General features: G+C 35.2%; 1 protein-coding gene, 1 non-coding gene and 1 pseudogene across 5 annotated transcripts; 1 reads left to right on the top strand and 2 right to left on the bottom strand.

The window, feature by feature from the left end:
* Window positions 1-34,758: 34,758 nt before the first annotated feature.
* On the top strand, window positions 34,759-40,573 carry LOC129882638 (uncharacterized). Of its 4 annotated transcripts, none has more exons than XM_055957019.1 (6): window positions 34,759-35,031; window positions 35,994-36,294; window positions 36,422-36,479; window positions 37,198-37,310; window positions 38,192-38,342; window positions 40,216-40,573. In XM_055957019.1, the coding sequence occupies exons 2-6, from the start codon at window positions 36,040-36,042 to the stop codon at window positions 40,272-40,274; spliced, it is 636 nt and encodes a 211-aa protein (XP_055812994.1). In that variant the 5' UTR covers window positions 34,759-35,031; window positions 35,994-36,039; the 3' UTR covers window positions 40,275-40,573. The 4 variants fall into 4 exon arrangements, with proteins under 4 accessions (XP_055812994.1, XP_055812991.1, XP_055812993.1 ...); XM_055957016.1 differs by having other exon boundaries at window positions 34,767-35,031; window positions 38,192-38,426; XM_055957018.1 differs by lacking the exon at window positions 34,759-35,031 and adding an exon at window positions 35,080-35,336 and having other exon boundaries at window positions 38,192-38,426.
* A 366-nt stretch (window positions 40,574-40,939) lies between these two features.
* On the bottom strand, window positions 40,940-64,426 carry LOC129883586 (uncharacterized; annotated as a pseudogene).
* Window positions 64,427-66,258: 1,832 nt separating this feature from the next.
* TRNAN-GUU (transfer RNA asparagine (anticodon GUU)) lies at window positions 66,259-66,330 on the bottom strand. Its single transcript has one exon. It is a non-coding gene; the product is annotated as a tRNA-Asn (tRNA).
* Window positions 66,331-72,089: the final 5,759 nt, after the last annotated feature.

The raw sequence follows: 72,089 nt of genomic DNA, 5'->3' as shown, positions 1-72,089 counted from the left end.
GAAAATGAGCACCGGGTGAGGGAATGTTTTGCTAACCATTGGTGATGAATATGGCTACCAAAGTGATGATTATTCAATAAAAAGCTGTGAAATATAGATTGGAAGCAATAAATGAAGTATATGGTTTCCAAATCATGAAATTGAAGCCTTCAAGGCAAAATATTATGCATCGAGTAGTTGGTTAGTCTCAAAGTTATACCCGAGAAAGAATATACCTTGGGTTATTTCAAAAGCCTGGATCACACCCATCGAATTCATGGTCGAAGCTAGAAATTGGATGCCCATTATTTGTACGAGTCTCTCTGAGTGGGAACACTAGTAACATTCCGATGTTTAGGGCACAAATTATTACTTGTATAATTGATAACATCCCATTGAACATGGGCCACTAGATCGTCAATGTGTTCTAAGAGTTTAAGCTCCACGACAGTCTTTCTCTCATATTTCCTTTCCTTATTACAAAGCTATGCAAGAGAGCAGAAGTTAAAAAGGAACCAAAAGATAATTGGGTAAGTCCCCGGGATTAAATCATTCTTTTAAAATTGCGAGGTGAAGAGACAACCACAAAAAGCAAGAGGTGGAAGGTAGACTCGGGTAAGTCGCTAATGTTGATGAGAGTTCTACAAGAGCATCGATGGTAGGGCTATTTTAGTCATTGGGCAACGATTTAAGGGTGGTCCGAGATTTGGTAAAAAAGCTACCATAGGGGCCGGGTAATCCATTTAGGAAACGTCTTCTTTCGTCCCACAAAAGAGTTTGATGTTTACTTAGAGGACCAAAGAAAGAAAAAAGTTCAATTATCTAGTTTGGAAAAGGCTTATGTCAACTTGGCTAAGTCACACGTTGAGTTGAGTCGGTCCCATGACAATATTAATAAGAGGGAGAAGTAAAGAGATAAATTTTTCACCCGGATGTGGAAAGGAGTGAAAAGGCCGTGGAAGGTTTTGATGGAAAATGAGTCATTCCCTTCATCAAGACTGGATGAAAGTGTAGATGTACCAACAGTTTGGTCTGATGATTATGATGCTGCTACTGTAACCTCATGACATAGTGATATAAATAAAGTTTATGAATTATGGTCCTTGAATAATATGAATATGAGCCTTTAGGCTAACTCATGATCACATGAGCTTAAGTGAGATAAATAGTTAACCGAGAAGGCATCAATCTAAATGACGAATACCTAAAATTGCATTTGTTTACGTAGGGTAAGGATTGTACCATTGGTTCGATGACTTCTTTTTTCCCTTTTGTAATGGCTAATTATCAATCTAAATGATATATATATGTATGTGTCATAACCATTAATGTCTGAGATAGCTTAGTTGATCGAGTCAAGATTAGACTCCATGCACTCATATGATGGTTATGTCGGTTACATATTAAACTTCCATAATGAACTAAAATATGCTAAAAGAGATTGTAATGACCTCCAAGGTCATTTTTGCGCTTTTGCGTGTTTTTACCATTGTACCTCTTCCAATAGCTTCTTTATAGCTTATAAGTGATGTTGGGATGGGTGGATTGTTTCTCAAGGTGTCCAGTTGAGTTTTGAGGTGGTTTGGCCATTTTGGAGGCTTAAAGTTGAAAGAATTGACTTTAGTCAACATCTGAAGATTCGGGCATCGTATGAAAATTTTGACGGTTTCATCAACTCTACAAGGTCCATTTTGGTCTAAGAGGAAGGTTGGTTTGGGTTTTAGAGTCTTTATTTTGAGTTTAGGTTGTTTTGCCATTATAACTTTAAGGTTTGGCCTAGTTTGACTTTGGTCAATATTGTTTTTAGTAAATGTGCTCGGATGAAAATTTTATCAGCACGGTTAGCTCTAAAATGCCCTTTTCAGTTGGTGTAGGTACCCGGGAGAATTTGGGAAGTTCCTATTCAAAATAGAAACAAAGAATAGAAGTGCAAAAAGATGAAAAAAAATTATACCAGGAACCGACCATGAAAGGCCATCACGGGCCATAAAACTCACCACATCATGTGGTGAGCCCCCGTGGTGGTGATTTAGAGGCTCAGTGGTGATCACAGACCGGGGAGTGATCCGTGGAGGGCATATTTGTAGGCCTTCTATAGGACCTGCACCACAATCACTCTTCACGGGCCGTTATGCTTTTCACGGACCGTTAAAGCTCCTATGAAGAAACTTTAGAGGCTACCCTGCAGGCCCTTTTCCGAGATTTTTTCTAAGTCCCTGACCATGGGATACCACCATGAGCCGTGGTGAGCTGTATGGACTGTGAAGGGATCCTATGAATCCAGTTCCGGCTAGGATTTTTTTAAAGGGCATTTTGGTCTTTTTCTATGTTTTAACACAAAATGAGGTCATTTTGTAGGAAAGAATTCACCTATATATAAGACCCAAAGCCCTCCTACTCTTATTTACTATCCCTCACCTTATAAGACACAAACCCTAACTCCTTAAGTTCTCTTAGGTCTCTCTCTCATCTTCAAGAAAGGGGTCTAGTGTTTCACTCCAAGAAGATCAAGTTTTCTCTTCCCTCTCATATTTGCCATTGTTTGTTCATGCACTCCTCGGATATCTTGTGGGTTGATATTGTTGATGTGTTATTTGATATTTTGATAAAGTGACATCATTTGGAGGCGGCCTGAAAAGGAAAGACTCAAATTTAGCGGTTCAGGTGCAATTTTGGCTTTGAGGTAGGTTATAGTTTACTTTTGTTAGACTTGGCTTGGCTAGAATTGGTATATCTTGAGTGATAATTTATTCTTAAGGTAGTGATTTATGTTTTGTGATCCCATTGTGAAATTTAGAATCGATGATCACCGATAGTGACTAGTTTGTGTTTTGTTCGTTGGATCCTTAGTCTAGGTGATATATTATCTTGGTTACATTGTTTAGAATCCTTAAATATTGCTCCTAGGTGATTTGAACATTAGGATGCCGATTGTTGACTTATTTGGTTTCACCTGGCCACTTGTTATGATTTTTTTGGCTTATGATCATGTCTTGGTTGCTTATGATTTTGAAATATTGGGCCTGAGGCCGTGCTTCCGTATGCCGGTGTCTCTGGTGAGTAATATATGATTTTTTTTGGACATGCTACTTGCCTCATTTAGCTCTCTGGTGTTAAAAACCTTATAAAAAAGGAAGAGAAAAAGGAGAAGATAAGACTTTTGGTTGATGCCTAAATATGAGAAATTTAAATGAAATACGGTGATACCTTATTTATGGTATTTTTTGATGATAAGATCGAGGTGTGAATTCCGGGAAGTCCGTTAATACCTATTATGGGTTATTATTTTTCTTGATGAGTTCGAGGTATGAATTTCGGCGCCCCTGTTCATCGATGAGCTCGAGGGTTATTCCAGGCGTTTTATGGTACTTTTGGAAGAGTTTTAGCCATAATTATGAGTTTACATTGAGTATTTTTTGGTTGTTTATGAGTTGAGGTTATGGTTGATATTACATGACTTGTTGGGTTACTTGATTATTGTATGATCTTCCTGTGCCTTTTTCCCTGGATCATAGACTTTATGGTCCTCTCTTGTTGTTATTACTATTATCGTGCTACTTATTATGTGTTTTATTATTTCTGAGCTCGATTGGCCTATGATGCCTACTGAGTACCCCGTATTTTGGTACTCATACTTCACTTCTATATCTTTTTGGATGTAGTTCCCAGTTCAAGCTACCCTCAGTGCGCACCCAATCATCCATAACAGTGCTAGTCCCGGATTATGGTGAGCTCCTGGCGTTCATAGACTTGCTACATTCCTTCTTTTTCTCTAACTTATATTTTATATTTTGGAAAGTTAGATCTATATTGTATATTTATATATTTTATCAGCTTTTGTACTTAGTAGCTCCTGTATAGGTGACACCAGGTCCGGGGTTTGGTCTAGTGTCAAATCGTCATTTCTTTTGGTCACTATCGGGCTTTTTGTATGTTTTGTATCATATTTACATATCTATACCTTGGATTGACTTCTCTTGTGTCATATTTCTTTGTTTCCACTTTCTTATGTTATTAATTATTTAATTAGATTGAGATTTGTCTTCTGCTTGTCTTGGGTTTGGCTTGCCTTCTCGAGGGTCCTAGTAGGCGCCATCATGACCCGAATTCGAGTCGTGACAAAGATATCCTTAAGGTCGTCTGGAAAGACTCATCTCTTAACCTTTATATGTTACGATTATGACTATGTTAACTACTTTCACTGATCTTGATATGTACATTTATGTTTCATTCTTTCATTTTACATAAAGTATATTTCCTTATGTATTTACGTCTCTTATCTTGGGGGCACTGTATCTTTTACTGATGCAGGCTTAGGTACACAGATACGTTATCATCCCGCTTGCTAGGTTCCATATCTTATGCTATTGGTGAGACCCTTAGTGTTTCTCTGGGATTAGTCTAGTCTACATATTTTTGGTTCTTTATGTTTATGTGTTTAAGGTATATCGGGGGCCTTGTCTTGATAGACGTTACTCAATATGTTTAGAGGCTTCATAGATAGACAAATGGTTATGTTTCAGTTTGTACCTTTGTGTCCCTTATTAATGATTTCAATTACATGACTTATGTTTTGTGCAAAGTGTTTTCTTTTACAAGACTTGACCCTCCAAATGTTTTTAAACTATACTTCCGCTCATATCTAGATGTATGTTGATATATAATGTCATGTTATGGGTATGCTCGGTCGAATATGCATCAAGTTCCGACCACGCTCAGGGTGTAGGCTCGGGATGTGACACTTGTGGTCAAGTTCAATAGGCAAGTGACAAGCCTTCCCATAGACCATTTGATACGGAGACATACTTATGAGAGTTTTAAAAGATTTTCAGTATGCCAACAAAGCATCGTGTAATTTTCTAGCCCAATTAGTACGGTTAGCATTCACCACCTTTCTAGGAATAGACTTGAATTCCCAATTGGACACCTAAACTTTGCCACTTGTTTGAGGGTGGTACGAAATAACAACTTTGTGAACCCCCATCACTAATGAGGGCCCTCGTACCAAATTGAGAGAAAATATATTTTTTCAATGAAATCATCACACTTTTGCACTTGTTATTTGAGAGGGCCACTACTTCAACGCATTTGGACACGTAGTCTAGAGTGGTCAAGATGTATGTATTACCATATGAATCTATGATAGGACACATGAAGTTGATTCTTCATACATCAAAAAGTCCTATTTCTAAAATAGGAGTAAGAGGAAGTTTGTGCCGCCTCGACATACCTTCATGATGCTGACATTGGTTACATCTTTTAACAAGGTCATGTGTATCTCGATGAATTATTAGCCAATAGAAACCATATTTTAACACCTTAGAAGTTGTTTGCATTCCACCATATTGACCACTCGCATCAGAGTAATGATGTGCTTCTAGAAAGGTAGCATCTCCACTACGGACACATAATGTCAAATCACATTATCAGAAAAAATCTTCGAGGTACGACTTATCTCAATAAAATTTTTGGGCCTCGTACAAGAATTTCTTTCTTTGATAAAAGTTCAGGCTTTTAGGCATTATGTCGCTTGCCAAGAAGTTCGCAAAATTAGCAAACCAAAGGATCAAGTCATGATAGGCAGCCAAGATGTGTTCATCGAGAAAATTATTTTTTATTTCCAAGATCACCTTAGGTCTACCCTCTCCCTCTAATATTGAGAGGTGATTAATCATTTGGTTTTCATAACCTTGGTGATCTTTTACCCCAAATTCACTCTTCTAAAAGGAGAACCCATCTAATTAGCTTTTGTTTGGCATCTGTTTGTCATCAAGTACCGAAGGTCTACATGGTATATGTGAACAACCACCTTGGTACCTAGTAGGTATAAGTGGAAATTTTCAAAGGCAAGAACACAACTAGTAACTCTTGTTCGATTACTGTATAGTTTATTTTAGCCATATTTAAAGCCTTTCTTTCATAGTAAATGTGATGGAACATCTTGTCTTTCTTTTGCCCTTACACCGCCCCTAAAGTAGCACCAATTATATAATACATTAGCTCGAAAGCTTTTGACCAATTGGGTGCCACAATCATAGGGCTAAGGTGAGCTTGTCTTTAAAACAAGTGAATCCCTTCATGCACATATTGTCAACCACAAATTTGGACTCCTTTTCTAGTAATCGGAACAAAGGATGGGCAATCTTTGAGAAGTTCATAATAAACCTCCTATAGAGCCTCGCATGCCCTAAGAAGTTTCATATCCCTTTCATAGTTCTTTGAGAAGGTAGCTTGGATATGACTTCAATATTTGCTTGATTAACCTCTATTTCTCTTAGAAAAACCTTGTGACCCAAAATAATTCTCTCTTAAACCATGAAGTGTCATTTTTCCCAATTTAACACCAAATTATTTTCTTCACATCTTTTCATTACCGATGTTTGGAGGGCTAAGCAATCATTGAGTGAATCCTATATAACCAAGAAATTATCCATAAAAACCTCTATAGTATCCTCCATCATATTGAAGAATATCAATATCATACCTCTAAAATGTGGTTGGGGCATTGTACAAGCCGAAGGATATTTGCTTGAATACAAATGTCTTGTAACGGTAAGTGAAAGTAGTTTTCTCTTGGCCTTAAGTTGTAATAGAAATTTGGTGATAGCCTTAATACCCATCTAAGAAGAAATAATAATCCTTTTTGGCAAGCTGATCAAGCATTTGATCCATGAATGATACCATAAAATGATCTTTCTCGGTTCCTACATATAGCTTCCGATAATCCATTAAGTTGTCTTTATTGCTAAATAGAGGGAGTACACTCTTCTTGAAGATTTATTTTATGAGTGCAAATTCTAGGAGGGATGCCTATGATGTCGACAATTATCCATGCAAGAGTCCGAATATGTTTCCTTAAGACTGTCAATATAGCTTCCACTTGCTTCTCATCTAACTTGATAGAGATAATAACTGGCAAGCTATTGTTTTCTCCAAGGAAAGAATATCTCAAATGTATGGACAACGGTTTTAACTCAAGAATAGGAGGCTCAATTATAGACGATTTAGATGGTGAAGGTTGTTGGTTTTTGAAATCAAGAATAAGATTTTTTGGGCTATATGAATTAGACTTCATCCTACCAATGCATTGCATACCTCATCAAAATCTTTGACATATGTACCCGCATGATTCAACAAGGTTGCTTGCAAGGGTTCTTCTACAAGTAATTCTTTAAGATTCCATTCCATACACTTTCATTTGCACTTTCAACTGAAGACACAACCTGAAAATCATTAGGTTGCATCGTAGATCTTCTCACATCAAGGTTCACCTTTTCTCCATTCATGATAAGCTTGAATTCCTTCCCTTTAATATTCAATAGGATCCACTTTGTAGCTAGAAATAAGTGGACCAAAATGATTGGTATTTTAGCATCAACTTCAAAATTCACCACCAAAAAATCCACTGAGAGGATGATATGTTATATAGTCACTAAGACATCTTGAAGAATTCCCACAATACTTTTCACAAATAGATCTCTCATAACTAGCTTTTTTTGTGATGGGGGAGAGAGGGCCAAGGTTGCATTTAACGAATGTTGCTAAAGACGTGAAGTTTATATTCACATTCACATCATATAAGTCCCCTGCACATTCATTTAACCCAATTATACATGGCAATTCAAACCTTTGGATGCAACTACTGAAATCATCAAGTGACTAGTTCTAACTATAAGTGGTCCTAACAATCAAGGAATCACCCATTTTCACTCATTATTATATTATAGGGCATGAGCATATAAACTCTCTCACTCTCAGAAAGAAATTCAAGACATATCAAGACATACTATAGGCATACCAATATTATATTACTAAGTCAAAAAAATCATATAATTGCAAGATCACAAGTACGTTTTCAAGTTATAATGTCGGCTAAGACACGGATAGGAATTATTTAGTGGTAAATAGTGACTACTCTTCCCTATGCAATTTAAGACACTGACAAGATCAATATAGTTCTCCTTTTTTCACGTAAACCTACTTTTGAACAAAAATGATACTTTCCCACATTTTCTACTTTCCATGAATCCCTTTTATTTACTACTGAATATTTACGAGGATGCTTATCACTTTCTCTTTTTTTTCTTTCCTCACACTCCTCAACTTTAAATAGTCAATTCATATCATAAACAATATTTTTACTTCTCTCATCCTTTATTTACACCAAGCACAAATATTTTCATGATTTGGGCCCTATTTTCTATCTTTTTTTCTACCACATAACCTTATTTCTCTAAGTTTATTCAGCTCTTTCTTTCTCATCTCAATTTCAATCCCTAAATCTTTCAACTCAAAGTGCATTAAGGACTTTTTGATTAAAATCTGAGGCTAATCAACATAAGAGAATTAGGCTATATAATATGGCTACCAAAGAAATATGCTTATAGGCTCAAAAAAGGTTATCTAGGAATAATGTATGGGTAGGTATCAAAGAACAAGAACTATCCTCAGAAAAAGTATCAAAAATAAAAGCCGAGGAACCCAAAAAAAACAACTAAAGAAAACGTAAGAATAATATAACAATTTAGCTTCTCCCCCACTCACTTAAAATTATGCTTTGCCCTCAAAGCAAATTTATAATACAATTGTAGTTGAGAGATAGAGATACTTCTTGAGGCCTACTTGGGCCATAGCTAGAAGCGTATATCTAAAATGTTCATTAAGTTTTGTAAAACCCCACATTTAAGTTTGAATATGCCCCCTTTCTTTTAATATTGGGTACTCAAACATACCCAAAATCTGCACAACATAAAATTTAAACAAAACAGTGAAACTATAAAAGTAAAAAATAAGAAGTTACTCTATTGCAAGTTGGGTTGCCTCCCAATAAGTGTCTGATTTAACATCACGGCCTGACTAAAGTCATTGTTTAACATCCCTCCTTCCATTTCTTTCTCTTACGGGTAAAATTTTGCATCTTCATTCTTTTGATATTTCTAACCTCTTCCTTTAGCCTTTTCTTCTTGTTTTTCTAGCTTCTTTACGGGATTAGTTTAGAATACTTCGCTACTTTATCATGATTTTGTAGCACCACAAGTAATCCACCACGGTGACTCTCTACAAGTTTGCACTTAGTTAATTTAGTAGTCTTGCATAGATCTCTTTAGTTGGAGGGTGTGGAGTGTGTTTTATATATGTGAAAGTCATTTCTTCATTATTGACTCACATTGTCATGTTTCTGGCCCTCACATCAATCAAAGCTCCTCTGGTAGCTAAGAATGGAGGCCCCAAAATAACTAGCATCCTGGCATGGCATATTGTGGTATTGAGTTTTCCCTTTTTTTATGTCGTGGAAGGAGAGAGGTTTTGTTGTATTTATTATTTATAGGAGTGTAATGACCCTCCAGATCATTTTCTTTATTCTCCGATCTTTTCAACATTTAGATCTTTCTACAGTGACCCCAATTCATTTATGACTTGCTGGCACTGATAGTTTGGTCACCTGATTGTTCTTTTGGATATTACACCCATTTTCCTATTCTAGAGTTTTTATAATTTGAAAAGTTGAGTTCGGTTATAACTTCAGGTAAATGACCTCAAAATAAAATTCTGATAGTTTCATCAACTCTATAATGGCCAAACTAGGCTAGTAGCATGGTCAGCTCAATTATCGAGGTAATCGATATGGTTTGGGGCCAATTGACTTTTTTCCTTCGAAATTTGGCCTAAGGTGGACTTTGGTGAACATTCTTGGAAAATGCACTCAGATCAAAATTCTAATAATTTGATTAGTTCTGAAATGTTGAATTTTGTCTAGAACAACCCTTTGTTAGCTTTTCGAGGCTTTTGGTCTAATCCCGAGGCCCGTTGTGGAAGTTGGCTAAAAGGACATTAGGAGTAGGACCCACATTGAGTTATAACGACCTTGTATGAAAATTTTGACTGCGCCATTGAGTTTGGAATATCGAATTTTATAGGGTAGCATATCTCATTAGCGTGCACAGAGTTCCAAACGAATCTTAAGCACCCTGTTGGAGACTTAGACATGCCAAAGTCCATCTTGCACCAGCTGTGTCTGGTGCCATCGCTTTTGCAATCCCTGGTCGCTAAAGATATCAGAGGCTCGCTCACTAAAGCAACCTCTCATTGCTAAAGCAACAGTGTCGCAAAAGCTATGCCCACTTTTTGGTGGGTGTTGCTTAAGCGGCCAGTAGGTGTCCGCTTAAGCGACACCTGAGGGACATTTTATGTTCAAAAATTCAGTCAAGTATTTAACTTTGAAGATCAATTTCTTACTCAATTTTGAGGTGATTTGAGTGATTCCAAAAGCTATTTTGTATGGTTTTTTGTGGGGAATCAGGTGGTGAGCTCTGAAGTCGGTGTAAAAGTTTTATTGGAGGTAATTTCTTCCATCTTGTTGTAGTCCTTTCTTGTTTTTGGCCGAAATGAATATAGATGCATGTTGATATTGAAGTTGTTTACGTGTGCGAATTGTGCTTCTTTTTGGAACACAAGCTAGGTTTAGCATTTAGGACCTATTTTTGGAGTTAATTCCGTAAGTTACAGAGCGAGTCCCATAATTCTCGATTTTTTACTCTAAAATTGGCCTGTCTCCAAATTCGATAATGTTAGCATCAAAAAAATCATATTAATGAGGTGATTAACATTTTGTTAGCGTGGCGACGATTGGAGGCAATTCAGAGGTCAAAAGCTTCATCATGGTGGATTCGAAGCGCAATTATTCCACTTCGAGGTAGGATACGATCTCCCTATTTTTTGACTGGTCTCTATTAGATATCGTGTAGTATATTTTTCATATGACTTAGGCAAGCATTTTTTGAGATTAACATTCTCCTCATTCGATTCCATTTTCTTATTCCTGGGTGATTTTAGGTTAGAATAGTCCCGTGAAATCCTTAGATTAGGTTGTGGGACTTGATTGTGGTGTTGACTTAGTATTATTATCCGATTTAGGATTACTATTGAGGGACTTAGGCTAGGTTTGAGCCTTAGGTGCTTTATCAGGTGTTTATTACCCTCTCAGCTAGGTGTAGCTTTTGGTAGGGCTTATTATTGATAGGATACTCTTTATGCTAGTGCCTGTGGCCTCTAGGGCTCGTTGTAGCCATAGGTTTGTCTTAGCTATGTTTGTTGGGAGCTAAGGTGGCATATTTTGGGGTAAGGCATCGATCCTAGATATATTTTTTGCCATATATGATTATGAACAATGTCTCGATTATCTCGCTTTTATTTAGCAGTAGGCTTATGATGTCATCTTACATATTATCTATTATTAGGATTGATGTCGTATTCGAGGAGAGACTGGATCCTAGGTTAGTCCCTTGACTTATTTATGCGCTAGGACCTGGTGTTTCCTTTGTGGCTGTGTGTATCTTCTTTGGATGCTGGTGATGGAATGCTTGCATTGTTTGAGCATATTTACTTGTTTTGTGGTACGATCCCGGTATTGATATTGGAATTTTTACTACTTCTTTTGAGAAGGCTTTCTCATATTTTTACTATTTTAAACTAGTTTTAAAGTGAGTCATACCATAAGGATACTTGGTTATTAGTTTGAAACTTATGAGACGTCAGGGACGTGCTCCTTTTTCTACTTGAGGTATTAGAGGCATCTGGGATGCCCTCAGTTTTACTTGGCTATTCAGCGCCTCTACGCCTTTTCTTGGCCCATTGATGACCCTGAGTTTACTCTTACTAGCTGGGCCATCCCCTCCAAGAGTTTACTCATTGGGTTGACGGCCCCTTTTTAGGGTGCTCATGGTTGAGGTTACTAGTTTACTGATATTCGGTGCGGCGTCTCCCTTTCCACATCAACTTGGCCGCTCACTCCACTACGGAGATACCATTTATCTATGAAGACCTGGTTCAGGACCAGGCAGTGTATACGGACTTCTCACATCCCCTATGGGCTCCTTTTGCTAGTACACCACAAAACTGGATGAGGAAGTTGTATGGGTCCCACCTGGCAGGTCGAAGGTGAGGTGGGTCTATACACTTGTTGTTGTTGGTCTCTGAGAGCCACCAATGATGTCACAGATTTTTACTACAGATTTGCATTCATTAGCATCGCCTATCACCAGTATACTTGTATGGTGTGGTCTCTCAATTTTATGGGGGGGCGGGGGTATGTTTGTACCTTCTGGGGGTATGGGCGTCCTATCGGTAGTTGTCTGATTATACTTGTTCTATCTCTGGTTGTACTTGTAGTTGGTACCTTTGGGTTGTGTTTGTAGTTGGTCTACGTGTATTTGAGTTGGATGGTGGTTGGTCCTTCCTGCTAGGCTCAGTCTGAATAGTTTCTAGGTGATTATATGGTTAAGTTGCCAGTTAGAACTGTATTTTCATTGGTAAACTCCTATGATGCCTTCTTCCTGTTAATAGGTTGTGGATTGCGTTTCAGGTGCGTTCTTTGACTCTTTTCCTTTATTTATGTTCCAGTCTTCTTGTCTTATTTTCTTTCATTATTATGATAATTCCTGATTAGTTACTTATGCAGTATTGACCAGATTATATGTTAATTATACTTGCTTTATCTGTGGAGCTCAATCTGCCTATGCCTACTGAGTACCATTCATTTGGTACTCATACTACACTTCTACCCCTTGCAAATCATAGTACGAGTTATCATTTTTGATTTGGATTGGTGCGGAGCAACTTCTAATTTGGAGAGTTGGTGAGCTCCTGGCATTTGGAGTTACCGATTTCTATCCATGCCAGATTAGGACTGGTATTTACTTGCTTTCGAAGACTCTCTATACTCATATTGTATTTGTAAAAGCCTTGTACTTCTGTTTTGGTTTAGATGCTCGATTATTGACTGATGCCAAGTATTGGGGTGGTTCTTGTATTTGTTTCAGTTATCCTCTTTCTTCTCATTACTACTTACTTTCCACTTTATTTATTTATCTTTCGCTTGATAGCTCATTGCCTTTGGTTTTAGGCTGAAGATTTAGGGTTAGGATTACCTGCCGGTAGGTGTTAGCAGGTGCCATCATGGCCTAAAAAATTGGGTCATGACAAGGAGCCATGAATATCCTTGTTTAACTAGGATACTCCTATTCTACTTTTACCATTTCAAAAAACAGAATTTCATTTTATGCAATATCTGACTATTATAGTCTCTTTTTTGCTCTATTTTTTGAGATAATTATGCTCTCATATAGCACATTTAATTACTTTATATAATTTAACACCTATCTAAACTAGTTCAATTACATGATATCTCTAAATTGTACGACTTACATAATCAGTTGATCAGTTGGATTTTCCTAAGAGTTATGTTTTTCTCTTAATAGAAAATTATTCTTCAACCATTGTTAAAGCTCAATGCTTTAATGTTTGAAAAATCATATTCCTGCAAATAAGTTTCATTTTAAGTGGGCATTATTGCAAATATGGTTATATATTGAGGACTCTAAATCTGAAATTTTGGGTGATTTGATGTAGTTTTTTGAGATGTTTTGGACGATTCAAGGAAGAAGACAAAATTAATTTTTTGTGTAATAGTGCATATAATTGTATATGCGTGTATAAATACATCTTTTAATTTTGTATAATCTTCTATATACTATATTAAAAGTGTGAAAGTCCTTAATAATGTTCATTGAACTTTTTACCTTTCATTAACAATATTTCCTTTAGACAAAATCATCTTTTCATTTTTTTTTAAATTATTATATTTATAATATTTTAAAGTAAGGAATCCTAAAATGTATGATAAGTTTTAAAAATTATAGAGTCCTAAAATATGTGATTACAATTAACAATAAAATATCCTAACTATATGAGGATATATGTAAATGGGTAGTTTATTGGCGGTAGTATCCCTATTGATGTTATTTGGTAATTCTCATGAATATATCGAGGGTAAGTCTCTATATTACATGTCGTTGAAAATCAATAGAACATGTATCAAATATGTGTGTTGATTCGGTTAGATGACACTAATTATTTGTAGACAGTGTGTTTGTGTCGTTAGGAAAAACGCATATACACTGCTCTTTTTTTTTTATCAATGCTCAAAAATAATACTATGATAAAATTTGTTTCTTGACATGTTAAAGTTGTTATTTTGATTCTTGATATCGTGTATGTATTTTGGATTAAAATAACCATAATTTGATTATGTTGTAAAGATGATTATCTTAATTTGTAGACCACTAAATTTTATTTAATTATGTATTATTGTAAGGATTTATTGGATAAATCAATTATTGACAATGAATTATCATATTTTTTGAATTTATGCATTATTAAGCAATATTTGTTTCTTAAAGAGTCTTATTCTAGATAGTAAATGAGTCTATACTTAAGTATTATTATCTAGTTATACTTTTCTGAAAAATAAACTCTCACGAAGTCTGGCAAAATTCTTTTTTAAAGTTCCTTTATACTATTGATGGACTTCATTTTTCTAAAGTTCCTAAGACTTAAAAAAGCTAAGCTAATCCAAAAAATCTAAAAATAAAATCCTAATCGGTTCTAAGGGGCTATCCTCAGGGAAAACACCAAAACTAAAAGCTGAGGATCCCAAAATAAAAGCAACTAAAGAAAACGTAAGAATAATATAAAAATTTAGCTTCTCCACCACACACTTAAAATTATGCTTTGTCCTCAAAGCAAATTTATAATATAATTGAAATTGAGAGTTAGAGATACTTCTTTAGGCCTACTTGGGCCGTAGCTAGAAGCATGTATCTAAAATGTTCATTAAGGTTTGCACAACCCCACACTTATGTTTGAATATACCCCTTTGCTTTTAATATCGAGTACTCAAACATCCCCAAAATATGCACAACATAAATTTAAACAAAACAGTGAAACTATAAAAGCAAAAATAAAAAGCTACTCCATTGCAAGTTGGGTTGCCTCCCAATAAGTGTCTGATTTAACATCACAGCATGACTAAAGTCATTGTTTAACACCTCGTTTCCATTTATTTCTCTTATGATTAAAATTTTGCATCTTCTTTCTTTTAAGATTTCTAACCTCTTCCTTTAGCCTTTTCTTCATCTTTTTCTAGCTTCTTTTTGAGATTAGTTTGAAATACTTAGCTACTTTCTCATGATTTCGCAGCACCTTGAGTAATCCACTTGTAACACCGTCATTCTAGCCTAGACTAAGTTAGGAAACCATGATAAAAATTAATGAATTGGACTGAACAATGGACCACGAGGGCTACCTACGATTCGTAGACTATTGTACGAGTCGTAGGGATGATTCGTAGACCTCCCCAAAAGCTTCATTAGCACTTAGACTAATTGAGAGCAAGGATTGGAGAAGAGGAGAAAAGCTAGGGTTCAAGCTCTTTGAGTAAGGTATTTAAATTTTCGGTTGTTCTTGGAGTCTAGGTATGTAAGGCTGAATTAAAATATGGACTTTGTTCTCCATGTTCCCATGATTGTGATAGATTGATTGTGAACGGATTGAGTTTCCATGATTGTGTCTCTTGAGAAATTCTTTTCAATTTTTTTACATGTTTTACTGATTCTTGATAAATTCATGATTTACTATGAATTAGTTTCACGAACAAATGATTTGAACTACTTATTTCATAAACTCTAATAGTATATTGATGGATATTGAATACACATGCTTAAGGATTTTGTCCATAGCCTTGAATTTATGAATGTATGTATGTGATTGTGATGTGAGTATGATGATAGTGTTGATGAACTTGATAGTCCTTTGTATTTTCATAATTGAACCTAAGTGAATGGTCTCAACTGAATATTGTCATAAACAATTGTCCAAACTTTTCTTAAATAAATGATTGGGGAATTGATTGGTTGAAAGAATTGATTTGACTGAACTAATGAACTGATCAGAGTCCATTTGAGACTTATTGATTTGATTTGATTGGATTGATTTTCTTATGAGCTTTGAGTCTTGGGAGGAGTATTAAGCACTGAATTAGATAAGAGTAAGTAATAACTCGAATCCAATAACTACATCGCCAAATATAGGAAAGGATTGAACCTTTAAGTCGGATGTTTCCTAATTTATTATCCTAACATGATATGGCTTGATTGGTTTTGGATCCATGATTGGTCGATTCGTTCTTACCTTGGCAAAGTACTAGATGGATGTGGCAACAACATTGGCTTATTGTACTACCACTACTCATAAGTGAAGGTTGTTGAATAAGAAAAACTCTCATATAGGTCTTGATAGTACTCTAATTAGATTGGATTGGATTAGATTGTATATGATTGGTCTCTGTCTAAACCTTACGCTTGCTTTAGACTTTTGACGTCCTTATTGAGTTCCTCACCCTTGATTGAGTTACTTGAATTGATATTATTCTACTTTATGCATGATTCAGTTTGCCATATTACATACTCGTACATTTTATGTACTGATATCTATTTGGACCTGCATCATTTGATGAAGCAGAGACAGGTACTAGAGATCATCAATAGGCGCTTCGTTGAGGATCTATTTGTATTTAGATAATTGGTGAGTCCTCCCTTCTTTCGGAGGATACCACATTTATATTTCTAGTCTTGAATTTAGTTTTATTCATTTGATTAAGGTAGCCATAAACCTGTCATTGACACCACTTACATAGTTGATAGATAAGGCTAAGAAGTTCAAAGCAATATGGAAAAGAAAATAACGAAAGCGGAATAGATAAAATAGAGTAATCAAAGTATAGAAAGTAATACATAATAACAAAAGTCAGAGCACAAGAAATTATAGTGTGCTACTGCACCTACTACTATATACTAGCCTTCTACCCTAATATGGGTCCTCCACACCCTCCTATCTAAGGTCATGTCCTCGATAAGCTGTAGCTGTGCCATGTCCTGTCTAATTACCTCCTCCCAATATTTCTTCGGCCTACCCCTACCTCTTATGAAACCATCCATGGCCAACCTTCGCACTGGGGCATCTATGTCTCTCCTCTTCACATGCCTGAACCATCTCAGTCGCAATTCCCACATCTTATCTTCTACCAAGGCCACTCCTATCTTATCCCAAATAACCTTATTTCTAATCCTGTCGCTCTTGTTATGACCATACATCCATCTCAACATTCTTATCTCGACAATTTTATCTTTTGAACGTAAGAGATCTTAACTGACCAACACTCCAACCCATATAACATAGCCGGTCTAACTACCACTTTGGTGGAACCTTCTTGTCACATAGCACACCGGAAGTGAGCCTCCATTTCATCCACCCTGTCCCATTATGATGTATGACATCATCGTCAATCTCCCCGCTGCCTTGCATGATAGACCCAAGGTACTTGAAACTACTTTTCTTTTGGATGGCCCGGTCACCAAGCCTAACTTCCGCGCCAACCTCCTAAGGTGTCTCAGTGAACTTGCACTCTAAGTACTCTGTTTTAGTCCTATTCAGCTTAAACCCTTTAGACTCCAAGGTATGTCTCCAATCCTCCAGCTTAGCATTAACTCTGCTAGAGTCTCATCGATCAGGACTATGTCGTTCATGAAAAGCATACACCATGGCACCTACTCTTGAATTTGTCGCGTCAATCCATCCATCACCAAGGAAAATAAAAATAGACTAAGAGCTGATCCTTAATGCAACCCCAACACACCTGGGAAGTGCTTTGAGTCCCCTCTTACTATCCTTACCCTAGTTTTGGCAACCTCATACATGTCCTTGATGACCCTAATGTACGCCACAGGTACACCTTTATCCTCCAAACATCTCCATAGTATCTCTCATGGAACTTTATCATAAGCCTTTTCTAGGTCGATGAATAACATATGCAAGTTCCTCTTCATCTTCCTATACTACTCCACCAGTCTCTTCATAAGATGGATGACTTCTATAGTTGAGCATCCTGGCATAAATCCAAAATGGTTCTCTGAAATAGATACGCCTTTCCTCATATTCATCTCCACCACTCTTTCCCACACTTTCATAGTATGGATTAGAATCTTGATACCTCTATAGTTGTTGCAGCTCTTGAAATCCCCCTCTCCTTTTTTATACAGGGATCATTACGCTTGACCTCCATTCTTCCAAAAACATTGTCATCTTAAATATGACATTAAATAACCTAGTCAGCTACTCCAGACCTACCGAGCTCATATTCTTCCAAAATTCCCCACGAATCTCGTCAGGTTCGGTCGTTCTTCCCCAGCGTATCCTACGGATAGCACCCTTAACCTCTTTGACCATAATACTCTTAAAACACCCAAAATTGTGATGCCTCCCTATATGTTCCAAATATCCCAACATAACCTCTCTGTCCTTTTCTTCATTCAAGAGTTTTTGGAAGTATGACTGTCATCTTTGTTTAATGAGGGTCTCCTCTGTCAATACTTTTCCATGTTCGTCCTTAATGTACTTCACTTGATCCACATCGTGTTCCTTTCTCTCCTGCACCCTAGATAGCCTAAACAATTTCCTATCCCCCTCTTTTCTCTTCTAGTTCAGTATAAAGATGTTCAAAAGTTGTAGTTTATGCCGTTGAAACCGCCGATTTCTCCTCCTTCTTTGCTATCTTATAAAGGTCCCTATTCTTCCACTTCTCCACCTCATTCTTTCTTTCTATCAGCTTCACATACGCCATCTTCTTTGCTTTTACCTTTTGTTTGACTTCTCCATTCCACCACCAATCCCCTCAATGCCAATCATGGCTACCTATCGAGACTCCCAACACTTCCCTTGCTACAACCCTAATACAACTAGTCATCCTATCCCACATATTGTTGGCATCCCCACTACTATCCCAGGACCTCATATCCTTCAATTTCTCTCCCATATCCAGGGCACTAGCCATGGTCAAATTCTCCCATCTAATCCTAAGTTGGTCATTCCCGAGCCTCTTCTTTCTCATCATCTTTATCCCTAAATACATCACCAAGAGCTTATGTCAAGTCATAAGGTTATCGATTGGTATGACCTTACAGTCTTTGCATAGACCTTTATCATTCTTCCTAAGGAGTAAAAAGTCTATCTGAGTCTTAGCCACCAAACTATGAAAGGTTACCAAGTAGTCCTCCTTCTTTGGGAAACTCGAGTTGGCTATTACCAACCCAAAAGCTCTTGCGAAATCCAAAAGTGAGACTCCTCCTCTATTTTTGTCCCCAAAGACAAAGACTCCATGCACATCATCATACCCTCCTAAAATAGACCTAATATGCCTATTGAAATCCCCTCCCACAAAAAGCTTCTCAGTAGGCGATATGCTACCCACTAACTCGTCTAAATCCTCCAAAAGCGCCTCTTATCCTCCTTACCTAAGTCTGCTTGCAATGCATAAGCACTAATAATGTTCAACATGATACCTTCAATGACCACCTTAATCGACATCATCCTATTGGTGACTCTCATAACCTCCACCACCTAATCCCTTAAATCACTGTCTACTAAAATGCCTACCCCATTCCTATACTTCGAACTACCCGAGAACAAAATCTTATACCCGTCTACCTCCTTATCTTTAGAACCTACCCATTTGGTGTCTTGGAAACAAGCTATATTAATCTTTCTCTTCTTTAGAATCTTAACTAGCTCTATGGATTTTCCCATTAACGTCCCAATGTTCCAAGAACCTACTCTTAGTTTAGATGCTCCTTTAACCCACTAACCTCTCCTTACCCTCATCCTCATCCCTATCCCTGAGCGAGAATGTGACCTAGTCTACCATCACTACCCAAAGCCACAAAAATGCATATGAACTAATAAATTATTCAAAGGTCTAAAGTCAGCAAAATGTAACTACAACTGTATAAGCAAAGAATAGATATGGAAATCGGAGGTATCAACTCCAGTTGAAATGAACCTCGTTACCATTGAAAAATACTGCTCATGTTAGAGTTACTGTTCATGTCGGCTTGCCAGGATGCTATTCCCAATGACCTTTGGGTTTTGTGGGTAGCAGATGACCCAGGTAGAGAAATCGGGCAAAGAGCAGAATAGATCAAATCTAGCAAATGTTGAATCAGATTGAATCTTCAGAGGAGGAATTCAGTTACGATGAGGAACAAGTATTGAGTCTATATTTAGATCTGCAAGATCCAGAGGAGAAAATAAGAAACAAGAAGAAGAATTTGAAGAGGAAAAAAATTTACAACCAAACAGCAACAAAAATCTTTTGAGAAAAAGATAAAATGCTATATCTATCAAATGCTAAAATGATAGGAACCCCTTCTTTACAGACTATTGGGATTTTGATTGCTGAGTTTCCAAAACTCAAAAATCTGTAATCGTTAGAATCTGGAAGCAAACAGTTGCCAAAATCTGGAAAACCTAAACTTGAACTCACGCTTGGCCCCAGTTCTGCTGCAAATCAGATGAAACCCAATAATCCTCAGCCACCTCCACGCAGCTAAAGTGATTCCAAGTGCTTCTTCTTGCTCTCGATGATCCAATAGTATATGAAAAGGTATAAGTTCTCATGATGATGTTTGGATGCATTGACCATATGATTATGATGTTTAAATATTTTCAAGGCTTTATTCATTCTTCTTGAATGATGAAAATAAGACTATGCGAGCTATAATATAGAATCCGATGTAACTCCTACATCGAGAAGGAAGAGGCTACTTTGCCAAGGTGGACTCTGTGAGAACATCATAATATCATGAGCTATATGTGGATTCACTAGCTAGGTCATATTGGTATAAAAACCTACGTGGATAATGTAGCTAGGGATTAAAGGTTGCTGCTAGGATTCCCTTGGATAGCAAATTGGTTACCGAACCTAGCCCCACCTTAAAGTCCTCTCAGTGCTTAGTCACTATCCCAATAGAAAGTGATAAATCAAAGTCATTAACATCATTAGGAAAGACAATAATAGATATCAATACTCATCATACAGTAATCATAAGAGTAGCTCATTAACATGATTGATTCATAAGAATCCATGAGTTGGTGAGAAAAGCCTTTCACCTATTTAACATGAGTGTGTGAGGAAAACCCATTACAACCTTTATACTTTGATTGAAACATCATTGAGTTAATAGTTCATCATCATTCATTACTTTCATGAGTAATTCATAAGCATTCATAAATCATTAATTGAAATCCTTTATAAATCATGATCATAAGACCTGTCAAAGCATACTTGAAAATAACATATAGCATGAGTCATTGAAAATCAACTTGAAATCATGCAATATAATGTGGATTTTTTATAATTATATCATTAATCATAAGATAAATCATAATTAAGAAGACACCACACAATTTCATGGAAAATTAGGGCTTAGAAGAAGAATTCATAAAAGAGATTTGAAGAAAACCTTGGGACTCCATGGATGAATTTCCACATACCTTAGACTTTAGAAGCCCTAAAATTCACTTGAATTGGAGACTTGAACTTGAAACCTTTGAATTTACTTTGAGGAAGAAGATGAACCTTGGGAGAGAACTTTAGAGAGAGGATTTTGTAATTTGGGTGTTAGGGAGTGAATGAGAGAGTTAGGAGGATTTAGGGAAGTTAATAAAATAGGTTATAACCCCAAAAACCTTCCAAATACATTAATGAATCAACAAAGAAAAGACCCAAACATCTCTAATTTAATATTAGTGAGACGTCTGCACGGAAGGCCACCACGGCCCGTGAAGCTCACCACGAGTTGTGGTGAGGGTCATAGTCCTGAAGGTTGGACTGGGTCAGGAGTGGTTAACTTAAAGGAGGTCACCATGTGTCTTGAAGCTTACCATAGGTCGTGGACCCTATCGTGGTCCTCAAAGGAACTTGGGGTTTTGGGGGTTTCTATTCATAGATGGCTTTCCGGTCCGTGGTGAGCATCACGAGCTGTGGAGCCTTTCATGGACTTTGTCCCCCAATTTCCCATTCACTAGTTCACCTTCATGGTTTCTCTCCACGGCCCGTGAAGGGCTCTGTGAAGGACCACCTTGTGTCAAATGTTGCAATTTCCTGTGATTTCCATCTAAAACTCATTTTTCAACTTTTCAACTTCCGGAGTCTTACAACTGGCATGTCTCTTAGTGCATCAATCAACAATATGTAAATATGAAGTATCTTGAATATATCAACCAAAATTTTGAAACTGGCCTCATCTTTGTTCTTCTTTTATTTTTATAGAAAATAGAGGACATTTAGGAATAAGCACTAGTTTGATTAAAGTATTTTCCTCCTTACACTTTTCTTTTAAAATCAAATTCTATTTTTGTTCAAGAGCTTCAGTTCTTTTATTTTCATTGGTCTTTTCGAATTTGTCATCATCAGCTTTCTTGATAAGTCTTTGTGGAAGGGGAGGACGATGAGCATAGTTGTTATTGGAGTGTCTTTCTCTTCAATTTCTCTTTTAAGATCAATTTATCTTTCTCATTCAAGGCTTTAATTTTCTTCATCAGTCTTTACGAAAATAGGGGAGGATACTTTGACTATGCATAGGTATCACTTTTTGTTGTTTATCATCTATTATCACATAGTCATCAAATACCTGGCCACTCTAAGTTGCAAAGCCATGCAATGGCTCATATTACCATCTTTTACTTTTGGATTTTTTACTATATCATTGGAAAGAGCATTTTTATCTTTGATTTAGCTTTGTTGACTCTGGCTCAGATTAGTGTTACTTTGCTCGATAAAAGTAGTATGTGAGTTTTCCACTTGGTCCATTATAGTTATATAATTGTGTAGCTACTGCATGTTTCTTTCAGTATTTTTGACTTTCTTGAGTATGTGAGACAATATCTCTTCCATTTTAGATATTACGGGTCACTTACTAAAGGTTGGTCTGTGTTTTGCTTCCCATTTTAGATGTTACGAGGTCATTTATTGAAGTTGGCACATAAGGATTTGTACTCTGGTAGTTAAAGCTTTGGTCCCAATTACCTTGGTTCCTGTCTCTCCAATAAGCATTTTGATCCTTATTCCAACCTTGACTTCCATATCCTTGCCGCCAAGGTCCTTGGTTAGAACTTTAATAGTTTAGAGGGGAATCCCATATTTGATTGTTGGCATAGTAAGCCTCTTCCTTATAATTCTCAAAATGTGTACTAAGGTCTTTACCATTGATCATTAATAGCTACAATGTTCACTTATTGTGTTGGATTACCCATCACATGCTTGGTCAATACTTCCATTTGTGTCATCAACTACGCCACCTTCTCTCTTTTCAGCGTCTCTTTTTAAGTATCTCTTCCTTTGAGAACTCCTTGGTTGATGCACTACTTAATACCTCAGCTTCTCTAGTGTGCCAAGCCTTGTTCATCTTAGTCATATGGTCGAGTGTAGTACTGACATTTTTATAAGTGTGGTCCATCAGTAAACCTTTTGCAATATTGTAGGTTATAAGCAACCTTAGTCTTATCTCTTATTAAAATATATCTGGTTGGTTGTAAGATATACATACCCCTACAAAGTCTTTAAGATGTTTATTCATGTCTTGAAGAGGTATACCACTAAATAAACCCTTCATACCCAATAAATACAACATTGTGTTGGTGATGTTAAAAGCAGAGTTTTCCACCAGTGATGGCAGTCTATTAGCCCTAGCATGGCCCACTTAAAAGAAGCCTTGGCTACCAACCCATGGTCATATTCATCACTCATTGATAAATTTAGACTTTGTTGCCTGATGTTCTTCCTATTTCTAGGTCAATTGGAATAAAAAGAGATCCATGATTCCTAGTATCATGCATAAATTATGGAAAATCCTATAATGGAAGAAAAAAATAATCAATGTAATTTGAAAAAAAAATACAAGCTACCTAATGAATTTCTACAAATTATAAAACTCTAAACTACACTCCCCGGAAATGGTGCCAAAAGTTTGATATAACCTAAACTAAACCCTTTTTATGGGGTTAAAGCAGCCGATGCAAAATAAATAACCCAACTAGGTTGAGATCGAATAACATATAGAGCGTACTAAAGTTTGATTATAATTTGATATTGGGATTCAAGAAAGTAACTATTATGAGAAAACTGAGGTTTTTTATTTATGATCTACTAACTACTTTAACTACTTGATTTTTATCAATAAGGAAGATGAACTAGGATTACAGTTCTTAGATATTAGAACTTCGAAAAATGTTACTATCCATTCATTCAAGTGTGGTCATTGTATAAAACTGACGAATTTATAAGTCTCATAAAACCTCTCAGCCCAATTAAGAGAATATCACCCTAAGTCTTTTTCAAGCACTTGGGTGTCGAATTAATTTGTTCATCCATCAAAAGTCTCAAGTTAATTATTCTTTCGGTTTCAAGTTATTATATGGTAATTGGTAGCACTAAATCCCTATTAATGAAACTTTTTCCTAATTTGTACTTCTATGGTCAAGCAGGTTAGAAAAAGAGTGATTTTCTTTCTTAATGGTTGTCATCCGTGTTTAAAGAAAGCATTAAGTATCAAAGGAACTTAATACATAATGATCACCCCTTTATAAATAAATATTTCATTATAGAGGCTTCATCATCATCATCCGAATCCTAAGTTCCATAATCCCAATTATGGATTTAGCTACTCAGAACTAGTGTAAGACAATAAGTATAATGAATTAAACTATTGTAAATCATGAATGTAAAAGAAAGAAAAACCTTCAATTAAGTAGCACTTGCAAGCAAATCTTGTTTGTTCCATAAAAATTGTTAAAAACTGTAAAGTAAAACCTAAAAACAAAGAAAAATGAATATTATTCTATAATTCTAAGCCCTAATAGCTATTCTAAATTTTGTTTCTCTTAAAAACTTTGTCAAAAGACATATATTTAATAATAGGATTGAAATCCTAATCCTAGTTAGACTCTACATTGATTGGGTCAAATCTAGTTTGACGGACAAGGGGGTCATGACGCGAGGAGCTTCGCAAGGAGCCCAATCTCGTGGCACAAGGCCCATCTCAAGTGTGTCCTCTTTTAGTTTAGTCTTTGAAGTTCAGTTCATAGACAAGTGCAGTGTGAGGCTCATCTCATGGTCCTTCTTGGAGCTATTTTCCTTCATTTTAGCTTGAATTACTTTGATTTGTCTCCAATCTATCATATCTGTATTTTGGTTTTACTATTTTTGGCCTTAAATCAACCTTATTATGTCCATTATCTAATCACAATATATCATCAATAAACATAAAGATATTTACAAAATTATACTCAAAACTAAGCTAAATCATAGGCCTCACTTTCATTGAGTATGGTGAAGTATAAAATGCTATCAGAGTAGAGCCCAGATCCCAATACTGTCGAGAAGGAGGAGTGGTTGGTTGAAATGACAACCAATCCATTATTGGTCTCACCTATAGTACCTACTTTTCCTTGTCAATGACCTTGAGAATTTCTAACATTCATTAGAACTAGAAAAGGAGATCTACTCATTTGTTTCAAGCCTTTTTTTCTCCCTTGGTCCTATTTCAAACTTATGCTTTTGTTCTTCCCTAGTTCATGTTTCATCCTTATCCTTAGCTATGATGTTGGAAATTCTCGAGGTCATTGACAAGGAAAAGTTGGTATTATAGGTGAGACCAATAATGGATTAGTGGTTGTTATTTCAACCAACCACTCCCCCTTCTCGATAGTATTGGGATCTGGGCTCTACTCTGATAGCATTATATACTTCACCATACTCAATGAAAGTGAGGTTTATAATTTAGCTTAGTTTTGAGTATAATTTTGTAAATATCTTTGTGTTTATTGATGATATATTGTGATTAGCTAATGGAAATTATCAGGTTGATTTAAGGCCAAAAATAGTAAAAACAATACAGATATGATAAGTTTGAAATAGGGAAGAACAAAAGCATAAGTTTGAAATAGGACCAAGGGAGAAAAAGAGGCTTGAAACAAATGAGTAGATCTCATTTTCTAGTTCGAATGAACATTGCTAAAAAATCCAAAAGAGGATATAAAAATCCTTGAAGATAAGAATGAAGAAAAAGTAAAAGAAAAGGCCAATTTTTATAAGCCTGACACCATCAATGCCTAAAGCGATGCAACCTCGACCAGAAAATGAATGCATGCCACGTGGTCGAGGTAATTAATACTGAAAAGATTTGCAGGAAATGAGGTGCCTAGGGTGACTCACCATTTCCCAAGATTAACCACTCAACTAATGAGGAAAACTATTCAAATATTTTCCCACACAAATGCAAAAAAATAAGGAAAAGATATGGAAAAATATTAGGAGATGAGAAAATTTGAGATTCCAGATTCTTGAACTCTACAAAATCATGAGTCATCATAAAGGAGGCATCAAAAAAGTGATCAAGGGAAAATAAAACAAAAATAATATTTAAATCATTAAGGCATTATTCTAGGAGAAATAAGATTACAAAAGAACACGTCCAAAAATATGGAGACCTGTTGTCGAAGGTACATACAAAAATAGAAGAAATTTTTTAATGTCAAATGTTACAACAACGATCGTGGCCTCGAAAAATAAAAGTTGAACCCTTTGGCAAGATCTAATCATCAGTATCATCGACAGAGCTATCACTCTATGACTTAGCATCAAAAAGTACCTCTTCTGAAGAAGAAACACGCTCTTTAGGCTCTGAATTTGATAACTCAACAAGGTCAATCAATGATTGAAATTTGTCTATATCTTTATCAAAATCAAGGCCTTCTACCTTTGCATCCTTTAAAGTTATGACCAGCATTAATCGAGTGTCTCGAGCTTTCTTTAGGCCACGTTGTCTCTTTCAAAATTGGGTCTTTTTGATCTAAGTATTGACTTTCTTCTTCAGGTGATTCTCTTCTACATGAAGTTGTATCGGGTCACCCAAAGAAAAATTAGCTTCAACATTTTGAGGAGGTTTTGTGTTCATAAGGCAAACCTTTTCTTCAAGCTTAGATTCTCACTTCGCAAGATACTTAATAAAGCAAACTAGTGAGGCATTTACTTTTTGCAAGGATTGTGCTTCCTTATACCGATAATGAACATCTCTATGATGACACTCCCTCGCATTTGTAACTATTGTACAACTCAATTTTCAAGTCCTCTATCTCAGAAAGCTAAGGATTCAAAGGACATCGAGTGGTTCAGTGCAATGTCCATGTCTCTTTGGAGTGTAGCACATCATGACTTTAGCATATTTCTCTCCTTTAGTGATTACTGAAGTCCTTCTATGATCAACATATTATCCTGGGGAATGAAAAGCAAAACAATATCAAAGAGGGAAAGGATTACTAAGAAGAAGATATCAATTATGGGAGTCACAAACCTTGGCAGCTACATGTGCACTATCATTTAAGAGACATTTGGTAGATGCACTATCCATCATTTGCTTATCTTTCAACGAGAACATAAGTTTAGATAGCTTCACACTCTCATCGATCTCTATAGGAAGTGAATTCCTCAAGAATCATCAAGCTCACTTTTCACCACCATATCAGATCTCAAAATAAGACAAGGTAAGTCTCTGAGAAAGCATAAGGGTCAGAAGGTCCTTAAGGGGATTGCAATTCTGAATCCTCAGGACAACAAAGGCTAAAGATGGAGTAGTCTTCACTAAAGAAGGAATTTCCCTTTAAGAACCCAGAATCTCATAGACTAGTGACAAAGGCTACGTTAACTTTAGAGTATTCAAATAAACTTGAGGTGCCCTTAAGGCCTCACCCTTGACCGAAACCTGGGAATTCTAGCATCATCGAATGGGCTAGCTCTGTGAAGAACCACGGGTGTGCCAGTATGCGAATCGAACCATTTGACATTCTCTACCTCATAATACAACCCTACTGTTTTTGAAAAATGCACACTTAGTCCCCTGTCCTTTTCATAAAAGGTTTGTACTATAAATATCTATCATTAGACTCCTCATCTAGATCAATGACTTCGACAATTAGCAAAAGGGTCCTTTTATTTCCTATAGAAGCCTCTAGCCGCTCCATATGTTTATTTCTCATCTTGAAAGACTAGAATTAGCTTTGGGGGGAAATTTCCCTTATATTGAAAGGACCAGAAGAAAGCCCAAATGGATTATGACCAATAAGACCAATCGTAATGATAAATCACGATAGGAATATGTGATCATCTGCTAATCTTGCAAGTAGAAAAGCATGGAAAGAAAAATAAGAGTAAAGCTAGGACATGGCAAAAAAGGGGAAACAATAATGAACCATTATTTTGGACTTCCACCCTCAATGATTGGCAATCCATATCCATGACTGACTATCGATTGCGAGAAACTCAAAATTTTTGAAACCAATATATGAAAATCCTGAAATTGTCAGTGAAAGGAAACACCTATAGAAGGGTTATACCAAGGAGATAAGTAATACAGGTGTGAAACATAAGAAGAAAAAATTTAAAAAAGGGAGCAAGAAAAGCAAAGACGCTATAAAATGTGAATACTCATGATGCATGTTCCAGAATTTAGTAAGGTAAATATTGATAAGATCCTTGATAAATAATGCTATGAAACAATTGGTCCAGCCCCGATCATTGGCATCATCCAAACTCTTGGAATGGGTCTCTTTCCTTGATATATTAATTTCACTATTCCCCCTTGGACAATACGCGGGGAATACAAGATAAGGAGATGATTTTAATTGAATTCTTTGCCAACTCTAGTGGCTAAATATAGTGCCTTGTAATTTCTAAGCAAAGATCCAAACCTTATATAAACCCAAACTTAATGATTTCTAATTTGAACATGTATGTTAAGGCCCTTTACTAAGTGTAGTAAGCATACCGTATGTGGTTTAGGATCATAAAAGACCTCTAACACGACACAAAGCCAAGTTCAAAGCATTCCTATTGGCTAATCTTTACTCATGAGTTCATAAAAGAGTTAACTTCGAATGATCGTATTTCTCAGAATAGTAAGTGGTGACTCATGACCTATCAAATTAAAGATCTACGAGTCTTCTTTTTAACGCTGCCAACTATTTGTCAATCTGAGTCTGGAGTAAAATGTTATGACTGATTTACCAGATGCGCTCCAACTTGGTTGAGAGGTCGAGCCCAGATCGACGATTAACTTCGTGTTATGAAGAGGAAGCGGACTTCACTGTCACTTGAATAAAATTTCAACTTCTAGCTTCATAGGCTAGTCTAAAATTTATTGATTTTTTTACGATATGTTTGACCTAAAACCTTCGGGGGGGGGGGGTATCTAAATGGACCTAAATGTGTAGGAGATCAGATTTTTTCATTATTAAACCCTGTCATTCACTCCTAAATTTCTACACTCAAGAAGTTCAAAAAACACCAAGGCTAGGGTTTATCTTTCAAGATTCTCCATCAAGGTTTATGTAGGACTTCAATGAGGAATTTCATTCATCCTTATGTCTGAAAATTCCTCATTTCTCATGAATTTAATTCTATAGTTAGGGTTTATGAACCAACTATCAAATTCACCATTTTTATGATCCAATTGCATGACTTCTTAAATTATTTACTCATGATTATGGATTTTTTTCTATTGTATTTCATTTTTATGCTAAGTAAGGCTTTCCATTATCATCATTACTAGTTCTTGACGTGATTTTTATCTATGATTCTTGAAAACTTATATTTCAAATCATGATTTTAGAGTTTTTATGTTATTATGAAAGTTATTTTGAGAACCTTCAAATTAGGCAAGTGCTAGAAAATTCTTCTCACAATTTGAAAAATATGTTTTAGAAAGAGATTTCAACGTATGATTTTAGAAAGCAAGATTTGAGCATAGTCTCAGAACAAGTATGTTTTAGAAAGAAATTTTGAATAAGACTAATAATAAGCGTCTAGATAAGCTTAACATATATTTTATGCTCTATATGGATAGTATGTTTTGGAAGTAGTATATAGCACCGAGAGAACAAGGATTCTATATAGCCCAAGTTCCAGAACTATGTTCCACCATAGGATTATGTTTCACCATTTTATCGGTTGATAATTTATCTTGAGAGACTCAGATAAGTAGATCCATGTTAGACAGATAGGTTCTATACCCTATTAAGGTATAGGGCACACTTCCAACTGGGGAATCCGTTGGTGCGTCATAAGGTCACATGGTGTATGTCGGTTAAGAGAAACTTCCACCTAAAAGATTTACTCCATTTTTAATATTTTTTCTTGATATAATCATTATAAGATTTTAAATAACATGACTTTCAGATATGCATCATTTCAGATATAATTTCAAAAAATATGGTCTCAAATATACATTTTTGTTTCTAAAATATTATGCCACATGTCACAATTTTGACTCTCACTCCTTCAGTTATTGTTTGTGTATTACTCATGCTCAGACTTTTAGTTCTTTCAAGTTTTTATAATATTGTTGATCTTAGTCCCTACCTTAAATACCAATACATTCCATATATTGACGCCACTTTGTGCTATATCATTTTATGATGTAGATTACAATATCTTGATTCAGATTCGTGGGCAAACGTTCCACTAAGTTCCTCTACTTTCAGCATTGTGGTGAGTCCTTCTTACATTTAGAGGACTTCGGTTATTAAGTTAGTGGATTTTATTCACTTCAGTTGTATTAGCATTCAGGCAACCCAGGGTCTTGTTCCAACATAATATCCCATTTAGTTTAGAGGCTTTCAGACATTAGTATTCAGTTGTAATGGACTAATTTTTGAAATCTCTCAGTTATGATTTTTAGTTTATAGCTTTCTGTTCTGTTTTTATATAATATACTTAGATATGTTATGCCAAGGGTTAGCTTGGGATCACTTGTGATTTCAAATATCGTATCTCGACTAGGATGTAGACTCGGATCGTAATACTAAAACACGAATGCAAGTTATAGCCCCTCCAGACCCTAGGGAGAATTTGGCCTAAAAATAGTCAAAAGATGGTGTAAAAAGAGATAATTACTTGATTAATATGCTTTCCAAGGACCATATTGAATGGATAGATGTAAAATAAGTGTAGCTAGGTTTAGGAGTGGTAACACTCTCAGAATTTCCAGGAGACACCACTTGGTACTCCCCCCTCATGCCAACATAGTTCGCTTGAACGGTAGAGATAGATACTTTTTTATGAAGGAGCCCATATCACCTACAGATTTGTTCCTCATCCCGGAGTTACTACATGGATGAATCTTGAAATCTTTTTCAAAGAAATAAGTTGGGGTATAATATTGTCGATGGTAGGATCTGTAGATGTAGGTTTTTTTCCTTTTTCTTTGTACCCGAGGCCGAAGAGGGAATTATGGAACTTGAAGAAGAACAAAACATATTGAGTGAAGTTAGAGTCGTAAGAATAAGAATCAACCTAGCGACATCTCCAGTTAGCAGAGATAAGAAAAAGGAAGAAAATGATATGAAAAGTTCGCGATAAAGCAAGGACATTGATATTTATAAATTACTAAAAGTACTTTTATGACGTTGCCCAAGGCATAGAAACATGGTTGGACCATACACGTATAAATGGAAAATTAAATAAGGAGACACTACTTCACTCCGCCTATCGCGATGAAGGATGCAACAATGTTATAATTGTTTTTGTATCTTCCTATATCCTTGGTGCAATTAACGATGCAACCAGAAGATGGAGGGCTTATTTGTATTGGGGAAAATAAATCCATTTAGACACATGTGACATATGGGTAAACTGAATTTACAATGTTGAAGATGGTCAGAGGCATAAACCCCAAGAGGTCCACTTTAAAGTGGCATCCCCAAGTTGATAGAATTAGAGATTATGTTGATCATGCCGTTATATATCACGCTTACGTCAATTATCATCTCTCTCCTTATTCCTCCAATCACCATCTTTTTCTTTGTTCCAACCTTGATTTCCACCTTGTATTTGAAAAGTAAGTCGAGAACTCCTCGCTTGATTAGTCAAGAATTGCACTTCCTCATTATATAGATTATCAAACTCATCAGTCTCATAGTACCAAGTCCATTTAGCATCCACGACAATCACATTTTTAGGAATTGAACCCATAACATGCTTAGTAAGATGCTCTATTTGGGTTATCATATTAGCTATAGTCTCATCACGTCATCTTTTTTTCTTTACTCATTGGTAAAAAGGAGGATGGAGCACCCGTTGACACCTCGGCATCACAAGAATGTCAAGCACACTTGGTTTTTGTCATTATATCAAGTAGAGAAATTGTCATTATGAAAGTTTGACTCATGAATGAGCCACCTGCAAGATTGTCCGCTGCATTTTTGTTCAATAAATCTAAGGAATGATTGAATGTTTGGAGAAAATCTTTCTCCGGAATATCATTGGTTCGGGCATTAGAGCTATTTTTTCTTAAAATGAAACCATGCCTCATGAAGAGGGTCACCACTCAATTATCAGAAATTTGTAATTTCATTTCGAAATCGTAACATTTGAGAAAGAGGAAAGTATCTATTAAGGAATGAATCTGTAAGTTCAGTCAATGGAGTAATTGATCCTTTCGATAATTCCCCTAGCCATGTGATTACTTTTCCTGTTAGGGAAAAAGGAAAGAGATGAATAATAGTAGCAATGTTAAGATGGTTCCACACATCGATGAAATTCATGAGATAATTGTGTGCATCCTCATGTGCTTGACCACCGAAGAGTCTCTTTATTTGCAATAAGTGAAGTAGAGTACTTTCCATATGAATGACTATTTTCTAATGTAGGTGACGGGCGGATAACATTTGCACCGAATCTCCCAAATAATCATCCTTAGTAAATTGTTATTCATAAATAGCGATATTGCTGTCAGGGTCACTTATATTTTCAGTTGAAAAGAATTAAAAAACAAGAAACAACGTAAATGTAAACAACAACAAATGACAAGTGATTGCAAAATACTCCAATAAGGGGATTCTATTATACCATTCTCTGGCAACGACGTTATTTTGATAAATGCTTAATTACATCCCTTAAAGAAGATATAGATGATTGCTAGCAGTATAATAATTCAATTAGAGAGTTGGGATTGATCCCATAGGGTATGGGCTTCTAGTTTCTCCCTAGAGTGTTATCGATTCACTAGTTATTTGCACGTTTAAAATTGCAAGTAAAGTAAATGGGGGGATTTAATAATAAGCAACAGAATTTTTCAACTCAATTATCATTTTTGACGATTGTTTCACAATATTTCAGTTAGATTTTTTTTTAAGTATTAGGAGATCTTAAGGATGTGCTGACATGACTTCTAGTATTGTATCTGAGTAATTGATATTGCTTCAACAAGTTAATGACATGGATAAGGTAAGCTATTCATATTAATGACAATATTTCAATCTATCACTAAATTTTACATGGGTTTTCTCAAACCTCAATGTGTATTCAATTCCAAACAACCTAAATCTCTAGATTCAACTATTAAATGAAAGAATTCAAGTAGTTGTCAACCAAATCTTCTCACTCTTGTTCTCTCTTCACAAGCAAAACAAGAGATCTAAAACTGAATAGAGTTTGCAACATCTAAACATTAATTAAAACAAGAAGAAACAATTGAACCCATATCATATCAACCATTTTATGAGCAATTAATCAACACCCAAATACATACTACAATTCTTCCATCACACACCCCTATGAATTGAGGATTTGCTATGAATAATTAAAGAAATAATGAATATACCATTATCTTCAGTTAAATCAACCATAATCTCAATATTCCACAATAGAATCAACAATTCAACAGTAGAAATGAAGTTATTTCTTCATCCAAAACTTAGATACTTTATTCACAAGGTTCGCAAATTCTTAAAAGTGCACAAGTGAGGTTTGGGCGTCAAAATTTCCTATTTGCAACTAAGGAAAATTGAGGCCAAATAAATTACAAAATTATCAGTGCGTGAATTTAGCGAGCTAAGTCGGGCCCGCCAAACTACTCCTCAACTCGTCGACTCGCCTTTTGCTCTCTTGATTTTTCTTTAGAATTCTGTTAACTTCGGCGACTCGGCATATGGTATTTACTTCGACAAACCTTCATGCACATATCTTGAGCTTTCTATTAATTTCGGCGATCCATAGGCAGTTTGGCAACATGCCAAACTGATTGGGGGATGCAACCTTTCGATTTTTACCTATTTCTTCCATTTTTACTTCTTTTCCCACTTTTTGCTTCTTGCGCGCACTTTTGACTTCAAATCCTGAAAGTCAAATAGCTTAACATTACAATTGGTTCAAGATGACATTGAGTACATCGATTTCGTGTCGAAATTAGGCTAAATGAGGTGTAAAATCCCAACTCATCAAAGACCATGCCCATGATGATGTTGAAGGAGAGACAAAATAAGGACAAGATTGTTAGAGAGGTCAGGTGCGCAGATGAGCTCGCAAAGACCTGAGCAATACGAGAATATTAGTTGGCGCCACCAATGATTTTGACACATGACACATAGAGATTGGCCTTAGTGCTTTGGTGCTTTAGTGGAACCTTCTCATTGGCAAAGACTTCTTTATTGTACCTATAAATAGTCATTCTCTCTCATTTGTAAAGCAAATGGTTTTCTGATTCCAAGCAATATAACAACAATATACACTTTTCTTGAGCACCAAACATTTCTGTCTTAGTTCTTGTTTTCCTCTATCCTCGGAGCCATGACAAGGACTTTCAGGCTCACCTACAAGCACTCTGCAAACACTCAAATTGATTCTTTTGCTCTTAAACCGTTTAAATTTATTACATTCACTTTATCCTAACTAATAATCAAATCATTAGTAAATAGATTTAAAATACATCAGATTAAAGCGTATGTTCTTGACCTTCCGTAAATTCAATTATATCAATTTCGGTTAAACGATATCCAAACATCTTTTCGTGACATAACTCTCAATGGAATTTGTCTAATCTCCTCTACTTTCAAATTCAAATGTAATGAAAAGTTCTTTTAGGATGTCAAGAGTTCCATGCCCTTTTGGAGAGTAATTAAAAAGGCAAGAATGTCATGTCGAGGAAGGAGGTTTATATTCACACGGCTACAAGGTCCATGGAAATTCGTGTCACCTGTTTCTCGTTTTCTCACACGCCTTTTGGGAGGGTGTGTCGTCAGCATAATAGCGCAGACCCCCACCCCCATTCCCACCGCTGCCCGCAAAAAAAAAAAAAAAAAAACACACACCATATTAGAACAATCCGTCTCTTCTTTCAAATTTTTCATTAACCATTTTCTCTCCCAAAAAATCTTTCATTTTCTAAAAACCCTAGATACCGTTTCTCTTCCATGGTTCCTCTCTCTTACCCCTTTATGCCTACTTCCTGAACCATTGGTGGTCAAATTTGTCAGAATTCTTGTGGAATTTCGGTTCGATTTTTCTTCCAATTCATGTGTTTTCTGAATTTATTGAGTTTTTCTCTTTGTTTCATGCTTAATCCATCTGATTATCGCTGTTTTACCGTCGATTTGGCTAAAGGCGTTGTCTTTTCTTCCTTCTGTTTTTTTACTTTCAATTTTACCCTTGCGTTGTGATCGTTGTACTGGTTTACTATTCTATTTAGTTTGGAGTGGATTTTTAGTCGCCACAGTTGTATGCGATTTTTTTGGGATAATCTCACCAAATTTGCGGATTGTTTTTTTGGAATTCTGTACTTAATGGTGTAACTTCACAGGTTTGTGGAAAAACATTACTTTCAAATGATTATTTTTCTTATTGATTGGATCCAAATAATTTGGCATTGAACTTTGGCAGTTCTGCTATTGTTGAGGATTGTATTTTTTTTCCGCCGTTCTGCTATTGTTGAAGATTGTATGTGGTGCCACTATTGATTTCATGACCATGTCCAATTAGATGTATGTCTGTTTGGAATCTAATATGTGAGGCCAATTTTGAAACTTTTTACTTTCTTAAAGCAAAGCTATTTGATTCAGTTGTGCTCAGTATCAAGTCATCAACCAAAGTGCTGGCATATGGCTTGTGAAGGCTTCTAGTATCGCAATCACAGGGCAAATTGGCTGTCTCTTTGTTTTCGTTTTCCATGTAGAGATATGTGGGATGGCACATCAGGAAGAATATGTTGTTGTTTGCTTAAATACTAATTCCATCATATGTTACTTCTTGGTTACATCCATCTGTCTTTTTACAAATTTATCAAAAGCTTACGTGGAAGTGCATTTTGGAACTTTAAATGCCTGAAGATGGTTTCTAATTTACCTTATGCATTGGAATTTGGGAGGACATGTTTTGATAAAATTACACCTTTAGTTGGTCCATGTTTATTTATGTCCTTCCTATTCTGATTGCATAATTTTGTTCGGCATCGTCTTAGGAGCCATAAGGCCGAAGCTGCTATTGGGAAGCACAGGCAATCATAGATGAGCACCCAAGACAGCAGGGCACTTCCGATTAGGTATACAAGGAATCACTCAAGAAGGAAGACGTTACTGGATGTAGATCTAAACGTTGCACCCCCATCTGATATTAGGGATCAGGAAGGACCTTCAAGTCATGTTGTTCCTGGGGTTGTGCCACCTGTACAAAGAGGTGCTTCTTCGACACCTGCCCCAATTGATGTTGAGGCACTTGATGATGATGTGGTGATAATATCTTCCCCAAGGGCACTTGCAGAAGTACGCTCCACTATCCAACTCCAATGCTTTCCCTTAACAATTTTTTTGGTGGTGCATTATCTTGTGATTGCACTTGTATTTCAACCTTATGACTAATTATATGAGAGATCTTACATGATTTCCCTAGGCAAAAAATAGCAACATCAGGACTCTTGGACAGATTATCCTTGTTGATGAGGATTCTGGTAATTCACTCTTCTTAAAACTGTTACAGCTGTAGATCGTGTGTGCTCTTTTTCTGCTGTAAAGCTTTATGTTGCTTTAGATGTCAAAACTTTCTAGTAAGAAACAGGTCGGAAGTACCTCCCTTTGTCCCCTATACTGGTATATTTGGATTTTCCCTCTACTGTTATGTTTAACACTCTCTTTTAGCTGCTGCTTTCATGGAGTTAATTTTCAATCTATTAGATATGCAGGGTACTGTAAAACCTCTTATCTTTTGAAGATACGGATTGAATGTAGGATCTAATTGTATATATATCTGTGTGTGTGTGTGTGTTCTTTTAGAATGGAGCATTAAATTGATGTTTATTATTGAAATTAAATGCCAAGTAGGAAAATGAATGTCCTAAATGTAAATATCAGTTTGAATATTGATGACGCATAGTGGACATTTGCCAGTAGTTACATAATATTCTGATGTACTTTTTGTGATATTTTCGCCTAGGGGGGGGGGTACTTTTTGTGATATTTTCACCTATGGAGGAAAATAAGAGGTGATATAAGTACCATGAGATTATATGGACAATTTGAGGCATGTGGTATGATTCTCTGAATCAGCATCAGAGCGGTTGGATTAATACCATGTTGGGCACTTCTTTCTCCTTGGAGAGTTAGACTTTGACTTTGGCTATTTCATTTGCCTCCCTTGAGATTGGTCTGATTGACTTTTAATTACTGCAGAGGATCATTTGCCGAAGTTTAACAGTCGCAACAAGCGCAGAAGAGTCTCAACAAATCAGTCAGCATCAATTGGTGACATTTACATAAACCTAGAAGCAAATAGCAGCTTAAAGGTAACTATAGGTCTTTTTATGCTGTGTTGAACGTTCTTTACAACATGAGTGTTCTTATTTCTCCCTCATTGGAAATAAAATAAGATAGAATATGTGTGTTCTTGTTCAACTGATTTGTCTCTTCACTTATTGGAAATAAAATAAATTAAGGTATGAGTGCTCGTGTTCAAGTGATTTCTTTTTCAGTTATATTCATAAACTTCAAAATTTCAAAAGGATCTAGTGCCGCTAGTGTCACAACATAATTCTGACATGTCTTTTGCGACAAAGGATGTCTGGTTTGGTCTCTTATTTCTTTTGTCATGTATTATTTACCTTTCTTTTTGGCCATTAACTTTCTACGTACATGTTATCAATTGTCATGATCTTGGGTGTGTGTAGCCTGAAAAAAGAGAGCAAGACATTTGGTGTATTCCAGAAGCTTAAACTCTAGCCACGATGTATCTTTTCCATAGTTTTATGGTCTTGCTAGCTAATTGCATTATATGTTATATGTGCATCCTGAAAATGGAGAGCAAAGCATTTGGTGTAGTGTAGAAGCTTCAACTCTAGGCCAATGTACTAGTTTTATGGGCTTGTTAGTTAGTTGCGCTCTTTCTTAGCTTCTTATTTCAAGCCTACACTTCTTGGGTTTTTGAAGTTGTTTAACTTATAGCAGCTTGTTCCTTGATTTCAATCTGAATCCATCATTAGAAATGTCTTATTCCAATTTCCAAGTTCTTGCTTCTGTTGGAATCAATTCTTTTCATATGACATTGTTAGCTAACTATTGGTGTCATCGTCGGGGACTTCCATTTATCAGTGCATATGTGACCTGTTTAAGTCTGTTACTTGAAATCATTTTATGCGTGATTTATATTATTCCTTGTCATTGATGCCAGGCAGTCACTGCAGAGAGTGCAATACCACCAAAGCCAATTCAACCCACATTTAGCTGTCCAGTATGCATGGGAACCTTAGTTGAGGAGATGTCAACGAAATGTGGTCACATCTTCTGCAAGGCTTGCATCAAGGCTTCCATAGCTGCTCAAGGTAAATGTCCTACTTGTAGGAGGAAAATTGCCATGAAAGACACAATACGGGTGTATCTTCCTGCCGCAAGTTGAGATAATAGAGGTTGGTCTTCCTATCCCAACAAACTGGGGGATAAAGTCCCATCTTCTTTCTGTGCTTATTTGGTGCATATTAAGCATACTATTGTATGCCAGAATATTTACTTAAACACTGGGAAATGGTATTGGAATAATTATATCATATACTCTCTTTTTTTTTTATTTTTTTTTTTACAAAAATCGAGTCATAATTGCTAGTGGATGAGATAGAAAATAGTATGTTATCAATAAATGGAAATTGACATCACGATTAAATTGATTTTGGACATGAACTGTCATCAAATTAATGTGAATGCATTTTACCCTTACAAAAATAACAATCGTTTTATGCACACAATACAGTCTATTTCATCTAAGTTACTAGTTACTACTTATATATATACTTCATGAGTATCTGTCTCTCCAGTGCTACTTACCTGTTTGAGCGACTTTCCGGTTTATTGGGCCATCTTATTGTTATTTGGAGGTTTTGCTTGCATAATGATGCTAGAAAGTGCTTTCATTGACGAATTTTGCCAACATGGTTGTTTCTGACCCTGCAGTCTTTCCTTATAGTAGCAGTAGTAAAAATGATATTCTCCCGTTATTAGATGAGAACCAGAGGTGGTTTTAAGTTTATGTAATGTGAACAGATGACCCACAATGATAAGAACAATGTTGCAATTAATCTTAACTAAATAACTAGGAAAGGCATAGAGCTTGTGTAAATTTAGTACTTGCATTTTTTTCTTGGATGTATTTTTTTTTTGTGGCATCCTTGAGCCAAGGGTCTATTGGAAACAACCTCTCTAACTTTGAGGTAGAGGTCTAGGTAGAGGTCTGCATACACTTTACCCTTCTCAAACCCTACTTTGTAGGACTTTTTCTTTTTCTTTTTGTTCTCATTAGCTTTTAGCATGACCTTTTTCTTTGTTTATACGTACTTAGTTTTTCCTTAATTTAACAAACTTTTTGTGAGGTCTGCAGTGTAATTTGATCTATTCACTCTAGACTTTAATTCAGTTTCCCGTTGTAGATAATTTGATTTACTTCAATTTTTTATTCAGATTCTTTTGATCTATTTTTGAATTTAGATGTGGTGGAGATTTGTTCTGTTTACTTCTTAACAAGTTAATACCTATCTTATAAGCACTACTTTGTTTCAATATAAGATCCCAAGTGACGAAAGTGTCTTTTAATTTTATATACTTTGTGCCCAGTCAAATTAAAACAATGAAACAGGGTGTGTGTGCTCCTGTTTTAATTTAAGTGTCTTAGTTTGACTTGACATGGAGTTCAAAAAAATAGGGGAGAATTTTAAATCTTGTGTCTTAAACTAAAATGTGTAATGTACCAAAGTACCCTTTTATTCTTCTGGTTTTAAACAAGTTGGGTAGCATGTTGAATTAAAGAGCTACCAAATATAGAAAGATATATTCCTTTCAAAATAAGACTAAAAATTAGCATAAGAACTTAAATTGAGACAGACGGGTTATTATTTTTGAGGTATACCTTGTTAGATAGCATCTTATATTAGGTTGAATTTGGTATCCCACATATGTGGATTGATGCAGATTTGACACTACTTGACCCAATTTGTAATGTTTGACACTGAATCTTAGGAGATTCACCTTCAGTACAACCAAATCACAACTGATATGTCCCCCGTCCCATTGCCATCTTGAGATGAAGTCGTGCTGAATAATTATTTTGTTTTCCTACGATTGTCTTTAAGTTTCTTATTTCCTTATGTAAGTTATTGCAGATGGATGAATGCATTTTTCATGTCTTAACACTTTTGTTGTATGTTGCAGGGGGCGGCCACCATTTTATTTGGCCTACGGAGGAATTACCTGTAGAGGCTTCTTGTTAAACTACATGGATTGAGGAAATATTGGAGGTTTCGGGAGAGGCATTGTTGGGTGGAAGTATAATTGCTGTTCATTGTTAGACTGGATATTTTGGATGTAGCTAATATCGTGCTTTTTTCTTCGCTTTCAAAAACTAGCTAGTGGAAACTATGAAGTTCTTGAACTTCTGTTTTTTACATTCTAGCTCTTGTTTACTTGACTTATTATCAGTTCCGGAATTATTGTTCAGTCCTTGTGGAAAAAACTGTGAATGGGAAAAATGAAAAAAGATTGGTTAGAAACCATGGTATTTGAGGGTAAATTTGTGTCAGGTTCTTGATCGCAAAGTTATATCCTATTCTTACAGTTAGCTTGTTGAAATGTCGTGCACTGCAGGTGGATGTTTCATTTTGAATTTTTGGTGATTTTACGAAGAAAATATTATTTTCACATCATCAAATCATAAGCAGGTAAAGTTCGTCGAGGCACTGTAGAATGATTTTTTACATGTGATATGCTAATATAAAATCTAGTGCCTTGCCTCTTTGAAATTGTTTTTCTTGGGGGTAGATAGTTGAATTAAATCTATGGTGGTTCCTCCATTCTATATGCAACTCATCCACACGGCTGACTTGGGCTTGATTCCCCCTCAATGTCTTTTGAGTTGAGTGTGTTGCACAAGGCTTGTCTAGTGCGTTTTACATCTCATGTGTGGTTTGTATGTTATTACACAGTGGGGTTTATCCAGTGCGCACAAAGTGGTCACCAAAGAGTGTTCATTAGAAGGACAGATGTCGCAGCGGTTGTGGGTTATCTTGGAGTTTTCAAAAAAAATAATATTAATTCTTCTCAAAGTTTTACAATTAAAGACGAGCATCAAAATAAGGGTATTCACCAAAATTTCTTTGAGAGCTTGCTTTACGAGTAGATTATTAGTTTCCACAATCAGTTTGTATTGGAGAACCTTTAACCAAGTAAGAGCCTCACACACCCCTATGATCTCGGCCAATAAAGGGCTAGCAACACGACCAATGAATATAGCTTAGCTTTTTCAGGAATAAATTAACCCAAGTGATCAAATAACACCGTGCCTACCCCGTCAAACCTATCTGAATATCGTAAGAGGCATCGATATTATATTTGATTGTGGTAAGCGAAGGTAGTTTCCTTTTAGTCTTCATATTATTCACGGCATCAATAGGTCTCGTCCCTTAAATTGACACTCATTTATTCCTCCAACTCCTTCGCACGGTACAGAGTAGCAATGGACGGACTTATTGTTTTAATATAGATTATTTCTAATTTTCCACAATCTCCACAAAATCATGATTGTTTCCTCCATTTTTATTTCCATGTTTCTCTTTCTTTGCTCCTTAAACCACTCCACAAAATCTATTATTAAACCATGTCAACCAAAATTTGATTGAATCCAACATTGCTTTGCAAAGGGATATTCTACCGAGCAAATATTTCACATTCTCTCTGGCTTGCAAACATCGAGGGAGACTGAATTAGCTAAACATTTTTTCTTTGAAACCTCTTATATGTTGGTAAAATATTTCTTTCGCTCTCCAAATAAAGTTAAGCACCTTATAAAGTAATGAGGTGCTCCAAATGAACTTTCGAAGTTGTTGGTTCTCCAGGTTTGGTGCTATTGAGATTGAAAAATCTTACCCATGAGAGCCTCAGATCTAGTTAAAAGATTCCATCTTATTTTCGCGAGCATGTAAGATTAAAATGATGTAGTTCTAGAAAGAACAAGCCCTCATCTTCCTTGAGTATACAAATTTTCTGTCAAGATATTCACCTAATCCTCTGATTTTTCCTTGTTCCTGATTTCCATAAAAATCCATTCATGCCTCACTCATAGGCGCACACATATTACTAGGAATCAAAAACATATTTATCACATAAGTTGAAATTGATTGAATACAGTTTTATATAAAAAAAATTCATCTTTTTTTTACATTCAACTATTCATTTTCGAAGTTACTCTATCTTGAATATAAGTTATGACTGCCTTTTTATTTCTTTCAATCATTATCGTCAGCCAAGATACTTTCCAGGAGTATCCACCTCCTTAACATGAAGGATATCCATAATCTCTCTATTTATACTTTCATTAGTATTGTGATTGAAAAATATATTAGACTTTTGGAAATTTATCTGTTTATTAGAGGCAGCCTGATAAATCTTCAAACATTGCTTAATAGTTTTCGCCTCCCTTTTAGCTACTTTTAGAAAAATATAAAATATCATCCGCAAAAAATAGGTGTGAAATAGATGATACTTAAGAGAAAATTTTAACACCATGAATTCGGCCTTGAAAAAAATATTCACTTCAACAACGCTGACAATCCCTCTGCAACTATAAAAAATAGATAAGGTTATATGAGATTGCCTTGACTCAAACCTCTTCTTAGAGAAATATTTTTGAACTGCTTGCCATCATGACTAAATTGATAAGTAACCGTGGTTATCATCTATTGAAATAAGCATTGTGCATCCATCATGACTAAATTGATAAGTAACCGTGGTTACCATCTACTTAAATAAGCACTGTGCATATTTAGTTAGCTACTCTATACTGATTAGTTGAAGTTCTTTAGAATGCTAGAGATAGTTTAATTAACACTGATTAGTTAAAAATCAGCTGTGTATAAATAGGACTTGAATGTGTATCAATAAACAAGTCGGTTAATTTCATTTTCTACTATTTCATTCATCTTCTTCATTTTCTTTCAATCAGTCTCCTATGGCTAGAAACCTAACACTCAACATGGTATCAAAGCTTTAGGCAACAAAGAAGATCTAGCTAGAGGAGAGAACATCTTGAGATAGTTTTTACTTAAGCAAAATTAAGAGATTTAAAAATAATAGAGTACTGACCTCGATTTTATCAAAAACGTTCAAGAGAAATCAAATCAGTTCATCCGAGAAGACCAAAAAATGGAGCGTACAACTGATACATTAGAAATCTCGATTCAGGAACGGCGAACACCAGCTCAAGATCAAATCGATAAATTCACAGACATTCATTTCAGAAATACCTGTATTTGCATCCTTCTGACACTCCAGGTAGCCTTTTAATCTCTCAACAACTTATTGGAATTGAAAATTATAATGGATGGAGTAATTCTATGAGAGTAGCACTGTTAGCAAAGAATAAAATTTATTTTATTGATGGACAATGTCGTAAGGAACATTACAAAGGAGATCTAGAACACGAATGGGAGAGATGCAATGCTTTTATATTGTCATGGATTACTAATTCAGTTTCGAAGGAATTGACAAATAAATTGATGTTTTTATCTAATGCACATATCGTGTAGAAGGATTTAAAGGAGATATTTGACAAAAGAAATCTAACTAGGATATATCAAATTCATCGATAAATTAACACTATGAGTCAGGGAACATTCACTGTGTTTGAGTACTATTCGAAATTGAAAAATTTCTGGGATAAATATGCATCTTTAGTTCCTCTACCAGCTTATGAATGTGACAAGTACAAGGTGTATGCTGAACAGATGGAGAGATATAAACTCATACAATTTTTTATGGGACTCAGTGATAACTTTACTTAGTCAAGGAGTCAAATTCTTATGACAGTGCCAGGACCAAACTTGAATCAAGCATATAACATGATTATGCAAGATGAAAGTCAGAGGATGCAATCTAGTGCAATATCCAACTGTGTGCTACCTTTACAAAAACTAGACCTTACTGAATCAGCTATAGCTTCATTTCAGAACAACAAATTCAAGCAAAACACAAATAGCACAGGTTTATACTGTGATCATTGTCATCTGAGAAACCACACAAAATACTATTATTATAGGATGATTGGATATCCTTCACACTATAAGTTTACAAAGAAAAAAGGCACTGATGATAAAAGTAACAAGGGATAATCTTATGGTAATGAAAGGTCACAAAATTTTAGGGGAAATAGAAGAACTCAAGTCAATCATGTGAACTATGTTGAGGGATTTGAAGTAGAAAAAGTCAATGTTCTTGATATTTTCTCTTTTCAACGTGTACCAACATTCACTCCTGACCAGTACAATTATCTGATAAAAATAATAGATAAGGAGACTGGATCTCAGGAAGCTACTGCTAACATGGCAGGTGTATATCATAACTTTTCCTCTACCTACAAAACATTTGATGCTTGTTTTCTTGCAGGTAATGATACACCTCCTTGGATTGTTGACACTGGTGCCACGAATCATATGGTGTCTAGCTTGGAAACATTACTAAATTCAACTCTTGTACTTCCCAATCCTAGCAAGATACATTTCCCAAATGGCCAAACTACTGATGTTACTCATATTGGATCTATTTTACTCTTTGACACCAATGACATCAAAATATTCTTTATATTCCTGATTTTTCTTATAACCTCTTCTCCATTTTCAAACTCACTAAAGAGCTAAACTGTTGTGCTTTTTTTTATCCTCATTTCTATTTTTTTTCAAGGCCTTTGAAATGGCAAGGTGAGGAGGATTGGTAATTAAGAAGGATGTCTCTACATACTCCCATCTACCAAGAATCCATCACTTGCCACTGCATTCCATTCATCAGTCTCTTCATCAAATTCATCACATCAAATAGATCCTTCTCTTTGGCATCTCAGACTTGGTCATGCTCCTGTTATTTTTATTCAAAATATTGATTCATTATAGTGTTTACTACATTTTTAGAATAAAGCTTTTCATTCATGTCCTATTTGTCCCCTTGCAAGATAAACTAGACTGCCTTTTCCAGCTAATGTCAAGCAAAATTGTAACTCATTTTGAACTTCTACACATAGATGTATGGGACCTTATGAACAATGTATTTATAATGGTCATAGGTTCTTTCTTACCATTTTTGATGACTATTCAAGAATGACATGGATTATTTTGATGAGATATAAAAGTGAAGTTGTCAATTTTATCTCAGCATTCTTTACTCTTGTTAAAACTCAATTTTCAGCTGTTGTTAAAACAGTATATTAGATAATGGTCTTGAATTTTTCAACGCTCAATGTCACAATCTTTTTTCTTCACTTGGGATCATTCATCAAAGTACCTGTGTACATACACCTCAGGAAAATGGCATTGCTGAAAGAAAGCACATGCATCTTCTTGAAATGGCAAGGTCTCTTAGATTTCAGGCCCATGCTCTCTTAAAGTTTTGGGTTGAATGCGTCCTTACAGTTACATTTCTTATCAATAGAATACCCTCTTCTTCCATAAAAATCCTCCCAATCTCAGTCCTCTTAGAGTGTTTGGTTGTCTATGTTATACCACCAACACATCGCTCACTGAAAAACTTTCCCCTAGGTCTATTCCTTCTATTTTCATGGGTTACTCTAATACTCAAAAATGATATAAACTATACAACATTGCTACTGGCATCTTCTTTGTAAGTATGGATGTTTCATTTAGAGAAACTATATTTCCTTTCACACATCCTAGACATACTTTCCTAGACTCTCTTCCTCCATCCCATACTTCTTATTTTCCCACTACACCACCTATTTTTCCCCATCCTACTGAGGATATTTTTCCTCTACCTTCATGTACTTATATATCTTCACCCACTAATCTTCCACATTCTCCTTTCTCTTCTTTTCCTCCTCCTGATCCATCTCTTCCCTCCTCTCCTTCTTTTTCTAATCCACTTATTCCTATTATTTTGATAATGCTTAATTATATCTCTAGGAAGAAATATAGATGATCATTAGCAGTATATTTTATCCAACTAAGAGTTGGGGCTGAACCCAAAGGGAATATATTGAAATAAAACTATTAGCTATCACTTATTCAGTTGTAGTAGTTATTTCCCGAAACTAAATTTGCATAAAGTAAAAGTGGGGTGTTATCTAAGAACAAGCAAAAATACGGTGACAAGTAAACAAGATTAAAGTTGTAAAAATATAAAGAATAGATTAGAGTTATGATCCCCATGAAATATGACTTAATAGACGACTCGTATTTATGATATCGTTCAATGTATTCCATGCAAAATCTAGCGAGTTAGGTAACATCAAATTTACCTCCCAGTCCTTCTTAGACGTATATCATTCATCTCCTCTCGATCTCATAATGTATGTTTTACTAAACCTCGTTCTAGATCTCAGAGTACTATCTCCTTCCGAGAAAGCAATAAATACGAAAAGGTTCTTAATGTGTGCACTCACTAAGAAAGATTTTTGAATGAAGAAATCACAATACATGCAAATACAAATCAGGAATATCAATCCTACGTTTGCCTATTCTAGTTAAGTCGTCATGGTTTCCATAACCCTAGTTGTGGGATTAGCCTGGCATAATCATGATGACCAACTCAATAAATGATGAATAAATCATATATTAGAAGGTTTACAAATAACAATGAATCAAACTCATAATTGAAGATTAAATCTTGATTCAAAAACACCAACAAAAAGATCAAAAGAACCAAGCTTTTTGTTCTTGATTCAAGGCTGCCCAAGTGTGTTTGATGAATAAAAATCCCCAAGAATAATGTTTGAAAACGTGTAATAAAACTTTACAATAGTAGAAAAAACATGTGTAAATTCTATGTAAATTTGTACCCTAAAAATATAATAAAGGTTTGTATTTATAGAAACCTAAAACTAGTACTAAATAAAGTAGGAAACTACGATGTGTTGGGCTTCAGATTCCCCTGGACGGGCACCACCACGGCCGGTGGTGAGCACCACGGCTCGTGTTGGTGAGGCATGGTGTGTTCCTTAGAATTTTTATGGCAGGCTTCCCACTATGGAACCCATCATGGTCAATGGTAAGCACCACAGCTCGTGGTAGATGGGCGTGGTGTGTGCCTTAGCCAAAAGTTGTCTTTCTTCTCTTGGCAGCATTCTTCACGGATAGGGGCTTCCCTTTAAGGTCAGTATTGCACACCATGGCCCGTGGTGGCTGTCTTGGTGTGCATACTTGGTTAAAATATGGTTCTTCTACCTCCACATGTCCAGTATAATGTCCTTCAAGGCCTGGTGTGGTTCATTCTTTCAGTTTTCCTTTCAAGTTGTTGCAAAAACCTTGCCAAACTCATGTCAATTTAGCACTTCTTGCATATTTTGTTTTCCTTGTGATTTCTCCTCAACACCAAGATGCCAAATTACTCCAAGATCAATCAAATTTCTACATAATCCAAGCCAAAGATCATCAACTCAAGTGTACAATTTCCCTAAAAACTAACCAAAAACACATGTTAAACTAATAAAATGTGCTTGAGAGCTTACAATAATTCCAGGTTTTGAGTGTCGTAAGTGTTGTATTTTGGTGACATATCAACACCCTCAACTTACAATTGTTTCTTGTCCTCAAAAAATAACACAACATCAAACTAAACAATGCGCAAATCCAAGCAAATCATAGGAAACATATAACAACCCTCTAACATAAACCTTATGCCCAACTTTACTTATGAAATGCACTCATGCTCTAACCAATCTCATAAGAATTACTCCATAACATTGAACTATTCTTTAACTAACTAAATCAATGCAAACAGTCATGTACTAGTCAATATAGCAACTAAACCACACAATAACGGTGCCCTCACCACTAAGACGTCTCTCACACAGTGTATAGAGGATAAACTAAGACAGGAACAAAACTACTCACATTCTCAAAAGAAGTTCAAACAATGCAAGAGTAAAGATCATAGTCTTGCCCTTAGTTTCAACACTTCAACTCTTGAATAATCTTTTTAGGATCAAAATAAGACTTTTTAGGCTTGTAACGTAGGCTTGGGTTTAGGTAGGATACATTTAGGATAAAAGTGATTACTTTTCCCCTCCAAACACTACTTTGGCTTAGCTTCTTAGTTTTTCAGCCCCCCAAACTTTTGTTGTTTCCTTATTTTCTCATTCTTTCTTCTTTGGAGTGATTTCCGCTTTTGATCAATCTTATTCTTTTTTTATGAATCATTTTTACACTTATTTTCTTTTCACCTGCGGTCACCACCCATGTGTTTCTTTTCTTTTCATCCCACCATCTTTTCATACCCTAACTTTTTTGTTTTTCCACCCTCAACTTAGACTTTGTCCTGAGATGAAATACATAATCTCCTAGTAGGGATCAGGGCCAAGATAAAAGTTCACAAACTGATTCTCCTTTATTGTAGTCACCCTCAAGTTAGGTTTTTAGCATGAGTTGAGGTTCACATTATCCTTGAATGGCCTAGGGCCAAAATACAAACATTAAGGGAAGGTGAATTGTGTTTAATCAAAGAAAAGGTTTACCTAAAGCTCAAACTTTGGTTCAAAACAGGTACAATTTTATTTGGTTGGTTAACTTTAGGCTAACTGACTCATTATCAATAAAGGCCTATGATCCTATCCTAATCCAGCTACCCAATTGTTTTCATAAGACTAACCAGACAAATTCAAGCTTAAAAATTCATAAATCAAACTACGTAAATTAAGCTCACACACATGGCACTGATATTATGCTATTTAGTACTAATCAACATATTAATAACCAACATTTGACCAAGAAATCAGTATGTACTAGGTTACAAAGATCCCATAAAATTGGTTATCACAATTGAGATGCAATCACATAATTTTGCAAATTTTTTTTAAAAGGGCCATTTTTCACTTTTACGGGCTATTACAAACTCCTACCAACACTTGTATTAACACAAAAAACCTAAACATACCAGTTCTACTAGATAATACACTTTCAGAGAAAAGAAACATGGCAAGAAAAACTTCAAAGGGTTCAGGATGCCCCACTCCCTACTAAAAATATGTGCATTATCCCCAATGCACTCAGAAACTCCAAAGTATAAAATCAAGGGAAATGATCATACCTGTGATGCTCTAAGCATAAGTAGTAAGTTACCTGAATACTCAGACTTCATCAAGTATCTACATGAATTGCCTTCCATGAAGCGCCTGATTTAATGTCACGGCATGATGTCCTTGAATTGAACTATTTCTCTATTTTTTGATTTTAAATGGTGTCACTAGGAAGTGCACCATTCTTCCTTTGATTCACAGTGGTCTACAATTGCCCCATTTGTTGATCCAACCACTTGATAGAGGTTGAGTGTGACTCTACCACTTGAGTCATTTTTGACATATTTCATTTTATCTCCTTAACCATAGATTCTGTATATGCTTTTTTTTGAAAGCACTTTAGTCAAGATCTCCTCCATACTTGAGTTGCTTGCTCCACCTCTATCTCTATTTTCGAGATGTACATAAAGGCTACTTTGATCATTTTTGTATTGATCCTTGTTATGCCAATTACCTTGATCGTGGTGTTTAGCCCTATCATAGTATTCATCCCTTTGAAAGTTCTGACCTTGATTCCTAGAATTGAAAGTTTAGAAACCTCCTAGTTGTTCATGTACTTAGACTTTTCATCACCGGGTAGGTCGTCATAGAGATTTGCAGCACCCACACCATTTATCTTTTCCATCCCACCACCTAGCAGCCATTTGGTCAGCAAGTCCATCTGAGTCCGTATGTGAGCCATGTCTTGATCACATTCCTCTTCTCTTTTTCTGATCCGCTATTATCTCAAGTGGGAAGCCAAAACCTCACATATCATTATCTCTAGTATACTAGGATCTGTTATTCTTTATGAGCTGATCTAAGATTTTTGTGGCTTTCTGGAATGACTTGTCCATAAATAAACCTCGACAAGTTGCATCTATGACTAGCTTGGTCACAAAGTTGCAAGATCGGTAAAATAACTCATTCAAGTGCTCATCGGTCAGGTTGAGGTTTGGAAACTGCTTTAGCATTTGCCTGAATCTCTCATAAGTCTCATACACTGCTTTAGTAGATAGCTGCTTGTGGGCACCAATCTAGTCCTTGATTTGAAGTTGGTGGGAAAAACCTCTCAATAAATTCTTCCCTTAGCTCCCTCTAAGTTGTGATTGAGTCATGTGAAAGGTAGTTCAACCACTTCAATGCTCCTCTAGACAGAGATAATGGAAACAGACGTAGTCATATGGTTGATTAGCTAACCTAGGGATTTTAGATGACTTGTAGGTGGCGATAAAGTTCATCAAGTGTTGGTTGGCATCATCACCTGCTGCTCCACTAAATGATCCTTTTAAATTCAATATCTGCAGCATAGTGCTAGTGATAGTGAATTTTATGCCTAGCTCCCATGTCTCCTACACCATCTATATCGGCATCATCCTTAACTATGGCATCATCCCTGACTTGGTTTTCACCAAGCTCACTCAGCCTTTGCTCCTCACACTCTGCGCATTCACCTTCCGAATGAAATTTTGTAATTCAGGATCATAGGGAATTAATGGTTCACCCTTACTACGGGCTGATTGGTATACACTACATGTTCCTTTCAAAAATAAAAACAAGAAACAATAAGTAAAATCAAGAAATAGAAACTATAAACTGAATTAGCAACTAATAGAATATCTGTCCTCTCTGCCTTGCCCTTTCCACCTTATTTGTTGGAGGGAGGATACGATTGTCGAAGCTGAAATCCCATTCAATTCGTAGAATTTCAATGGAGATATTTTGATAATGCTCAATTATAACTCTCGAAAGAAATATAGATAATTGTTAGCAGTATATTTTACCCAACTAGAGTCGGGGTTGAACCCAGAAGAAATAGGTTGAAATAAAACTATTAGCTATCATTATTTAGTTGTAGTAGCTATTTTTCAAAAATAAACTTAGATAAAGTAAAAGTGGGGGGTTTGGTTGTAATTTAAGAACAAGTAACAATAGGTGACAAGTAAACAAGATTAAAGTTGTAAAAATATGAAAACTAGACTAGGGTTATGATCCCCATGACATATGACTTAATAGACGACTCGTATTCATGATATCTTTCAATGCATATAAAATCTAGCGAGTTAGATAACATCTAATTCACCTCCCGGTGCTTCTTAGATGTATCTCATTCATTTCTTCCCGATTTCAGAATGTTTGTTTTACTAAACCTCGCTCTATAGCTCAGAGTATTATCTCCTTCCGATCTCAAGTAACTTATACAAAGTTTGTCCTTTCATTCGAAATCAGGCTCTTCAAATTTCTGTTGTGATATTCTTTTCCTAATCACTACGTCCCTCCTGGGAAAGCAATGAATACAAGAAGATTCTTAATACGTGCACTCACTAAGAAAGAATTTTGAATGAAGAAATCATAATACATGCAAAAACAAATCACGAATATCAATCTTACGTTTGCCTATTCTAGTTAAGTCATCATGGTTCCCACAACCCTAGTTATGGGATTAGCCTGGCATAATCATGGTGAACAACTCAATAAACGATGAAGAAATCATGTATTAGAAGGCTTACAAATAACAATGAATCAAACTCACAATTGAAGATTAAATCTTGATTCAAAAACACCAACAAAAAGATCAAAAGAACCAAGCTTTTTGTTCTTGATTCAAGGCTGCCCAGGTGCGTTTGGTGTATAAAAATCCCCAATAATAATGTTTGATAACATGTAATGTAACTTTACAATAGTAGGAAAAATGTGTTAAAGTCTATGTAAAGTTGTACCCTAAAAATATAATAAAGGTTGGTATTTATAGAAACCTAAAACTAGTCCTAAACAAAGTAGGAAACAAAGATGTGTTTGGCTTCGGATTCCCCTAGACGGGCACCACCAAAGCAAGTGGTAAGCACCATGGCTCATGGTGGTGAGTCATGGTTTGTGCCTTAGAATTTTTGTGGAAGGCTTCCCATTATGAAACCCACAACGGCCTGTGGTAAGCACCACGACTCATGGTGTATGGATATGGTGTATGCCTTAGCCAAAAGTTGGATGCCTTCTCTTGGCATCATTCTTCATGGATAGAGGCTTCTCTTCAGGGCCAGTGTTGCACACCACAGCCTGTGGTGGCTGTCTTGGTGTGCATAATTGGTCAAAATATGGTTCTTCCACCTCCACATGTCTAGTACCATGCCCTTCAAGGCCCGGTGAAGTTCATTTTTTGAGCTCTTCTTTCAAGTTGTCGCAAAACCTTTTGAAGCTCAAGTCAATTTAGCACTTTTTGTATATTTTGTTTTCCTTGTGATATATCCTCAACACAAGATGTCAACTTACTCCAAGATCAATTAAATCTCCATATAAACCTAGCCACAGATCATCAACACAAGAGTACTTCAATTTCCCTGAAAACTAATCAAAAACACATATCAAACTAACAAAATGTGCTTGATTTCTTACAATAATTCCAGGTTTTGAGCGTCGTAAGTGTTGTATTTTTGAGATACATCATATTCCACAAAGAATATCTAACAGGTATACTAGACCTCCCATATGGCACTTGGCTATGTCACTACTTCCAGAACATCTTATCCTATCTCCACATCCTTGACTTATGCATATGTAACCCCTTCTTATCATTCCTATCTTTCCACTTTCTTCGTTACTATACCTGATCCGTCTTCTTTTGAACAAGCATCTCTAGACAGTTGTTAGATCCAAGCTATAGACCAGGAGATCAAGGCACTTAGTGACAATCATACCAGGGAAGTTATTGATTTACCCTTAGGTAAGACTCTCATTGGGTGTAAGTGGGTATACAAATTTAAGTACAAGGCTGATGGTAGGGTTGAAAGGTACAAGGCCAGACTTGTAGCCAAGGGATTTACTCAACAGAAGGGTTTTCATTACCGTGAAACATTTTCTCATGTGGTCAAAATAGTGACCATAAGGTGTGTTGTTGGTTTGGCTGCTCAATCTTGTTGGCCTCTTTTTTAGATGGATGTATTTAATGCTTTTCTTCAAGAAGATTTATTAGAGGAGGTTTACATGAAACTACCACCTGGATTTGGTAGTTAGGAGGAGACTAAGGTTTGTAAACTACTCAAATCTTTATATGTCTTGAAACAAGCCAGTAGATAGTAGAATTTGAAACTAGCCATTCCTCTTACACATTCAGGCTTTACTCAAAGCAAATTAGACTAGTTGTTATTTACCAAACCAGACACCCCTAGTGGCATTGTGATCATATTTTTGTATGTACATGATATTCTAATCACTGAAAATAATGAAGCATTGATCAAGTAAGCTAAGGACAATTTGTATCACAATTTCAAAATGAAAGACCTAAGGGAGTTGAAATTCTTCCTTGGAATTGAGTTTTCAAGATCCAAGAAAGGAATATTAATGAATCAATATGCCCCGGAGTTAATATTAGAATATGGCTTAACTGGAGGGGGAAAAAGCCACAACACTACTTGAGCAAAATTAGAAGCTTACAAGTATAGAGTATGAAAATTAATTCAACATCACAAGCGATGCTATACTTGAGGATAGGAGAACATATCAAAGTTCGATTGGAAGACTCCTGTATTTAGTCATGACAAGACCAGTCATTTATTTTGTTGCCCAACCTAAGAAGTCTCACTATGATGCAACAATACATATAGTAAGATACATTAAAAAATAACCTAGTCTGGGACTATTTATGAGTAGCATAAAATCAGAAAAGGTCAATGCCTTTTGTGATGTTGATTGGGCATCATGCATATTGTCCATAATGTCTATAATAGGTTTTGGGATAAAGTTTGGAGATTCTATGATTTCATGGAAGTCAAAAAACAAAATATAGTTTCCAGAAGTTCAACAGAAGTTGAATATAGGAGTTTAACAACCACTTTTGTAGAGCTAGTTTGGCTGCAAGGATTATTACAAGAAATTAGAGCTCAAGTTAAGTTACCTATGAACTTGCATTGTGATAATAAGGTAGCAATGCAGATAGCTTCTAATCCAATGTATCATGAAAGCACAAAGCATATAGAAATAGACTATCATTTCATCAGGGAAAGACTATTGGGAGGCATGATCAAAACTGAATATATAGCAAGTAAGGAAAAAATGACAGATGTTTTTACCAAGGTTTTAAGGAAGCAGGTACACAGTGATATGTTCTACAAGTTGGGAATGCTGGACATATTCCACCACCCATCTTGAGGGAGTATTGAAATAAGCATTGTGAATAGTTAGTTGCACTGTATAGTTAGTTAGGCTGTGCATAATTAGCTACTCTACACTGATTAGTTAAAGTTTGTTAGAATGTAAGAGTTAGTTTAATTAACACTAATTAGTTATAGATCAACCGTGTACAAATAAGACTTCAATGTGTATCAAAAAAACAAGTCGATTAATTTGATTTTGTACCATTTCTTTCATCTTCTTCATTTTTTCTAAATCACTCTCCTATTGCTAGAAAGCTAACATTCAACACCATCTTCATAGCTTCATTCGCCTATTCTATAAAAATCCCATCTTTATCATTATTTTCCATAGAAAATCTCATTCAACGTGGTCATAAGCTTTAATCATGTTCGTCTTTAGCGTTGCATAACTTACTTAGCTTTGCGTTTTCCTCTTTAAATAATGCATAGCTTCACACAAAATCATTGTGTTATATGTAATGTATCTTTTTGGATCAAATGCTTTTTGGACCTAAAATATATTTGATTCATACATTATTTTATTTTATTGTCCAGACTTTAAATATGATCCTATCAACAAAAATACAAAATAACATATGTCATAAATCTAAAAAAAATTCAAGTTATTATTTTAAGGATCAACACAATATTAGTATTGTTACTTTCTGGTGTTGATGAACTTTTATTCAAGCATTTCATGAATATGTTAGAAACAATGCCTCCAATAGTACTTCAAAAATGTTAAAAGAATCCTGAATTTAATTCACCCAGCTAAAAGCTTTATCCGAATATATGTTAAAACTGTGAGTTTGAACTCTTCGATTGTTAAAGGGCGCTTGTAACGACCTAGCCCATCATTACTAAAAATATCTGTGGTAAATATATACGAATCTCATTCATCATAAGACTAATATCAATTCCTTGGTATGCGAATGCATTAGTTGTGAATTAAGGTCGTACTGTGCTCATATCTCAAAATTAAGTTAAAAGTGTCTTTCTGATTTAGTTTTGGACTTGATTTCAAAATAAGGTCAACTTCAAATGATCATATCTCTCAGAATATAATGAATTAGGGGTCTTATGACCTATCAAATTAAAAGCCTATGCATCCTCTTTCCAAATCCACCAAAATTCCCTTATTTGGACTTTGGAGTAAACCATTATGCCCATTTTACTAAGAAATGTCTGTGTTGGGATGCCAAAGTGGGAATTAAGCTGCTGTGGCGGGATTTGATAAGACAGAATGGAAATAAGACGCCTTTTTATTATCTTATTCTTCCCCTAAGTGCCAAAATGGATGAGAATTACCTTAGAAACCCCCAAGAAGTTGTTCTAGACTTAGAGAGAAGAGAAGAAGAGATTCCAAGCATAAAAAGGCTATAGCTCATGGATTTCAGGTCTGTCTCCATATATTCTCCTTTCGAAAAACAAGGATCTTGCTATAATCCTTCTACAATTACTTGGCGCCCAGGTAGGCTAGAATTTCTCAATTTAGTAGTTATAAATTTATTTTTATTGTGTAATATAATATAGATTGACGGAAGATTTCATTCCTAGGCATCTGGGTACGGATTCTGGATGGTTACATGAGTGTTAATTGATGTTTAGAGTGAGAATATATGTTGTGGATCATGATTATTATGTGACTAGTAATAAAGGTCCAATCTTTAAATGTTAACCTTGGTGAAAACTATTTAGAAAGCCAATGACCCTTGTAGGATTAAATGTGGACTATTGCTGGGTTGTTAGAAGATATTGAGACCTTCAGGTTATGAGTTATTGATGTATAAAAAGGGATATGATTATATCAATAATTGTGTGTGTTCATGCTGATTATTCTTTGTGAATCACTTGAGTAATGCGAATCATGAAATAAAATGACAAATGTGAATGACTTAGTGTTGATAAATCTCATGTCATGAACCTATTTGATAACCTATGGTTGTTGGTTATGATTTAGTCTATATCATAGAGAGATCCTTAATAGTGACTGAGTAATGTTATGATATTTACCATAAATTTTATTATTTTGGTTGGATGATTGATATGTTGTTGTGATGGATTTACAATTCTAAGACTGTAAAATTTATAATTTTGAACTTGCTCTACCCAAAAGTGATTCCTTAAATAAAGAAGGATTGATGAAACATTGTTAATGAATGAAAAGATAGAATAAAATAAATGAAATGACTATTTGTGAAAAATTACATGTAATGAGTTTGATTTACTTGATTGTGCAGGTATGTGAACTATTCGTTGTGGAAAGTAATTATGTATTGTGATTGTGATATTTGATCGGGTTTTACATTCTGATATATATAGGATCAGATGTCATGTTCCGATACATATATTGGATCGAGTATCGCATTCTGATACATATATTGGATCGGGTGTCAAGTTTTGACACATACAAACTATTTAATTAGGTGTCATGCTAATACACTAGCAGTTTGAGTATGAGTTCCATGAGAAAACTATTGTGTGGCTATCATCTGTGAATTAATTTTGACTATATGTGTGATGATAGAGAAACTGACTCGATTATAATTGAACGTGCCCATCTTGTGTAATAATTGATATGAAAGGACCGAAGGTCCAAGTGTTACCATATTAATTGTTGTATCTGAGATTTATATTGTGAAACTATAAATTACTCTGAAATAGTAAAGTGATAATGTGTTCATGTATATGCCCGTTCAGATTATGTTATTTCTAGACTTGTCTGCATTGTAGGCATGAGGTCGTGGGTAGATAAGTGAAGAGAAATAGACTTAAAGTCAGATATTGCTGATGTCCTATGGGCACATAAGTTAAATGGAGAATTTGAAAAGAATTTAGAGCTTCTGCCTCCGGACATGCCGCTCTGGGGAGGAATCCCAGTGTGGCCAAGCCGCCAAAGCGGGATAAGTCCCACCATAGCAGGCTAGTACGATTATAAGGTGATTCTTAGTCCATCTAAATATTTTCCTCTTTCATGTGAGATGTTAATTATTTTATGGCCAAGTGTTCGTATGAAGGCTAAAGTAGTAGACTGGTTAGACAGAATTAGTGGTGGTCCGTTGTTCGAAAACTTCTCTATGTGATATAAAGGCTAGGTCTTAATCTGTGTTAAAGTTAGGACTAGACCAACTAGGAGGGATGAGAGTTAGGCTTGAATGACTTTAATGAGGTTAATGGGAATGACAAGAATTTTTGCATAAAGGTTGCCTGTATCTTTAAGAGCATGCTTCTTCTTATTGATTTCGCTATATTATGCGGTGGGTATTGAGTTGACCAATGATGCCTATCAATGCGTATTGTTTGTAGTGATATTATTCTTTCTATGCCACTGGGCATAGTTTGGTTGCAAGGTTAGTGATGTTTCATAGGTGAAAAAGAAAAGGAGTCTCTAATAGCTTCTACTCTTCATTTTTTATGGTAGGAGCTGTGTCTTATTTTTATTTATACTTTGTATACTTAAAAGCTCTTGTACTTATTTAGACTAGTATCCTTGGGGGTGTTAAAGTGTTTTGTAATAAACTCTAGAATTTTGATAATTCAATTATGATGTATTCCTGACTCTTAAGGTTATTATTGATATTTTGTTAAACTTCCATATGTTATTTCTGTAAGGATTCTCCTATCGAAGTTAGAGTAGGTTCCCGCACGGCCCGATGGGTTGAATCGTAACAAGTTAGTATCAGAGCCCAGGTTGACAATCTCTCAGCATAAGAGAAAATATGGAATAGACTCCTGCATATTGGTGTGTTGACATCCATATCTAATCTTCATACTGGATTGGTTGGGAACCATGTGAGAAAAGGGATATTATTGCATAATAGTGAAATTTTTTGATATGAAAGATCTCCTTAACATGTTTCATAATTGGTTTAAAATAATGTGATGTTGAATTTTGGTTTATGCATTGCTTGAGTTAATCTTGAAATTATGTTAAATGCCTTAAGGCGATGCCATGTATTTATTAAGTCAATACTTAAGACTGGGTGTCCGAGCTATATTGTACTTGTGATCATAATTGTTTTGACTAGTGGATTGAGTTTATGGGGACTCAATACTTTAGTTATTGCTAGAATATATTTCTATCTGTAATAATTGTTTGAACTATTGGATTGTGTTATGGAAACTCAATGCTTTAGTTGTTTCTAAATTGTTCTCTTATTTATCATGAGGTTATTGATCTAATGGAGGGTAATAGACAACTCCTTGTGATTTGCATAGTTTTTATGCTAAGATAATGGAGAGCGATAATCTCCTACGTGCAGTGCTGGGTTCGACTTTGGATAGTTCATGTTAAAATTTTTGTGAAAAAAGAATTAAATCAATTAAGTTTAACTCTGAAAGTCCTAAGGGGGATATGGGGCAGGAAAGTGCACCAGGTAAAGTTACGGAGGCTACTTTCTTGGTGATTTTTGCACCAGCGGGACCGTTATCCTGCCAGAGTGGGATTTTGCGAGACAGAAACCTCAGAAAGAGGTCCCATATTTTCCCTATTTTGCCTTGTTCCACCCTTATACTCTAAAACTAGTACTAGTTAATTTTTTTATTTGAGTATTTAAATCTATACACATTGTTTAGTATAGAAGATAATTTAATGAAAATTTATATAACTAAGCTAGGGATCACGGGCAGAAATTTAGTTGTCTTGGTGGTTTAATTTTAATTGACCAAGGTAAGAGGGTGGTTTAATGATTTGGGGAGATAGTGATTGTGATATTGTTGCATAGAGACGGGTGAAGTTGTAATGGACATAGTAGTATGTACATAGATATAAAATATGTGGATATTGGTGGTAAACCTTAGGGGTTGGCAACTTAGGTGATGGTTTTATTTTCCATAGGTTTTTCATATACTTGTTAAAGTCTTTCACGATATGCATATGTGTATATAAATGGGGAAATATTCTAGAATATATGTGAAATTATCACCTGTTGTCCTATTTTATGATGAATATGTTCCTGGTGATTTAATGCTAAAAATACTGAATGTAATTGTGGTTGTCTGTATATTGGAATCAGGTGTCACGTTCCAATACATATTGGGATCGGGTGATACATTCTGACACAAACCTTAGATCGAGTGTCACGTTCCGATACAAATAGGTATTTGTAGGTCCCGTGAAAGGACCCTATATTGAAAACGCCTAATATTGACAAGGATGTGAATCTCATGATACGCCTTGATAGTCCTATTGTGATAGAGAATTACTTGAACTTGTTATTCTCTATTCATGTGTGAATATGCCAAATTGCATTAGTTCATGGATCGTGTGATGGGATGGAGAGTGTGATGCCGAGATCATTGCTGATGAATGTGATTCATGCTCAATTATTGATTGTGAATGAGCATCCATATAAACTTAATCATGATCTGTTGATTCTTGTGTTTGATTTGTGAGATACCTTGTGGTTACTTCTCTTTGAATGGGGATTATGTGCTACTTATAGCATTGGTTAGGGTGTAAGTACCTAGGTAAAATTTTCCTTAATATGAGTGTTAAAAAGGTTTCAGTTAGCATAGAATTCAATGAACCTTAGGAATTAGATAGTTTAGAGATATTTGACAGCCTCGAGGTGTAGTGTTTGAGAAAAACTTAAGGTGGTATCATGATATGTGAGGGACATAGTATTCCATAGAAACTTTCGAAATGGATTTCGGGTTAGTAGAACTTTTCATATAGCATATGATGTAAATGGGTTAGTTCAGAATGTGATCCTAAGTTGTAATAGTGTTTTATCATTGGTTTCAAAAAAATCTTAGATCGGCTTGTGCCCTCTCCTATGTCTTGTCATTCAGGGATGAACGAGGGGTAAATTGATATCAATTATAACAATCTGGCCCATCGTTACTAAAAATATCTCCAGTAAAGGTATACGAATCTCTTTCTTCATAAGACTAGGATCAATTCCTTGATATGCGAGTGTAGTAGTTGTGAATTAAGGTCGTACTATGCTCCTATCTCAAAGTTGAGTTGAAAGTGTCTTCTGATTTAGCTTTGGACTTGAGTTCAAACTAGGGTCAACTTCATACAATCATATATATCATCCTATAATTAATTAGGTGACCCATGACCTCTAAAAATAAAGTTCTATGAATCTTTTCTCCAACGCCACCAAATTTGCCTCATTCAAACTTTGAAGTAAAAAGTTATGCCTATTTTACTAGACACTGTCTGAACTAGGATGCCAGAGCGGTATTGAGGCCGCTGTAGCGGTATCCGACGGGATAAAACTTAAAAGTGATGTATTTTTATTATCCCCTTCTTCCCTTAAGTGCCAAAATAGATGAGAGTTACCTTAGAAACCCCCAAAAGGCTACTCTAGGCTTGGAGAGAAAGGAGAAAAGGAATTCTAATGCGAGGAAGGCTACAACCCATAGATTTTAGGCCCATCTCCATAGATTCTCTTCCCAAAAGTCAAGGATCATATTATAATCCCTCTACAGTTACTTGGCGCCCAGGTAGGCTAGGTTTTCTTAATTGAATAGTTATAAAATTATTCTCATTGCTTAATATAATGTAGATTGACAGAAGATTTCATGCCTACGCCTTCAGGCACGGAGTCTGAATGGTTAAATGATTGTCAATTGATGTTTATAGTGGGAATGTATGCTTTGGATCATGTTTATTATGTGACTTGTGATAAAGGTCCAATCGTTGAATGTTAGCCTTGGTGAAAACTATTTAGAAGGTCAATGATCCATGTGGGATTAAATGTAGACTATTGATGGATTGTTAGGAGATCTTGAGACCTATGGGTTATGGAAATTTGATGTATATAAAGTGATGTGATTATACAAATAATTGTGTGTATTCATGTTGGTTATTCCCTCTGAATTACTTGAGTAATGTGAATCATGAAATTAAAGGTGAATATGAATAACTTAGGGTTGATAAATCTCATGCCATGAACCTATATAATTATCTATGGTTGAAGATTATGGTTTACTCTATATCATAGAGGGACTTTTATAGTGATGGAGTAATCTTGTTAAGTTTTCTATGCGTTTATTATTGTGGTCGGGTGATCGATATGTTATAGTGATTGGTCTACAATTACAATACCATGAAATGCACAATCTTGAAATTACTCTACTAAAAGTGATGCCTTGAATAAAGAAGGTTAGATGAAATATTGTTAATAAAGGAAAAGATAGAATGAAACCAATGAAATGACTATTTGTGAATAATTGCATGTAATAAACTTGTTACTTGATTCTGCAAGTGTGTGAACTATTCATTATAGAGTGTGATTGTGGTTGTGATTTTGATATTGAATCGGGTGTCATATTTTGAAACATACATTGGATCGAGTGTCACATTTCGGTGCATATATTGGATCGGATGTCATATTCTGACACAGTTATAGGATTAGGTATCACGTTCCGACATATATATTAGATTGGGTATCATGTTCCACACATATATAGTTTGAGTATAGATTCCATGAGAGAACCATTATATTGCTATCATCTGTGAATTAATCTCGACTATATATGTGATGATAGAGAAACTGAGTCGATTATAATTGAGCATTTCCATCTTGTGTAATGATTGATATGAAAGGACCAAAGGTCCAAGTGTTACCATGTTAACTATTATATCTGAGATTTACAATGTGAAATAGTATATTGCTCCAAAATGGTAAATTGATAATGTGTTCATATATATGCCCGTTCGAATTATGTTATGGTTGCTAGACTTGTCCACATCGTAGGCATGAGATAATGGGTAAACAAGTAAAGAGTAATCGATGCATTGTTAAGTGAAATTAGTGACTTAAAGTCAGATATTGCTGATGTCCTGTGGGCATATGTGTTAAATGAGGGATTTGAAGAGAATTTGGAGCTTCTGCCTCCAAATAGGCCGCAATGGCGGGAGGAATCCCGATATGGTGAGGCCACTAGAGAGGAATAGGTCCCTCCACAGAGGACCAATGTGGTTAGAATATGAGTCTTAGCCCACTTAAATATTTCCCTCTTTCGAGTGAGATGTTTATTATTCTAGGGCTAAGTGTTGGTGTAAAAGCTAAAAGTAGTAGACTAGTTAGACAAAGTTAATGAGCCCCGTAGTTTAGAAATTCATCTATGTGTTAAATAGCTAGGCCTTGATCTAGATTAGAGTTGGCAGCGGACCAACTAGAAGGGTTGAGAGTTAGGGTTGAACGACTTTAATGAGGTTAATGGGAATGATAAGAGTTGTGGATAAAGGCTTGGCAGTGTATTTTCTCAAGAGTATATTTTCTTCTTGTTGATTTCTTTATATTATGCGGTTGTTCTTGGGTTGACCGATGATGTCTACCAGCATGTGTTGTTTGTACTGATACTATTCTTGCTATGCCACTTGGAATAGTCTGGTTGCAGGGTCAGTGATGTTTCATAGGTGAAGAGAAAGATGAATCTCCGACAGCTTCTACTCTTCATTCCTTATAGTGGAAGTTGTATCTTATTTTTATTTATATTTTGTATCTTTAAAATCTCTTGTACCTATTTAGACTAGTATACTTGGGGGTATTAAAATATTTTGTAATAAACTCTAGAATTTTGATAATTCAATTATGATGTATTCCTGACTCTTAAGGCTATTATTGGTATTTTATTAAATTTCCGCATGTTATTTTTGTAAGTGTTCTCCTAACTATATGTTAGAGTAGGTGTCCGCATAGCCCGATGGATTGGATCGTGACACCATCAAATCCTTTAGTCCCCTAAAAGCCCTGAGCCTTAATGGCCTTCACCCTTTCTTCTACCAGAAGTATTGGGACCTGGTGAGTAAGAAAACCACTAACTTCTGTAGAGAAGTCTTCTCAAACAACACAATGCTTGAAAAAATCAATCAAACTCTTCTGGTGCTCATACCTAAATTTCCCAACCCCACCACTCTTAGGAACTACAGATACATTCGTCTGCGCAACACTATGTATAAGCTTGTGACCAAAATTGTAGTTAATAGAATAAAACATATTCTTAGCTACATTATTGGCCCCTGCAAACCAGTTTCCTATCCAATTGGAAAGCCTCAGATAATGCCATCATTGTCCAAAATACATCTCCCATTTCAAAAAAATGAAAGGGAAATCTGCCAACATGATTCTCAAAATTGATCTAGAAACAGCCTTTGATAAAACTGAATGGTCCTTTTTCACGAATACCCTCATCTTCTTCAATTTCCCTACTGGACTGATTAAGCTTATCATGTCATGTATTAGTGGTAGCTCTATTTGTGTCCTGGTAAAGGGAGAAAGATATTGATAGGAAAGTTACTAACAAATATTAGACCCCTATTAAAATCTCCCAGAGGGGTGTAAATCTCTCCCACCTCTTCTTTGTTGATGATCTCACCCTTTCTAAAAAAGCTGACCAATCCAATTCCTTTGAAATCATCAGCACACTCAAGGACTTCTGTGAGAAGTCTTGCTAGAGTATTAACACCAGAAAGTCTAAAGTCATCTTCTCCTGTAACTGCAGTATTGACAAGGACAACTCTTGCTCCAGTACCCTGAACATGGAGCCTAGTAACAACTGTGGAAAATACCTAGGCTTCTCTATCTTCCACAAGAAGCCTACCAACAGTGATTACCAATTCATTTTTGATAGCATGAACAATAATTTACGTGGATGGAAAACCAAATTTCTGAACATGACTGGTAGGACCATCCTTGCCAAGGCCTCCCTTGGTAGCATTCCCAACCATATCATGCAGTTCATTAGAATTCCCACCAAAGTCAACAATGCTATTGACAAGGTCCAAAGAGATTTCATCTAGGGCTCCAACAATAAAGAAAGAAAGCTTCACTTGATCAATTGTGACACCGTTATGGACACTAGGGACAATGGTGGTCTAGGCATCAAAAAATGAGAGATTAAAAATAGAACTGCCTATGCAAACTTAGCCTAGAGACTTTTCCACAATCCTGATAGTTTTTTGGGTAGAGTCCTCCTCTCTAAGCATTTTAAGAATAGCCTGAACTGGAGGAAATGCCCTAACTCTAGAACCTGGAGTTGTATCCTAAATGGTTGGGGGGATAGGAAAGGAGGACACAGATGGTCTGTCATCAATGGCAATAAGTTTAACCTATTTCTGAACAGATGGATCCCTAACCATGATACCATTAGAAACACCATTCAAGGCCCTCTCAAAGAAGGAGAGGAAATGCTAAAAGTCTGCAATGTTTGGAAGGATAGAGAATGGGACTTGTCCAACATCTCCTTTCAGCTCCTTGATAATCTGATTAGCAACATCAAGTCCATCCATCTACACGATGAATGGAAAACCAGTGACAAGCTAGGTTGGAATCCCACCACTAGGGGAGAATTCACCACCAAATCAGCCTATACTCTTCTCCATAACTCTTCAATGAAAAAGCCTACCACTACCCATAAAAACTTCAAATGGATTTGGGAAACCACTGGTCCAAACAAGTTAAAAACCTTTCTTTGTCTATTCGATCATGGCATACTCCCCACCAACAACTATCTTCACAAAATTGGAATTCCCATAAATCCCACCTGTACCTACTGCAACCTCATGCCTAAGGACATAAATCATATTTTCTTCACATACTCAAATGCCGGTAAGTTCTGGAAAGATGTGATTTCCATCATCACCCATCCTTGGACTCCAAATATCCATAACATCATTTGTGATAACTGGAAACTAGTTGAAAAGAAAGCAAAGGAAAATTCTTGAACAATACCATTAACTGGGATACCATGCTACTTCTGTGCTTTTAGAACATTTGGATCCAAAGGAATGCGAATGTATTCAACCAAAAATAAGAGAACATATCCTTTCCCAAAGTCATGAACCACGCCTTAGAATACTCCCGCATTATCAAACAGGGGAAGCCCCCAAAACCAATACCAATCTCCATACAGGTAAAATGGAATGTGCTTGCAACTGGTCACTACATGCTTAATACAGAGGGTGCCATCATAAGCTCTACCAATATAGGGGGGATGGGGCGGGGATAGGTGATGTAATCAGGTACCATTGAGGAGATTGGAGCATTGGCTTCATGCAGAAAGTTGCCCACAGTAACCCAATCCTTGCAGAACTACAAGCCCTTCACAAGGGCCTCAGAATAGCTAGCACAAAAAACCTCAAACCTCTTGAAATCAACATCGATTTTACAAAGGTAATCAAAATGCTAAATTATGATAACCCCCTGTATACTAACATTATACTTAAGTGTGGATCCTTGATTCAGAAGCTGGGGATTGCAACTATGACCCACATCTTCAAGGAACAAAATAGAGTGGCGGACAGCTTGAACAAGGAGAGAACAAAGTCAAGTGAATTGGAAGAGGAAGTATTGTTGATAGTCCCACCTGTTGTTGTGAAAAAGCATGTATGGGATGACATTGTAGGAACTACTTTTTGTAGGAAGATTTGTATGGAAAATAATATTTCAGATGGTCAATCATTAGGCCAAGTTTGTAATGACTACTCTATTATGGGAGGTGATACCCTCCCACTTTTTGCGGTTTAATTAATATATATGTTATGTCTGAAAAAGACGATTTAAAATTAATTTCAACTTTATAGAGAAAAAATCAATTTTAGAAAAGAGGAGTCGCCACTTAGTTTTTTTAAAGAAATTAAGAAAACTTAATTTAAAAAACCCTAATAGACTCAAGTCTTAAAAATTCAGACAAAAAGGTACGAGGTTCTTATTTCCACTTTGAGAATATGTTAAGCATTCAAAGTGGCCGCTAACACGCGGTTATCTGACGATTTGAAAATTATTTGACTTCGCGACCCTTTGTCCCGGCCATTGTAGCATGTGTGTCTCCTAGGGCATACCACAATTCTGCTATTTACTGGAATAATCTAGGATGAATCTTTCCGATGGTTAGAAATAGGAAGAGTATTTGGCTAGTTGTAAATAGCCCTAGGGCTATGGAAAAAAGGATTATCTCGGACCTAGACCGAGGTATTGATGGTGATTTTCTAATCTCGTAGAACAGAATGTGATACGATGAGATAGAATACAATAGAAATAAAGACAGGGAACGGGTTACCTACTCTTAACGGGCAAAGCGAGCCTCTTTATTCTGAATTAAAGAATTCAGAATCAATCAAATCTCCCCAAGTAGGATTCGAACCTACGACCAATCGATTAACAGCCGACCGCTCTACCACTGAGCTACTGAGGAACGACAGGAGATTCGATCTCTTTTAAAAATATTAATTTAAAAGAAAACGAAGACTTTACAATTATTTTTTGAAAAAAATGATCAAACTTAAATTTTGAAAATAATATACATATATTTAAAAAATAAAGTTTATCAAATGCCTAAGTAAAAGTAGAAAATCATCTAAAGAGTAAATTAACATGAATTGGTTTATCTTTAGGGAAATCTAATTAAGTTAAAACAAATTAAAATTAATATCTAAACAAGCATAAATAATACAACAATAACAATCCAGTGAAATCCTACAACGTGGGTCTGGCTAAACAAACATAAATAACATAAGTAAATAAATTATTACAACCTTAATTAATATAAATAAACAATAAATAACACATGAAAATATTACCCGACACTTAGTTTTTGTACGCCTGGATTAAGCTGTTGAGTCATCTGCGTTTTGAATCTTAAGCACAATTTCATTGTATATCGCAGTTGTATACACACTGTATATCGTAATATATATATATATACTGTATATAATTTTATTTCTGTATATCAAACTATATACACACAGTATACCACCTGTTTGTTCCCTGTATCTATTGTATATTACTGTATATTAGGCTGTATATCAGTGTATACAATATTGTTTTTCACCTGTATTCCATGTATACAGGCCAATATCAATATATAAATCATGAATATTACCTTCTTTTCAATTTATCAACTTTCCAGCAATTCAAACCAGATGATGGGAGACTCAAAACTCAACGATATGCAACAATGAGTTCCAAAGATGGACTCGAATTTATATCACATGCACCAAAATAAAATTACATGAGCATTTACTTATTTTAAGCTAAACCAAGGAACATATCATGATATTTTAAGTTATCAAATTGATGAGGATCCTAGAAGTGACTAACAACATGCATATATGTGGACAAAGGAAAGGAAAGAAGAAATAGATTCAAGTAACTAAAGAACACGGATTTAATATATACGCTATACTAGCTCAAATTTTAAAGAAAGAATTAAATCAATTAGGCCATGAAAATTCTAATTGAATAATAACTTTAAGCATATTTTTGTTATCTAAATCATGTTAAAAGAAGAAATTAAAAACATGAAAATATATATTGTCAAAGAAAACTATTTAGAAAAATAATGAACAAAACTAAGATCTTTCATGAAATAATCCTAACACATGATAGCTAATTAATTCTAATACATGCTAACTATAAAAAATTTCTACCATTAATCTAATTATTCTTAATACATGCTAACTAAAAAAAAATAAGACTACGAATCAACTAAATATAAAATATGAAATAATTAAATAAAATAAAGCTGAGAAAAGATTTTACCTCTTTCCGGACAACAAGACTGAAGATGATGAGCGGAAGACAACTTCACCACCATCCAAGAGCTTGATGGAACTCCAATCTACAAAAAAAAAGATTAAAAATTTAGACTCGAACCTTTGTGGGTTCGACATTATAAGAACACTGTTCTTAGCCTAAATTTTAACTTCAATCTCTAATTTTTCTTGAAGAAAAATATAGATTGAAAGCTAGAAATTTTCACAACTTTTAGGCTGGGACAAGAGTCCAAAATCCTAGCCAAGTTAAGAAAATTTCTAACTTTGGGGTGGTTAAAAAAACCTCCACTTTTTCTCCCTTCTTAATAAGAATATGAGTCTTTATATAAGCTCCAAAAACTTTAAAATTTCTTGCAATTTTTTATGTGGAGATTGGGGATTTTTTATTATTTTTTTTAGAAAAAACTAAAATTTTCACATTGCAAACTATAATTAAACTAACCTAACTAACATTGTATTAAGTTAAAAATGAAATCTTTTTGAGATAATTTTCGAATAACTATATAAATAATAATCAAAGATATAGTTTATAGAAATATTTATATTATACTAAAATTTATAAAAAAAAAATAAATAGTTAAGAATAACATGAAAATATCTTTGTTTTTATAAAAGCTAATTATTTCAAAAAATATTTGAAATTCAAAGAAACTCGATAGCTAATTTGCGTTGTGGAGGGTCAATAATATATAATATGCTTTTGAATTAAAAAAAGTGGAAGCAGTTGGATGGTGGTCTGTATGTTTTTAAAATGTTAAAATCACTTAACAAATGGGCTGCAAACACACGTGGAGAAAATTTTCTTCTTTAGTTTTTGAACTGAAACTCTTTTAGTCAAATTTAAGTACGTTGATACAACAAATTTTAGCCTTGGGTATTGATTTTTTTTTATATTTTATTTGTTTTTGTTCTTTCATTTGCTTTTTATAAAAAAAAAAACAAAAAAAACTACTTCTAAACTCCAAATCTCTTCAAGCTTTTTTCTTAATGTGCAGTTATTATAGGGGCAGTTAACTATTTTTTTAAAAAAGTTAAATTTAAATTTTATATTAGTTCTTATCAAAATTAATATATTAATATATTTACTTAAGAATATGTTCTATTCATATATAAGTGAATAACCCAACGGTTTATTGATAATCACCTCTTCTATTATATATATAACTCCAAATCTTTTGAAGTTTTTTCTTAATATGTATTTAATGTAGGGGCAGTTAACCATTTTTAAAATAAATTAAATTTGAATTTAAATTATTTCTTATCAAAATTAATATATTAACATATTTATTTAAGAATATTTATATTCGCATACATAATTGAATAAGCCAACGTATATGTTGACGTTTTATTGACTATCAGCTCTCCTATTATATATATAACTCCAAGCTTTTTGTTAATATGCAATTAATATAGGACAATTAATCATTTTTTTAAAAAAGTTCAATTTGAATTTTAAATTATTTCTTATCAAAATAAATATATTAATATATTTACTTAAGTATATGTACATATACAAATGTATAATTCAAAAACAAAGAATTAATAAATAATTATTGTAGATAGATCACTACAATTAAAGCGATAAAGAATTTAAAAAAGATCAAAGAAATACATAATATCTATATGTATAAGTGACTTCATTAGTAACAAATTTAGGTGATAACCATTATAAATAAGAAGATTTTTTGTTGTAGTAGATTTTTCTTCTTCTTCTTATAGTTTCGTATAGTGTATATCTTATTCAAAAATGTTTCCTATAAAATTACTAAGATTTAAAGCCAAAAATATTAATACCTCAAGTGTAGAGTGTCAATTAGAGCGAAAATCGGATATTGTTTCACCTTCTTGCGTAAAGCATGGTATTAAGTGGAGGTGTATTCACTCCATTGATGAGCAGATTTTCTTTGTCCATCTTTAGCGCTTCAACCATGATACTAATCATGTAATTTTCAATAAAAATACATGTTAAACGATAATAGTGGGTGATAGTAGAAATTCTAAAAATAATGAATTTTAAAGAAAAAGTGGATTGGAGTTTTTTTCATGAAGACGTGGGTTATGGAATTAAGTACTGGATAAGGTTAGTTACTTATCTATTCAAATTTTAATTCTAAATTAAAAAAAAAGGAGTTTTTTCTTTCCAAATAATTTCTTAATTCTTAATTATTGATATAAAATTTGCTTCAATAAATATGAATTAATTAAATAATTAACAACTTTAATCACTACTTAACTTATCCGTTGTACACCTCTAATAAAAATTCTATTTTTGTAACATTGAATAGCTATTGCTTACCAATCAGGAGTTTTCTTAATTCAGAGTGTTTTTTAAATAAATATTTGTGAAGTTATGTAACACCACTCAAAATGCTCACAAATGCCTTAAGAAATGCCTTGGGAATAGATCACTCATTTAATGCATTATCCTTAATCTTTTTGGAAAATCCGAGTTCGAAATATCAATCAGGGGATCAAAACCTGCGGGAAAATGGTCTCGGTGGATTTTTAGGACCCATATATCGGAAGATAGATTTTTGAAGAAATTCACAAAACAGTAGGATCCGCCACAGGTCCGCGTCGCGGACCTATGAGAGTTTTCTGGCAAAGTTAAGTTTTTTTTGAAGGACGTTTTAGACCTTTCCCAAATTATTAGTCAATAAACCTAGACGTTTTTAGAGCCTAATCTGACTCTATAAATTCACTTAAACCCCTAATTCTATTCATTCTTCTACAATTCATCTATCAAATATTTCTCTCTCTACAAAAAGGCTCTCAAGGGTTTCCATTGAAAAATTTAAACAATCTACTCAATTTCTCCAATCAAACTCTCAAGTTCTTCAAATTATTTGGTGTTTTCACTTAAGGTATGTGGGTATTGATTCATGGATCCTTTCATCCATGAAGCCCAATCAATTTCTCAAGGTTTTCTATCAAATTAAAGTATGGTATTTTATGGGTTTTATGATCTCTATTCCTATTACATGAATTATAATTTAAAGTATGATCATAAGTCTATTTTGATATAAATTGATGGTTATTGCATTGAATTTAAGAGTTTTCCATGAATTCTCATATTTTGATCTTTAGGGTTCATGATGTAAATTATGAGTATTTTGAATTATACTTCCAAAGGATATTATTTATATGAATTATGTATGGGATGATATAAAGTTTATGATCATACATGTTTTCAAGTGAATTACATGATTTTCAAAGTCAATTGATTATGCAATTGAGTTTTACTCTTAGTTCAAAGTATGCAGTTCATGCAAGTTATAAAGTAAGGTGACTTAGGGCCATATGTGGTGACCTAAGTCTTAACAATGTGAATTATGCAAATATGATTGTAATGATGAAAGGATAATTCTCACATTACAAGTATGTTATGAAAAGGAGCTACTCTATGATTTCAAACCTACGATCATGACTATGATCTATGTAATTATGATTTCTATGCTATGTATGCATTCCGTGGGATTTGACTTAGCACCAAGTGGACTTGAGGTGGGGGCCCTACCAAAAGCCTTAGTAACAACCTCATGTCCCATAAAATACGTACCACCATAGGTTGCCTTCATGGCTTAACTATTGGATCCATATATAGCGTATGTATGACCCGCCTAGCAGGGTAGAGTTTACCTTGGCAAGTAGATTCTCCTTTTTTTCGTTGTATGGAGAGACAACGGGATTCCATGTTATAGCTCACATGGTCTTATTGTCGGTTATGGTTTCTATCCCACATATGTATGATCTCTTAAGTATGTTATGATTTTAAATTGATGCTTTTAAATGCTTTGGTCAGTATGATTTTCTCATGACTTTACTTATTCCATCTTAGCATGTGTTTTACTTGACCTTTGCATTCCATGATTTACGTTGTATGTCACGCCTACATACTTAGTACATTCTAACGTACTAATGTATACTTTTTGCCTATATTATCTCATAATATAAGGGTTGAGGCTGAAGATCCTAATCGTCCACGTAACTAGTAGGCGTTCTCTATCTGACTGTGTTGTGGTGAGTCCTCATTGATCGAGGACTAGTTTTCAAGTTGGTTACTGTTTTTTTTTCAAAAGACTTTTGTTTACGTTGTATATTGAGGGTGAGCTAGGGACATTTCTTAGCCCCCGCCCATACTCATGTTTAGAGGCATCTAGTTGGATATATGTTCGAGTCTATGTTGTCATAAGACATTTACAGATTTCTATTCATGTTTTAGATTCTCTTATGATGTTTCCGCCCTTATATTTTATCTTATATATGCTTATGATATGTACAACAGGCTTGGTTGGATCCCTTTTGGGTTTCGATCGTCGTGTTACGACTAGGCCTTAGATCGGATCGTGACAAGTTCCTAGTTTTCTAAAATGTGATTTAGCTTGTTGATGACATATGT

Source organism: Solanum dulcamara, chromosome 3, assembly GCF_947179165.1.
Source record: "Solanum dulcamara chromosome 3, daSolDulc1.2, whole genome shotgun sequence".
Classification (NCBI taxonomy): Eukaryota; Viridiplantae; Streptophyta; class Magnoliopsida; order Solanales; family Solanaceae; genus Solanum; species Solanum dulcamara.
This window is presented reverse-complemented; position numbering and strand designations above follow the sequence as displayed.

What these genes read in the sequence shown, in the direction of transcription:
- LOC129882638 (XM_055957016.1), top strand. Translation starts at nt 36,040, where the DNA reads ATGAGCACCCAAGACAGCAGGGCACTTCCGATTAGGTATACAAGGAAT. An exon ending in CCCCAAGGGCACTTGCAGAA is followed by an intron (nt 36,295 to 36,421) that starts GTACGCTCCACT and finishes TGATTTCCCTAG; the next exon opens with GCAAAAAATAGCAACATCAG. An exon ending in AAGCAAATAGCAGCTTAAAG is followed by an intron (nt 37,311 to 38,191) that starts GTAACTATAGGT and finishes CATTGATGCCAG; the next exon opens with GCAGTCACTGCAGAGAGTGC.